We start from the raw sequence: 72,089 nt of genomic DNA, 5'->3' as shown, positions 1-72,089 counted from the left end.
TCCCCCCACAGAAACAATATCCTATCCCCACAGCTGCACGCTGGGCTGTAGCGGAGATAGTCAAAGAGCTGGAAGAGCAGGGAGTAGTGAAAAGACTGGCTTCCCCCTTTAACTCCCCCATATGGCCTGTGAGGAAAGCTGATGGTGTTTCATGGAGACTGACTGTCGACTATCGGAGGGTTAATGCGATGACCCCACAATGGGCGCCAGTAGTCACGGACATGACCCAGGTGTTGCAAGACATACCGAGGGAAGCTAAAAGATTTTCTGAATTGGATTTGTCTAACTGTTTCTTTGCTATCCTGCTCGAGGAAGGATCACAGGACCGATTCACATTCCCTGAGGACGGGGTACAGTATTGCTTTACCTGTGTACCCCAGGGATTTCATAGTGCCCCCGCTATTGCGCATAAGGTGGTGACCCAAATGTTAGATCATCTCCCTCCAGGGGATAAGGGGTAGGTGGTCTCATATGTGGATGATATCCTGATAATGGGAATGGACAATGCGGATGCCCGAGGGAGGACTGAACAAGTAATGGAATTGATTCAACAGCATGGTATGATGGCATCCCTTGAAAAGGCACAATTAATATAACCACAGGTGGAATACCTGGGGGTTACCCTATCGGAAATGGGAAGGTCTATTAGTGAACAACTATTGTCAACTTTGCAGAATTTACCAGCTCCCCAAGATTTGAGAAGCCTACAGGCCATATTAGGGGTAAAAGCCCTAATTTTGTAAGAGCCCAAATATGAGACTATGCGCGTATCACCAAGCCCCTTTATAGCCTATTGAGGAAGGAGGCCCGGTTCCAATGGATCCCAGAGAAGGAAGCAGCTTTCAGCGAGCTGAGGCAATCCTTGTTGCGAGCAGTGACGTTGCAACCTGTACGGGTTGGAGGGTCCATATATGTGAGGGTCGCCACCAGTCCTGAAGCGTTAGCTGTGGTGTTGTTACAAGTGGATCCGTTGCAGAGAATGATCCTGATAGCTTTCTATTAATGCTTTTTAACACCAGTGGAGCAAAAGTTTGGTCCATGTGAAAGGGAATGTCTGGCAGTAATATGGATGCTGGAAATAAGGGCAGTGGTCGTAGGAGATAGTCTAGTTATTATTCAGAGCACCCACACCCCCTTAAAATATATATTGTCAGGAAAACCCACCCAAGCAGGAGTAAGTAACCCAAGGGTGGCTCAGTGGACCCTGGCCTTAGTAAATCGAGGGGTCCAATACCAAAATACCAGAGGTGCTGGGCAACTACCAGGGATCTTGCTTCAGACAAAAGGGACAAAACGTGAGTGCCCTGTGCCAGAGACTAATTCAGTGCTGGTGGGTTGGGTAACCTCAATAGAACAAGCATGGAGCCTAACAGCACTGGCCAACATTTATTTTTCAGATGGGGCAGCTTGGGTACAAGAGGGAAAAAAAATACATACAGAGCCAGTAATAAATCTGGAAGATAAGTCAGTGGTGTGAGTTTGTCCCCAAGGGACAGCACAGCTGGCTGAATTAAAGGCATTGGTGGAATGTTTAACACTTTGGGAGTCGAGTCTGGGACCCTTGGTGGTCTTTTCAGACTCTCAGTATGTGTTAGGAGGGTTGACTAAATGGATGCCACAATGGTCCAGTAGTGACTGGAGAAGTGCTGATGGGAAGGAGTTGGTCCACCGTGAGGACTGGGAGGGCGTGCATCAGTGGGTCACCACTAATCCTAATAAATTGTTAGTAGAATATATTAAAGGTCATCAAAGTGCAGACTCATCAGTGAAAGCCCCTTTTAACAACAAAGTGGATGGTTTAGGAAGGACCCCTGTGGTGGCTGCAGTCACCACGCACTGGGCCCTGCGTTGGCAGTTGAAGCAAGATGATTTAGTTGGGGATTGGTCCTGCTTTGAGCAGGGGGTTGGACTAGATGACCTCCTGAGGTCCCTTCCAACCCTGATATTCTATGATTCTATGATTCTATGACATCCGGAGGACCACCCAGTAGTAGTACCGGCACAGTGGGATCGACAGGAAATTATATGTTGGGCCCATGCACTTGCCCATGAAGGCATGGAAGGGACTCTGCAATGAGCTAGAGACATAGCCCACTGGCCAGGACAGTGACAGGACATGAGCAACTGGGTACAGAATTGCCTTACATGTGCTGCTTTTAACCCTTGCCGACCAGGGGAATCTGAGGATCAGCTGCCTTTAGGTCATCAGTGAGAGCTGGGAGGTCCATGGGCTCACCTCCATGTAGATTTTATTGAAGGACTGTCACCTGGGGAAGAAGGATCTACCTCAGTTTTGGTGATAGTAGATGCGTTTTGGGGATGGGTAGAAGCGTTCCCCATGAAAACCCGCAATGCTGAGAAAACAGCCAAGGTTTTGTTTAAGGAGATCATTTGTAGATACTGATCTCCCGAGGTAATTGATTCAGACAGGGGCCCTCAGTTTGTGTCAGCAGTCTGGAAGGCATTGTTGGATGCTTTGGGAATACAGCGGAAGCTGCATATTCCTAGGCACCCTCATAGTTCTGGGCAGGTGGAGCCTATGAATCATACCATCAAAGCAGCTTTGTCTAAAGTTTTGTCAGAGTGGGGGAGCCTGGACTAAACATCTGCCTTTAGTGTTAGCCGTAATAAGGAGTAGATCCTGGTACAGTAGTTCAGTGATGCCTTTCCAATTAATGTTTGGACGACCAATGCATCTTATGTGATCACACTTGTTCCCTCGCCCTCCGACCCCACTAGTCTGGAGCAGATCCAATAGTATAAACTTCTATGGGAGGAACTTCCTCAAGCTGTTCAACTCATGCAACAAATAATGGGACAGACCCAGGAAAAAATGGACAAGAGGAGGCAGAAACCACCTACCTGGCAAGTGGGTGATCAGGTAATGTATATGAAATGGAACACTAAGCCCCTTCAAGCAAGGTGGGAGGGGCCATTTACTATTTGTAATAAGGGAAGTGATACAGTGTTCCAAATTGACCAAGGTCCCCATGAGAAGTGGGTCCATCAGGGACAACTTAAGCATGTAGGGGGAACCACCCCGACCCCATGTTCCTCTCTATGATAGCCTACAGTTTACAATGTTTAAGTCTCCTTCGCAGCTTCTGTTTTTCAGAGCACCAGAAAGAGCTGGTACCAGCTGAAGAACAATTGAAATGTACCATGGTGCCTCATCACAACAAAGTCTTACATTGTTTTATGTTTTGTGCCTCATGTCTCATGTTTGTCTTGTAGTGCTTGTCTCATTGCTAGCATTATTGTGTATGGGGTTTGGGAAAAGGGGGGATTCTGCATTGGGCAGAAAACAGCAACAAATCATACTCACAGCCTTTTTGAACTCTAACCGGACCTCTCCCTCTCCCTACCCCCCGCCTCCTGCCAAACTGTCTGTCACACACCTATCCCCGTGGTGGCCACCTCCGTCCAAAAGCCTGTGATACATCCTCTTTACAGAATGTTTACCTCCCCACCGAATGCTCTGATTTTCATCTAAACGTAGTACATGAGATTGGTCATTTGACACTTATTGTTACATCCTCCAGTCAATATTTTGATATGTATTTTTGTTACTGTGGACATGCTACATGTAATGAAAATCCTGAATTACTCCAGCAGTTGAAGCACTGACATGGATGAGCGGAGGTACGCCATTCCCCTTTGGATGGTCACCACAATTTGGGTGACCAAGGGACGGGAAATATTGTGTAAAGCCTCCGTTCAATCCAGTAGAATGTGATTGTAAGATTTGTAAGTTTTCAGTCATTGCTAGTATGATCGTTAAGTTCTGTAACCGTTTGCAAGCTTTGTAATTTTTAGTCATTGTTAGCATAGCCTTTTAAATTTTGTAACTTTTGCAAGCTTTGTAACCTTTTCAGTTACCACTTGTATAACCTCCAAGCTTTGCAATATTCCATCAAGTGATCAGGGAAAGTGTGAACAAGGGAGTGTGTGAGGGAGATAAAGGAGTGTGAACAAGGGAGTGTATGTGGGACTGGGCGGAGAGGAACTGTCAGGAGAAAAGAGCCAGGAGACAGGACACAGGTGTGTCTGATGTAATCTGCCCTGAGAAGGCAATCATGGGGTGTTGTAAAGAAAAGAAGAACCTGGTATGTGTGAAAGGAATGAGGTCTGGGAATGCTTCTCAGTGATGGACACAGAAGGAAAACTCAGTGTACATGACAGGAGCCGCCCAGTTCCAATAAAAGGAAGAAAACATGCTCACAAGCCCTTCTTCTTCTTCTTGACCTGCTCGCTGGCCTGGATCCTTGACCACAGATGGACACACCAGATCTACTATGCTTTGGCTTCTTGGCTTCCTATGCTGTCTCCGGTAACTCTCTGCCTGTGTGAGTGTGTGGGTGCATGAGGGTATGAATGCATTGAATGTGTGTGTGCATGAATAAGCTCCAACCCTATTCTGTTTGATCCAATAACGGTATTTAATAAAACCAGTATACGTGTAACTGTGGGTTGGTTTCTAGTGAAATTGAGGTAACAGGTCACTGCGGTCTGATTTCCCTTGTCCAATGTATTGGCATATTTCAACGGCAGAGGGAGTGAACAAAGGCACCAGCATCAGGGAAGACAAGGCAAGAAAGTAATTTATTTACCTTTCTGATAAATGCAAAAATATGTCCAACTGAGACTGAAAATTTAGGTCAAGGGCTTGCAGGCCAGCTAAGAAGGGTGGATGCTCAATTCCCATCAAAATTAATGGGGTTTGGATATCCAGAAAATGGAAGCCATACCATGGATTCATCTTGTAGGTTCCTCAACATTATGATCTAGTTCAATTACAACTTATTAGTAGAGCTGGCTGGGAAATTATCTTCCCCCTTCCCCATAAAATACATACAAATTAGAAGTCCAAAATCTGGATATTTTTCACTTTTCAGTTGCCAAAAAGAGAAACATGATTTTAGTTTTTCACATTTTCTACACAATCCTGAATATTTTCTATAAAAACAGGGATTCTACTGGGAAAATTCACAATCCACGATAAAGCCATTTTCCACGGAAAAACAATGTTTTGATGAAAAATGTTCTTACTAGCGATAGTTACTGCGATCAACTCAAGAATCACTGGGAGAAATTCTCTGCCTTGCATTATGCAGGAGCCCTGACTCAGTGATTTTAAATCATAGATTTTCTTCCTAGATTCTAAGGCCAGAAGGCTAGATTGGATCATCGCATCTGACCTGCATAACACAGGCCATAATGGCCCCTATTGGTCTTAAAATCAGACCTTTCTATCTCATTGGATCTTATTATAACCTGTGTAGCTGAGAGTACAACCTGTCTCAGAGGGTAGCCAGATTTCAATTAAAGTATAGAAATACATGTTTTAAAGACAGGTTCGTGAGGGGCTGAAATCCTATATCTGGGTTTGAATGAGGCAAAGGCAGCGTAAAGTTTTCTACATTGCCCTCCCAATTTGCTCATTCCTAATAGAGATGGGTGAAAATTTTCAGCAAAAACTTTTATCTTCGGGAGGGGGTGAAAAATGCAGCTACACAACACAGAAACATTTTGTAAATTCTTGTCTGTTTCACTGAACTGTTCATCTTAAAAAGAAAAGAAGAAGGAAAGAAAAGAAAAGAAAAACTTGGATAAAGTCAAAATGTTTCATTCTGACATTTCCAAAATGAGAGATTTTGGGTTTTGGGTTGAGATGACTTTTTGTTTTGGAATTTCCTTCATTAAACCAAAAACCTATTATTTGCACAACTGTAGTTCTAACTGTCAGAACCGGTTCTGCAAATCATATCATGGTGCTTTGTTCTTGGCCAATTCACTACTTAATAGTTTTGACCCACAAGGTATTCAGAACATTTTACTAAGACCAACCAAATCATCTTACACCTGCTAACAACCACACAACTGATACTAATAATGTTCATTTGCTGGTCACTGAGGATAGATTTCATCCAGCAACAATCAATTTAAAGGATTAAAAGCTTTACAATCCCTTAAGCCATGGGACCAGATGAACGAGCACATGGACCCAGAAGAACTGCATCTTCTCTGCCCTTGTTCTGTGACTTTGGAATGAACTTGGTGGGACTGAACGCTGGGGAAATTGTTGCACCTTCTAGTGGCTGGACATTTACTCCCTGTTTGGGTGGAAATGAGCAAGCGTTCAAAGATCAAGATCAAGATTCTCCAGCTACTAGCCACAGTTTAATGAAGCAGCAATCAAAACAGATGGAGAAAATCTTTAGCAACATTTAGTTCTTCAGACTGCTGTAATTTTAATTGAGAATAAGGGAATGGCCATCAGAGAGGAGCACAAAGGACAGAGAAGATGCAGTACACTGAAGAGCTTACTTGCTTTCATTCTGTTTATGCATTGTTCCCATCAGCAGAGATCTGTCACCATCTAACATCCCAAATGCACGATTTTCACATCTGCGAAGTGTGAATCCGCATCATTCCTTTGGGGAGGTGCAGTACTTGGCTGTCTTTGTCTACCGGGGCAGCTCTTTGCCTGTCCTCCTTAAGACCCATAAAGTTTTCCCTCCCTGAGTATGCTTGACAGCAGGATTCTTTGTGCCACACCCGGGTGCATATCCCTCCTGCTACCCAACAGCACACCGCCCCAGGCAGCCACTCTGGCTTTCTTACAGAGATTCCCTTCTGCTTTCTGGCTAACTTGGGAGACAAAGTGTTTGTTGATTGCGCTGATGAATCTTGGCATTTGTTACGAAGGTGTTCTGTGTAATACCTAGTATTTTTCAGAGGCATTTAGACAGCTGCCTGTGTCTTGGCGGAGTCCCAAATGATATTACAAAGAGCCCATTCCCCAAGATATTGCCACTGTACACCAAAGTAAGAATTATTCATTAACAATTCATTACTCATAGCAAATTAATAAGCGCAAGGCAGTGTCAGGTTGATTGGCTCCGTGTGTCACTGGTGCACTTCCAAATCTATTATTTCCACCCACCCTAGCATCACAGCCAAAGTGGAATGAACTTAGTGTTTGGGACATTCTCTATGGTATCTGGGGTGTTAATTACATTTATGAGTACTGTGCAGGAATCAGCCTTTTTGTGTCATGGGAAATTCTGCATTTTGCAAATGTTTCCATTCCAAAATGCCACAGAAAAAAAAGAAGTTGAATTTTTTCACGAAACAGAATTTGAAAAAAATTGTCATTTTGGGTCAGATGAAATGCTTTGTTTGGATGAAATTGAAATGTTTCGTCTGATTTCAACCATATCATCTCATGTCACATCAGACACAAAACCTGAAATGAAAAGTCATTCCGACAAGGAGAATTGAAACATTCTGTATTGACCATATCAGAATGTTCCATTCCGATTAACAGACAAAACATTTCAGTTCAGATGAAACAGTATTTCCGAGCAAGTCTAATGTCCGTGTATTTATTTATTTCAATTTTGAAGGGGCGGGGGGAGGAGAAATACCCATAAATAAGATATAAGGCCCGAATTATTAATTAGATGCCTAAAACCCATTGAAATCAATGGTATTGAGAAACCTTGATATTTTGGAAAATCCCACTAGGTGCCTAAATACCTTAAAAAATATGGGCTTTGGTGATCTGACACTGAACTCACAATCCATATCAGAGGAACTGTCCAGCAGTAGAAACACATCCATGCAGTAAAATAAATGAACCCAGTCCACAAACACAAAATATCCCACCACGAGCCCCCTCTCCTCAGCCTTTCCCAAACTTCCTATCACATAGATCCTCTTTGCAGCATGCTCTAAGGGCAACAGGGCTCGTTTGAAGACTTCTCATGGATTTCAACACCAGATGGGACTGCTGTGACCACTCAGTCTGAAAACATAGGCCAGAGAGTTGCATCCCCAATAACTCAAGGCTGAGCTATTATTATTTATCGTAGCCTGTAGGAGCCCTAGTCATGGAACAGGACCCCACTGTGCTAGAAAATATCTTTTAGAAAGATGTCAAATCTTGATGTAAAGGCTCCAAGAGAAGGAGGATTTACTGCACCCCTAAGTGAATTGTTCTAATGTTTAATTACCCTCCCTGTCTAAAATGTGTGCCTTATTTCTACCCTGAATGAATCTAGCTTCAATTTACAGCCATTGGATCTTTGTCTGCTAAAGAGAAACTGCCATTCCATGCAACCCATGAGCAAGTCACCTCTTACCCTTCTTGAGGATAAGCTGAACAGGTTAAGTTTCCTTAGTGGCTCACTGCAAGGCAGGTTTTCCAGACTTCAGATATTTTTGGTGTCAGTCTCCAAGTTTTCAATGACCTTTTTGAAGTGTGGCGATCACCACAGTATCCCTTTAACGGTCTGACCAGTGACCTATTTGCATTGAACCCCAGAGCTTCATCATCATCAAAGGAAGAAAAAGAAAAGGAGACGGAAGATGAAATGGTAGCAGAAGGGAAAGAAGAAATATCATGTGTCCCTTGGATTGATACTGTATATCTCACTATGAGTGATTCCTGGCTGAAAGTAGGAAAGAAGCCAAATGCAAGTTTCTGGTCTTAGGCCAATTCCAGCACAAAGGATTGTCCCTGCTAGTAAAAGGTAACACCAAAAATTCTGCCCCGCTTTTCACCGCAGTCCATGCCGAAGAAGTTTCACATTAAATGGGGTGAACGCCATCCCTTTCTACTCCTAGCTCCTCCCTTGTCATGTTTGTTTAGAAGCCAAGCCAGCTCAAATCCAGGGCCTAACTCTGAGGAAGGCACCATTCTCCTGGCTGGCTAAGAACTTTTTTGTGGATAGAACCAGAGTGTTTCAGCTCTCTTCCCCTGCCCTGGAGGGCTCATCATAAAATCATAGAAGATTAGGGTCGGAAGAGACTTCAGGAGGTCATTTAGTCCAACCACCTGCTCAAAGCAAGACCAACCCCAATTAAATCATCCCATCCAGGGCTTTGTGAAACCGGGTCTTAAAAACCTCAAAGGATGGAGATTCCACCACCTCCCTAGGTAACCCATTCCAGTGCTTCACCGCCCTCCAAATGAAATAGTTTTTCATAATATCCAACCCAGACCTCCCCCACTGTGACTTGAGACCATTGCTCCTCGTCATTCAATTACGATGAACTGCAAAGAATGGGGCAGACAATACCCAAAGCTGGTGGATATTTCAATTCTTAGATTTACCAAGCCAGAATAAAACAGCTTCTATAATACCTCACTGATTACCCAGAAACCAACAACAAAGTTCCCTTACAGTACCCCAGCCTCAGGCATCCGCCCAGATAGCCAAGTCAGATATGATGATGATTACTGAAAATTTTATTCATCATATAAAAAAGTTCTACAAATCCCAAAGGATGGGACACATTACCTCCCGGGTAAATGAATATTCAACAAATTTGCAATACTCAAACTTATAAAATATATAGCCGCAACAGTTGTGTTAGAAAGGTCACTGACCGCAAAAGAACGGACAATGAATAACAAGAGGGGCCTAGTGGGGGAGACAATTGTTTTTGCTTTTGACCAGTGTTAATTTTGCAATGTATTCCAAATAAGGTAGTTAATAGGGAAGTATGTGTAATTTGTCTCTGGTTTTAAGCTTTAAAAAGCTGTGTGTGCTTTGCATTGCAGGGTGGCTACTTTAATTCCGAAGGATGCGACACATGACCTCCCAGGTTAATGAATATTCCAGATCTTACCCAAATACACGCTTACAGCCAATTCTTATTAACTAAACTAAAATTTATGAAAAAAGAAAAGAGAGAGAGAGTGTTGGTTAAAAGATTAGTATACATACAGACATGAATATAATTCTTGAGGTTCAGATTTATAGCAGCGATGGTGAACTTTGTAGTTGAACAGAGTTCTTTCAGAATTGGCTCATAGGTTATAGTCCAAATTGTATTCAGGGTGGTCCAGTCAAAGCTGAGATCTTAATCTTGTGGCTTAAGCTTCCCCTGCATTGAAGCATCAAGCAGATCTGAGATAACAGGATCAGGACCCAAGGTCTTTTATACAGTTTTCTAGCAGCCACTCAACCATACAGTCCTGGGTGAACAATAGGCTTTTGCTGTCACCTTCTGTTTCCTAAACCTCACCGGTAAGTAACTACATGGATTAACGTAAAATAATGTATCCATTAAGCAGTTTATCACAAACTGTAAAGAGACATATAGACAATGACATTATTTCACCTAAGATTCATCTAAATGTTAATATTCCCTTTTGAGCTCTCAATCAATAGCTATAGTGACAGACAGGAACTGTCTGTTTACATGGCTAACATTTAAGAAGCTAATATTAACAAATACAATTACTATCACTTCCAATTCTCTAACACTACAGGCTTGCATTTCAAAGTTCTAGCCTATCTAGCAAGGAATGGACTTTAATTACCATTTACTGTTCTCACCTCTCTCTAATGGTTGACTCTGAGCCAATCAGCCTGCAAGCTGCTGAACCCTTTCTGGCCATGTGTCATACTTTGTGTGAGATTTGTTGCAATTATATAACAGTGGTAGCAATAATGATTTTCATGATTATATTTTAATTAGATAATGTCACAGAAGTGCTTTGGAGGACAGGGTGAGAATTCAAAACAACCTTGACAAATAGAAGAATTGGTCTGAAATCAGGACCACGAAATGCAGTAAAGACAAATGCAAAGTGCTTCACTTAGGAAGGAAAAATCAAATGCACAGCTGCAAAATGGGGGATAACTAGGGAGGTGGTGGCACTGCTGAAAAGGATCTGGGGTTATTGTGGATTACAAATTGAATGAATAAGATTTGTTAGTCTCTAAGGTGCCACAAGTACTCCTTTTCTTTTTTCAGTAATGTGATGCAGCCATGACAAAGGCTAAATCTTCTGGGGTGGATTACCAGGTGTGGAGGAAAAATCTGGCAGGCCTAAACTTATAGGCCTAAAACTTTGGTCAAGCTAACTGTTTATATAGAGCATAAGAAGAGGGTGAGGAAAATTCCATTGTAGGGCAGTTATAACAGCATGGCTTAAGAAATGTAACCATAGCAGCTAGAAATTAGGAAAGACAGTTAACCTCAAAAAAACAAACCTGTCAATAACAGGAAAGGCTTGTTTTGCTGTATTCCAGATAAGGCAGAGCGACTGTTAAAAGCTTACATTATATGCCAAATAAGGGAAAACAGAGTTGGTGCAAGTGTGCTTGACCAATTGTGGTTTGGGGACAGAATGAATTTGCAATAGTCAAGTTTATGAAATATATAGCCGCAACGGTTGTGTTAGAAAGGTCACTGACGGCAAAAGAACGGACAGTGAACAACAAGAGGGGCCTAGTGGTGGAGACACTCGTTTTTTGCTTTTGACCATGGTTAACTTTGCAATGTATTCCAAATAAGGTAATTAATATGGAAGTATGTGTAATTTGTCTGTGGTGTGTGCTTTGCATCGGGGGGCAGCTACTTTGAGCTGTTACCCCCCTGCGCTTGTAATCAATAAAGGGGCCTCAGGCCTGTTCTGATCCAAACACAACGCATGGTTAATTTTCCACCACACCAGGAGTGTTCGATATAAGACATGGGAAGTCATTGTCCTGCTCTACTCAACACTGGTGAGGCCTCAGCTGGAGAAATATGTCCAATTCTGGGCACCGCACTTTAGGGAACATGTGGACAAAGGGGAGAGAGTCCAGAGGACAGCAACAAAAATGATCAAAGATTTAGAAAACCTGACCTGTGAGGAAAGGACTAAACATGTCCTGTTTCTTCAACTGGGCAGGTTTAGTCTGGAGAAAAGCCTGAAGGGGGCCTGATGACAGTCTTCACATATGTTAAGGGATCTTATAAAGAAGAGGGGGATCAACTGTTCTCCATGTCCATGGATGGTAGGAAAAGCAATGGGCTTAGTCTGCAGCAAGGGAGATTCAGGAGAGATATTAGGGAAAACTTTCTAACTCTCAGTCTGTTTAAGCTCTAGAGCAGGCTCCCAAGGGAGGTGGTGGAATCCCCACCATTGGAGGTTGTAAAGACCAGGTTGAACAAACACCTGTCAGGGCTGGTCTAGGTTTGCTTGGTCCTGCCACAGCACAGGGGGCTGCACTAGATTCCTCGTGAGGGCCTTTCCAGCCCCACAATTTCTAGGATTCTAATGCTAGGTGTCAGAAAATGAGTTACGGGTCCTTGCCCCTTTATGAGGGGCTGACTCCGACCTGGCACTGTTGTGATGCACTGGCTGGCTCATGGAGGTGGGGAATGGGACATGGATCTTTTCCCTTCTACGGGATGCCAGCTAGGGTGACCAGATAGCAAGTGTGAAAAATTGGGTCAGGGAGTGTGTGCCTGTGGGGGGATAATAGGCATCCACATAAGACGAAGACCCAAATATCGGGATTTTCCCTATAAAATCGGGACATCTGATCACCCTAGTGTCACTTCCCATCTGGCCTGAGGGCAGGGCACTGGCTGGTTCATGGGCAGACATGCCAAACCCACAAAAAAACCCTGTAGAAATTGGGCTTGTTTTCGGCTTAATTGGCTTGTGAGTTTTTTGTTGGCTAGTTTGGCTTGTAGCTTGTTGCTTGTTTGGCTTGTACCTTGTTGATTTTTTTTTTATTCACTCCCGGCAAGCAGGAGAATGGAGGAGAGAGTCAGGGGTGCGCAGCGGGCCCCCACAGTTCCAGACTGCACACCGGGGGGATCTAGTCACATAGAGTGTTGGGGTTCTTAGGGACTGGCTTGTTTTAGCCTTGTTTTGAAATGGGATTAGCTTGATTATTGGCTTATTGTGAAAGTCAGGATGCTTATTTACAGCGTGAAAGTTGGCAACTGTGCTCATGGGGTGGGGAATTGGTTCAAGGACTTTTTCTGTCTAGGTGTCACCAGTTACAATTTGGCCACAAGTTGAGTGGCTAAGCGCGGCTTCGGGGGTCTGTGTGTCAGGAGCATCTGGTGAATTTTCAAGTGGGGCATAGCAGAAACCCCTGGGGCTGCCCCACACCATAAATTCCCCTTAATTCCAGACCTTTGGGAGCACTTCATCCTTCCCTCTAATTCCCACCCTGATTCGCCCTGGCTCCCGAGGTCTCCCTCTTCCCTTCTCCCCAGACCCTGGGGCTCACTCCCTGCCCTGTCTCCTGATTAGTCATCAGCCCCAGCCCCTTACGCCTTTCACAGAATCATAGAATCATAGAATATCAGGGTTGGAAGGGACCTCAGGAGATCATCTAGTCCAACCCCCTGCTCAAAGCAGGACCGATCCCCAATTAAATCATCCCAGCCAGGGCTTTCTGAAGCCTGACCTTAAAAACTTCTAAGGAAGGAGATTCCACCACCTCCCTAGGTAACGCCTTCCAGTGTATCACCGCCCTCCTAGTGAAAAAGTTTTTTCCTAATATCCAACCTAAATCTCCCCCACTGCAACTTGAGACCATTACTCCTTGTTCTGTCATCTGCTACCACTGAGAACAGTCTAGAGCCATCCTCTTTGGAACCCTCTTTCAGGTAGTTGAAAGCAGCTATCAAATCCCCCCTCATTCTTCTCTTCCGCAGACTAAACAATCTTAGTTCCCTCAGCCTCTCCTCATAAGTCATGTGTTCCAGTCCCCTCATCATTTTTGTTGCCCTCCGCTGGTCTCTTTCCAATTTTTCCACATCCTTCTTGTAGTGTGGGGCCCAAAACTGGACACAGTACTCCAGATGAGGCCTCACCAGTGTCAAATAGAGGGGAACGATCACATCCCTCCATCTGCTGGCAATGCTCCTACTTATACATCCCAAAATGCAATTGGCCTTCTTGGCAACAAGGGCACACTGTTGACTCATATCCAGCTTCTCGTCCACTGTAACCCCTAGGTCTTTTTCCGCAGAAATGCTGCTGAGCCATTTGGTCCCTAGTCTGTAGCGGTGCATTGGTTTCTTCCGTCCTAAGTGCAGGACTCTGCACTTGTCCTTGTTGAACCTCATCAGTTTTCTTTTGGCCCAATCCTCCAATTTGTCTAGGTCCCTCTGTATCCTATCCCTACCCTCCAGCGTATCTACCTCTCCTCCCAGTTTAGTGTCATCTGCAAACTTGCTGAGGGTGCAATCCACACCATCCTCCAGATCATTTATGAAGATATTGAACAAAACCGGCCCCAGGACCGACCACTTGATACCGGCTGCCAACTAGACATGGAGCCATTGATCACTACCCGTTGAGCCCGACAATCTAGCCAGATTTCTATCCACCTTATAGTCCATTCATCCATCCCATACTTCTTTAACTTCCTGGCAAGAATACTGTGGGAGACCGTGTCAAAAGCTTTGCTAAAGTCAAGGAACAACACGTCCACTGCTTTCCCTTCATCCACAGAACCAGTTATCTTGTCATAGAAGGCAATTAGATTAGTCTGGCGTGACTTGCCCTTGGTGATCCATGCTGACTGTTCCTGATCACTTTCCTCTCGTCTAAGTGCTTCAGAATTGATTCCTTGAGGACCTGCTCCATGATTTTTCCAGGGACTGAGGTGAGGCTGACTGGCCTGTAGTTCCCAGGATCCTCCTTCTTCCCTTTTTTAAAGATGGGCACTACATTAGCCTTTCTCCAGTTGTCCAGGACTTCCTCTGATCGTCATGAGTTTTCAAAGATAATGGCCAATGGCTCTGCAATCACATCCGCCAACTCCTTTAGCACTCTCGGATGCAACGCATCCGGCCCCATGGACTTGTGCACGTCCAGCTTTTCTAAATAGTCCCGAACCACTTCTTCCTTCACAGAGGGCTGGCCATCTCCTCCCCATGCTGTGCTGCCCAGTGCAGTAGTCTGGGAGCTGATCTTGTTCATGAAGACAGAGGCAAAAAAAGCATTGAGTACATTAGCTTTTCCCACATCCTCTGTCACTAGGTTGCCTCCCTCATTCAGTAGGGGGCCCACACTTTCTTTGACTTTCTTCTTGTTGCTAACATACCTGAAGAAACCCTTCTTGTTACTCTTAACATCTCTTGCTAGCTGCAACTCCAGGTGTGATTTGGCCTCACTGATTTCACTCCTGCATGCCCGAGCAATATTTTTATACTCATCCCTGGTCATTTGTCCCATCTTCCACTTCTTGTAAGCTTCTTTTTTGTATTTAAGATCAGCAAGGATTTCACTGTTAAGCCAAGCTGGTCACCTGCCATATTTACTATTCTTTCTACACATCTTTCCACCTCCCTAGACCTCATCCTGCCCTCTCCCAGGCCATTAACCAGCTCAGAAGGATGGCTTTTCCCCTGCTCATCTGGCCTATCTCCCTCCTTTGCGCTGGGGCCTCCACAGGTTATTTGTCAATGTTTCCTTCAGCTTCCCCTCCCCTGCAGACTGTGATCAAGGGCTGAAATGGAGCCCAACTGGGTAGGGAGCCAGGGGCATACAGGAGGAGACAGTCAGTATACAAAGCCAGTCACAAGAATTCCTCAGAACTGGGAGTAAAAGGAAATAACCTGCCAGGTGGGCTGGGGAGTGGAAAATAGACAAGGTTTGTTGGTCAAGGTGTGGGCTTCAAACAGCTCTGCCGGTGCCACTCACTCCTGGCTAGCCCAGTCCTGAGCTCTTCCCATCCCCAGCTCTGACAGTGCCCTGACCCTCCTGAACCTCTGCCCCCTGCTAGCCCAGACCTTGTTTCCCCCCTCCCCCACATCTCGCTGGCAGCCATCAGTGTCTTTCTTCATTCCTAAGGGTGATGTGGGGAAATGATTGTCTCAGGCTGAGCTGTGGTACGGGTTGCTGTGATGGATTCTTGTCCTATTTCCTGCAATAAAATATGTTATTGCAAATGCAGAACAGCTGGGTGTGTGTTTGCGGGGGATTTGATGCAGAGAAATTAGACATTGCTTTCTGTGTCTCTCTCAAAGCCCCAGCAGTGCTGAAGACAGAATGAGTAGTTCAATGGTTCTCTGTCAAACAGGATAATATAACTATGTATCTAGTGGGGTACCGCAGGGGTCAGTCCTGGGTCTGGTACTAGTCAATACCTTCATGAATGACTTGGATAATGGAGTGGAGAGGATGATGGAGTGGAGAGGATGCTTATAAAACCTGCAGATGACACTAGATTGTGACCGGTGTCCTAGGGGGAGCCTTCTGAGGTCACTCTATTAGGGTGAACTGCAAAGAATGGGGCAGAGAATCCCCAAAGCTGGTAGATATCCAATACTTAGATTTACCAAGTCAGCAAAAAACAGCTTCTATAATACCTCACTGGTTACCCAGAAGCCAACAACAAAGTTCCCTTAACGTATCCCAGCTTCAGGCATCCGCCCAGATAGCCAAGTCAGATATGATGAGGATTACTGAAAATTTTATTCATCATATAAAAAAGTTCTACCAATCCCAAAGGATGCAACACATGACCTCCCAGGTTATGGAATATTCCAGATCTTACCCAAATACACGCTTACAGCCAATTCTTATTAACTAAACTAAAATTTATGAAAAAAGAAAAGAGAGAGAGAGTGTTGGTTAAAAGATTAGTATACATACAGACATGAATATAATTCTTGAGGTTCAGATTTATAGCAGAGATGGTGAACTTTGAAGTTGAACAGAGTTCTTTCAGAATTGGCTCATAGGTTATAGTCCAAATTGTATTCAGGGTGGTCCAGTCAAAGCTGAGATCTTAATCTTGTGGCTTAAGCTTCCCCTGCATTGAAGCATCAAGCAGATCTGAGATAACAGGATCAGGACCCAAGGTCTTTTATACAGTTTTCTATCAGCCACTTAACCATTCAGTCCTGGGTGAACAATAGGCTTTTGCTGTCACCTTCTATTTCCTAAACCTCACCGGTAAGTAACTACATGGATTAACATAAAATAATGTATCCATTAAGCAGTTTATCACAAACTGTAAAGAGACATATAGACAATGACATTATTTCACCTAAGATTCATCTAAATGTTAATATTCCCTTTTGAGCTCTCAATCAATAGCTATAGTGACAGACAGGAACTGTCTGTTTACATGGCTAACATTTAAGAAGCTAATATTAACACATACAATTAATATCACTTTCAATTCTATTGATAATTCTATTGATAAGCTATTGCCAGCAGGAGAGTGGGGTGGGGGGAGAGAAAACCTTTTGTAGTGGTAAACGCCCATTTTTTCATGCTTTGTGTGTATAAAAAGATCTTCTATACTTTCCACAGTATGCATCCGATGAAGTGGGCTGTAGCTCACGAAAGCTTATGCTCAAATAAAGTGGTTAGTCTCTAAGGTGCCACAAGTACTCCTTTTCTTTTTGCGAATACAGACTAACACGGCTGTTACTCTGAAACCTTCCAATTCTCTAACACTACAGGCTTGCATTTCAAAGTTCTAGCCTATCTAGCAAGGAATGGACTTTAATTACCATTTACTGTTCTCACCTCTCTCTAATGATTGACTCTGAGCCAATCAGCCTGCAAGCTGCTGAACCCTTTCTGGCCATGTGTCATACTTTGTATGAGATTTGCTGCAATTATATAACAGTGGTAGCAATAATGATTTTCATGATTATATTTTAATTAGATAATGTCACAGAAGTGCTTTGGAGGACAGGGTGAGAATTCAAAACAACCTTGACAAATAGAAGAATTGGTCTGAAATCAGGACCACGAAATGCAGTAAAGACAAATGCAAAGTGCTTCACTTAGGAAGGAAAAATCAAATGCACAGCTGCAAAATGGGGGATAACTAGGGAGGTGGTGGCACTGCTGAAAAGGATCTGGGGTTATTGTGGATTACAAATTGAATGAATAAGATTTGTTAGTCTCTAAGGTGCCACAAGTACTCCTTTTCTTTTTTCAGTAATGTGATGCAGCCATGACAAAGGCTAAATCTTCTGGGGTGGATTACCAGGTGTGGAGGAAAAATCTGGCAGGCCTAAACTTATAGGCCTAAAACTTTGGTCAAGCTAACTGTTTATATAGAGCATAAGAAGAGGGTGAGGAAAATTCCATTGTAGGGCAGTTATAACAGCATGGCTTAAGAAATGTAACCATAGCAGCTAGAAATTAGGAAAGACAGTTAACCTCAAAAAAACAAACCTGTCAATAACAGGAAAGGCTTGTTTTGCTGTATTCCAGATAAGGCAGAGCGACTGTTAAAAGCTTACATTATATGCCAAATAAGGGAAAACAGAGTTGGTGCAAGTGTGCTTGACCAATTGTGGTTTGGGGACAGAATGAATTTGCAATAGTCAAGTTTATGAAATATATAGCCGCAACGGTTGTGTTAGAAAGGTCACTGACGGCAAAAGAACGGACAGTGAACAACAAGAGGGGCCTAGTGGTGGAGACACTCGTTTTTTGCTTTTGACCATGGTTAACTTTGCAATGTATTCCAAATAAGGTAATTAATATGGAAGTATGTGTAATTTGTCTGTGGTGTGTGCTTTGCATCGGGGGGCAGCTACTTTGAGCTGTTACCCCCCTGCGCTTGTAATCAATAAAGGGGCCTCAGGCCTGTTCTGATCCAAACACAACGCATGGTTAATTTTCCACCACACCAGGAGTGTTCGATATAAGACATGGGAAGTCATTGTCCTGCTCTACTCAACACTGGTGAGGCCTCAGCTGGAGAAATATGTCCAATTCTGGGCACCGCACTTTAGGGAACATGTGGACAAAGGGGAGAGAGTCCAGAGGACAGCAACAAAAATGATCAAAGATTTAGAAAACCTGACCTGTGAGGAAAGGACTAAACATGTCCTGTTTCTTCAACTGGGCAGGTTTAGTCTGGAGAAAAGCCTGAAGGGGGCCTGATGACAGTCTTCACATATGTTAAGGGATCTTATAAAGAAGAGGGGGATCAACTGTTCTCCATGTCCATGGATGGTAGGAAAAGCAATGGGCTTAGTCTGCAGCAAGGGAGATTCAGGAGAGATATTAGGGAAAACTTTCTAACTCTCAGTCTGTTTAAGCTCTAGAGCAGGCTCCCAAGGGAGGTGGTGGAATCCCCACCATTGGAGGTTGTAAAGACCAGGTTGAACAAACACCTGTCAGGGCTGGTCTAGGTTTGCTTGGTCCTGCCACAGCACAGGGGGCTGCACTAGATTCCTCGTGAGGGCCTTTCCAGCCCCACAATTTCTAGGATTCTAATGCTAGGTGTCAGAAAATGAGTTACGGGTCCTTGCCCCTTTATGAGGGGCTGACTCCGACCTGGCACTGTTGTGATGCACTGGCTGGCTCATGGAGGTGGGGAATGGGACATGGATCTTTTCCCTTCTACGGGGTGCCAGCTAGGGTGACCAGATAGTAAGTGTGAAAAATTGGGACAGTGAGTGTGTGCCTGTGGGGGGATAATAGGCATCCATATAAGACGAAGACCCAAATATCGGGATTTTCCCTATAAAATCGGGACATCTGATCACCCTAGTGTTAGTTCCCATCTGGCCTGAGGCCAGGGCACTGGCTGGTTCATGGGCAGACATGCCAAACCCACAAAAAAAAACCTGTAGAAATTGGGCTTGTTTTCGGCTTAATTGGCTTGTGAGTTTTTTGTTGGCTAGTTTGGCTTGTAGCTTGTTGCTTGTTTGGCTTGTACCTTGTTGATTTTTTTTTTATTCACTCCCGGCAAGCAGGAGAATGGAGGAGAGAGTCAGGGGTGCGCAGCGGGCCCCCACAGTTCCAGACTGCACACCGGGGGGATCTAGTCACATAGAGTGTTGGGGTTCTTAGGGACTGGCTTGTTTTAGCCTTGTTTTGAAATGGGATTAGCTTGATTATTGGCTTATTGTGAAAGTCAGGATGCTTATTTACCACGTGAAAGTTGGCAACTGTGCTCATGGGGTGGGGAATTGGTTCAAGGACTTTTTCTGTCTAGGTGTCACCAGTTACAATTTGGCCACAAGTTGAGTGGCTAAGTGCGGCTTCGGAGGTCTGTGTGTCAGGAGCATCTGGTGAATTTTCGAGTGGGGCGTAGCAGAAACCCCTGGGGCTGCCCCACACCATAAATTCCCCTTAATTCCAGACCTTTGGGAGCACTTCATGCTTCCCTCTAATTCCCACCCTGATTCTCCCTGTCTCCCGAGGTCTCCCTCTTCCCTTCTCCCCAGATCCTGGGGCTTACTCCCTGCCCTGTCCCCTGATTAGCCATCAGCCCCAGCCCCTTATGCCTTTCCACCTCCCTAGACCTTATCCTGCCCTCCCGCAGGCCATTAACCAGGTTAGCAGGATGGCTTTTCCCCTGCTCATCTGGCCTGTCTCCCTCCTTTGCGCTGGGGCCTCCACAGGTTATTTGTCAATATTTCCTCCAGCTTCTCCTCCCCTGCAGACTGTGATCAAGGGCTGAAATGGAGCCCAACTTGGCAGGGAGCCAGGGGCATACAGGAGGAGACAGTCAGTAACCAAAGCCAGTCACAAGAATTCCTCAGAACTGGGAGTAAAAGGAAATAACCTGCCAGGTGGGCTGGGGAGTGGAAAATTGACAGGGTGTGCTGGCCAAGGTGTGGGCTTCAAACAGCTCTGCCGGTGCCACTCACTCCTGGCTAGCCCAGTCCTGAGCTCTTCCCATTCCCAGCTCTGACAGTGTCCTGACCCTCCTGAACCTCTGCCCCCTGCTAGCCCAGACCTTGTTTCCCCCATCCCCCACATCTCTGCTTGCAGCCATCAAGTCTAACACCCAGACTCTTGTTATCTGGGTCACCCCAGTCCCGGCATGTTGGACAGTGAGAGGGTCGTGTTAACAGCTGTGACTCACTGAGCCACCATATTCCATCTACATTAACATGCCCCTGTGCATGGCAGCAGGTTTGGGGATAAACAAGTGTCAGAACCATGGTGGACTCTGCATTTTAGACACACCCTGTGTGATGCTGCATTAGCCACCCCATATCTCTGTGCCTAGGTTGAACCCTCTTCAGAAAGGGGTTAAAATCACACCTCCTTGGTCACTGTAGGCCTGTTGCACAGCCAGGGGAAAGACCCCAGTGCATTTCATTGGTTTGCCAAGACAGTCAGTGAGGGCTAGAGGAAAGAGACCTGGGCTGGGATCAGGCCTTCCCTTGTCCCACCCATTGCCACACCCCCAAGGAAATGCCTTTTCTAGGGAATTTCTCGGTGTGAGGGGGTCACTCTGCAGGGCTGGCAGAAACAGATTTTGAGCTGACCACAGTCTGGGGCTGTGCTGCTGTGTTTGCCCAGGGGTGGCTTCCAGCTCTGAGCTCCTCCTAAGGGGACGAGATTAAGAGCCTTTTTTGGAGATGGAAATGGTTAGGAGGCTGCAGAGCACCCCCAGGAGACCTGTCCCTGCACAGTAACAAAGGCTGGTTTGGGGGGAATGGATCACTCCAGTGGGACCCAGACAAGCTGCTCAGCCCAGACCCTCACCCCTGGCTCTGGCCTGTCAGACAGGGGTGCTGGGTGCAGAGCTCAGGGCATTGTTTGTAAACCAGGGCTCATGGCTTTGATTCCCACTGGGCTACAGGGTTCAGCTCTCAAGGGGTTCGCCTCTCCTCCCTGATGGGCTGGGGACACACAATGGCCATAGGCTGGAGGGTGAAACCTTCTCATCTGTATCAGGCTGTTCGCACTGAGCCCTGATTGACTTGCAGAGCATATCAGCATGGACAGCTCCCTGCGACTCACACAGGGAAAGGTGCATCCCAGCACAGAGTCAGATAGTGAATGGAAACAGGTCTGAGCGTCACACAGTAGGGTGCCCAAGTGGAGCTGGGTGTGGGGATGGATAACAGGGGTTTGAGGGTCAGGACAGAGGGCTACCTACAGAGTTGAGGTGGGGAGGGAATGAAAGGCTGGACTAGGAAGGAAATGGGGGTCAGGATTGAGGGGCACCAGCAGAGCTGGGAGAGCCCAGGGCTGGGATAGCAGGGGTGTGGGTTTGGATTGAGTGGCACAGGCAGAGCTGTTTGAAGCCCACACCTGTTGTTTCACCACTTCCCGGACCATCTGGCAGGTTATTTCCTTTTACTCCCCATTCCTATGAACTTCTATTGACTGGTTTGTTTGCTGATTGGCACCTCCCATATCTCCCTGGCTCCCTAAACAGCCAGGCTCCAACTAACAGACACCAGAGTGAGAGGATCCTCAGCCACATTGATTTCAACAGAGATGTTGATCCATCTTTCAGGTAAGGATTAAAGGAAGTGACAACCCAACTGGGATCAGGTGCTGAGGTGTCTCCAATATTCAGCTTCAGGATCAGCTGATGTTCTCCAGAATTCAAGTCACTAAAGCTCAAGAAGCTGGGAGCATTTTGTGCTTATCTTTATTGACTTTCAGATTCTTGATTTTAGATTGTGATCCAGACACCCAGGGGTGGTTTTGTACTCTCTGTCAACAACAGTTGTTAGGCCTGATGTACTCACTACACTTACCACATTACAGTAGTACCGATGAGTTGCAAACTGACCAGTCAACCACACACCTCATTTGGAGTCGGACACACGTAATCAGGCAGCAGCAGAGATAAAAAAAAGAAGAAGCTAATACAGTACAGTAGTGTGTTAAATGTAAACTACTAAAAAAGGGAAAACAGCATTTTTCTTCTGCATAGTAAAGTTTCAAAGCCGTATTAAGTCAATGTTCAGTTGTAAATTTTTGAAAAAAACACCGTAACATTTTGTTTAGAGTTATAAACATTTCAGAGTTAAGAACAACCTCCATTCCTGAGGTGTTCATAATTCTGTGGTTCTACTGTATTTTCATAATCTGTGTCTAACAAGCGTCACGTACAGTCCAGTATACAAAGTGGTAACACGCAGGGTCCACTGCTCATTGCATGGTGGATGGACAGGGTGTGTACTGAGCAATATAAATAGGGCCCTATGAAATTCACGCTCGATTTTGGTCAATTTCACAATCACAGGATTTTTAAAATAGTAAATGTAATGGTTTCAGATACTTAAATCTGAAATTTCACAGTGTTGTAACCGTGGGGTTCCCAACACAAAAGAGGGTCATGGTTGGGGATTGCAAGGCTGTTGTAAGCTGTTGTAGGGGGGTTGAAATATTGCCATCCTTACTTCTGCACTGTTGCTGGTGGTGACGTGGCCTTCAGAGCTGGGCGACTGGAGAGCAATGGCTGTTGGCCGGGCGCCCAGCTCTAAAGGCAGTACCCCTGCCAGCAACAGTGGGAAGTGAGTGTGGCATGGTATGGTGGGCTCCTCATTTTGGGGTGGGCAGGGCTGGCCTTATGGGTGGGCAGCCACCCAGGGCACTGTGGTTGGGGGGGGTCAACCCCCTAGTCAACCCCCAGTACACACACATATGCAGAACCAACCCATGGCCCCTTTAACCCCTCAGTGCCGGGGGGCTGGGCCCAGAGCCGGGGAGAGGCAGAGCTAGGGGCGCCCAGGCCAAGGGCTCTTACTATATGCCAGGCTCCAGCTGCTCCTCCTGGCCAGGCTGGTGAGATCCACCTCCAGAAATCTCCCACGGCTGCAGGAAGGTCTGCGGCTGCTGACAAGGAGCCCCGCTCTGAAGTCAGCACCACTGCTGGCAACAGTGCAGATAAGGGTGTCACGATATGGTATTGCTATCTTTACTTCTGCACTGCTGATGGCTGCGGCACTGCCTTCAGAGCTGGGTGGCTGGCCACCAGCTGCAGCTCTCCGCCTTTGGATTGGGACCACCACTTTGACAAACGCTGGTCTCCCCCGTGAAATCTGTATAGTATAGGTTAAAAGTACACAAAATGCCAGATTTCACAAGGGAGACCAGACTTCCTGGTCTGTGACGCATTTTTCATGGCCACGAATTTGGTAGGGCCCTAGATATAAACATATGCTGGAAACCTGTTGTCATAAATATAAAGGGACGGGAACAACCTTTATGTATGTAGTAACATAAAATCCCTCCTGGCCAGAGGTACAGAATCACTTTACCTGAAAGGGGTTAAGAAGCTAAAATAACCTGGTGACACCTGACCAAAAGGACCAATAAGGAAAGAAGATACTTTCAAATCTTGGGTGGGGGAGGAGGGTTGGTTTTGTTTGTGCTCTCTTTGTTTGTTCCCTCTCTGGATAGAGGGAGAGACCAAGCAGGTAAACCATCTCTTTAAAAGATACGTGAATTGATTATCTTTTGTTTTAGCTTGTGAATTTTCCCTATGCTAAGAGGTAATTTTATTCCTATTTTGTAACTGGAAGACAGAGTTAGAGAGGAATCCTCTGTGTTTTAAATCTTTTTATTTACCCTGTAAAATTACCTTCCATCCTGATTTTACAGGTGTGATTCTTTTACTTTAAAAAAAAATTCTTCTTTTAAAAATCTGATTAATTTTCAGTGTCCTAAAAACCCAGGGGTTTGGTCTGTGCTCACTTTGTAACCAATTGGTTAGTATATTATTCTCAAGCCTCCCCAGGAAAGGGGGTGAAGGGACTTGGGGGAACATTTTGGGGAAACAGGGATTCCAAGTGGCCCCTTTTCCTGGATCTTTGTCTAAATCACTTGGTGGTGGCAGCAAGGACAAGGAAAGGATTTGTGCCTTGGGGAAGCTTTAACCTAAGCTGGTAGAAATAAGCGTAGGGGGGTCTTTCATGCGGGTCCCCACATCTGTATCGCAGAGTTCAGAATGGGGAGAGAACCCTGACACCTGTCCTGAAAATGTGTTCGGAACATGAGATTGAAGTCACTGAGGCCTAGACAAAGAATTATTGACCCGGCAGTTTAAATGTGTCTCCAATATAAATTGAGCCAGGAGAGATAATGAAAGTATATTTACATAAAAAGGAAAATAAAGCCATTAAACTAGTAAGTGTGTGCAGTATCCACTAACTAACACAGTGGCGGGAGGAGATGACAGAAATTAAGCTGTTATCAGTGCCTGGATGGACACGGCAAGCTGAGCTTCAGAGGGGCTTCCTGACTTTGAAAACAAAGACATAACGTTGAGGCTATAAACAGAAAGAAAAAAAGTCATTTTGGCATCCTTCACCTGAACAGGTAAAGAAAGCCAGCTGTTTGAGCTCCGTGTGTTGGCTCCTGGCTAAAGGATGGGCCAGCCATGCTGGAAGAAAGACTGCAGTTAGAACAACTTCTTTGAACCTCAAACTCTAATCTGTTGAGTTTTAGTCTTAGGAGAGTATTTTGACTTTTGTTTGTTTGTAACCATTTCTGTCCTTATTCCTTATACCTGATTTCACAGTTCCTGGACTGTCTCAAGGGCGTGAGTACCAACCTCAGGGCAGATTGTCCAAAGCAGGGTCCAAACCCCAGTGGGTTGTGAGTTGTATACTTAGATTTCACCAACCAACTCTCAAGTATAAACTCCTCAGGCACTATGACAGCGTGACCATGGCATCACAGACAGTCCCCTTGGGCACTCTGGTCTATCTTGCCACCCAGGCAAGCCTGCCTTTGTGATAGATGGGACCTTATACCACAAATCACAAAAATATTATTGTTACTTCCAGTCCCAAAGGACCAGTCACTTTTCCCAGGCCAATTGCAGTTTAGATCTTGCACCAAAGACTTGTAGCTCGTCCTGTAGTAAAATATCTAAAGATTTATTAACTGAGAAAAAGAAAGAAGAGTGTTATTGACAAGGTTAAAGCAGGTAACACACACATACCACATGAATGCTAGTCTTAGGTTTAAAAAGTTGACAGAGCAGCTATTATATGCCACCTGTATATCTCCTCTAGGACTAACCCACGCAAAACAGCTGGGGATTTTTTGCTTGTGCTGACACATTTTGTGCTCTCCCAAATCTCAAGCAGCATAGAGACCACAAATTCCCCTTGTCAGGGGATTTTTATCTCTTTATCCCCAGAGTCTGAGCTGATGGGACGTCCTTCAGGGGTGTTGGGGGAGCAATCAGCAAACTCCTTTGCCCTCTGAGGTTTCACAATGGCTTGTTTGATGTCTATGGGCCTTCTTTCACTGGGCAGGGGATAACCCCTCCTTGAGCAAACTAATATTTCACATCTGATAATGCTTCTCAGATTTATAGCTCCAGAGCAAACACTTTTATAGTTACAGAGCAAATATATGCATATTACCTTAACACATGGGCTTCAGATGTAATGAGTGAGATTACTGCATGGGTCTCTGCATATATTGCTTAGTCTGGGCTCTGAGTCACTCTCTTATCTCCCAGGTTTGATATCTGCCAGCCTGGTTTCCAGCTGTGCACTGTCAGTGTTCAGTTGTGGCCTAGAGGCCTTGGCATGAGCTGGCACCTGGTCTGCAAGGGTAATACTTGGTATCACTTAAACCTGTGTCCTTTTATCAATAAACTTGTTATACTTTTGCCATATATATGAGCTCAGTGCTTCGATTGTAGAGGACGGTTTGTCAGCCTAGTTAAGTTACTAAGGCAGATCCTGTTTAGTAAGCACATCCTAAAAAAGTTAATGGAAAAGCATTTAAACTATTAAATACAAGAGTAGGTTCAGAAAAAAGCATTTAAAAAGAGTTAAATAAAAGAGAAACATATAAAGAGAGGTTAAAAGAGAGAACAGGGCAAGAAAAGGGAAAAGAAAGCCCCTTTGCAAAGGGCAAAGATAGACAGCACGTGGTCAGCTCTGAATCAGAGAGAGAGGGAGAGAAAGCTTTTACCCTTCCAGTCTTTCTGCCGAATGAAGCAACTTCCCAGGTTGACTGCCCCACAGACTTGTTAACACCACCTTTGGATTGGACCAATCAGATGTTGTTCTATAGCAGCATCATAGAATTAATTTTCCTGAACCAATCCTAGAGTCCCAAGATTTTAGACACGAGCCAACTCCCTTCCTTCCCCTCCCTCCCCCTTAACTGCCTTATTCTTATCTAAAAAAGCAGACCCCAAGCATTTTTCCTGCCATGTAGCCCTTTTACATAGGGGCTTTAATAAAAGTTAAAACCACAAGCTTTTAGTAACAAACAATTTTAAAAAGCTTTTCCCTGTGTTTTACACCAACATGGGCTATTTTTTAGTAAGCACAACTTGAAGCTGCAGCAAAGCCCCTGTCAGCAAAAACAGTGTCTGTGAGTCAGAGATAAGAAGAAAAGGAGGACTTGTGGCACCTTAGAGACTAACCAATTTATTTGAGCATAAGCTTTCGTGAGCTACAGCTCACTTCATCGGATGCATACTATGGAAAAGCCTTCTGTATTTTCCACAGTATGCATCCGATGAAGTGAGCTGTAGCTCACGAAAGCTTATGCTCAAATAAATTGGTTAGTCTCTAAGGTGCCACAAGTACTCCTTTTCTTTTTGCGAATACAGACTAACACGGCTGTTACTCTGAAACCGGGGATAAGAAGGTTGCTTCTTTCCCAAACTTTTTAACAAATGCAAGTAAGTTTTACTTACTGTAGGGATTTTAATAAAAGTTAAAACCATAAGCTTTTAGTAACAAACAATTTTTAAAAGTTTTCTCCTATGTTTTAGACTAACAAGGGTTATTTTTAGTAAGCACAATGTGAAGCCACACCTGTGTTGTGCTCAGTTAAAAGTTAATATATGTATTTTTTTCAAATAGGACGAGGCCTTTTTTCTTGACATACCAGATTCTGCACTAGAAATTTTAAATTTTGGTAAGATGATTAATATGCTACACAATTATGGTTTGTTTTTAAAATAAATGGTTTTAAGAAGTTTATTTTTTTCAATTTAGAACAAGATGGAAGTAAGTTTTACAGTAAGTTTTACAGTAAGTTTTGTAAAGGAATAAAGCTTTGCTTTATATTTACTTTAAAAGACAAGTCTATATGAAGTCACATCCCTTTATTTACAGGTATGTTTCAATAAAATAGAGCATGCAGAAACACGACAGGTTTAAAACCACAGGTCCTTAGTAACAGCCAGTTTATATTCCCCTTATTCTGTAAACCAGTGGATTACAGAGAAGAAGTTTGTTTCTTCCCCCACTTTTTAACAAATAGAGGTGAAAGTTATATTAAGTCTTCTAAAGGAATAAACACTTGAAAAGACAAGCCTATATGAAGACACATCCCTTCATTCAGCACTTTTGCATATGTTTCAATAAAAGTGAGCATGCAGAAACATTCCAGGGTTAAAAACACAGAGAACCTGTTTATAAAAGTAAATTATAGTGATAAAAACATTTTCTTCTACGTTTTAGACTAACATGGGTTATTTTTTAGTAAAAACAATTGGAAGCAGCATGCTTTTCCAGCAAAGCCACTGTTGCAAAACCAGCATCTGTGAGTCTGTGGATCAGAAATAAGAAGGCTGCTTCTTCACCTGCTTTTTAACAAATACAAGTGAAAGTTATATTAAGTTTTGTAAAGGAATAATCACTTGAAAAGGCAAACTTATATGAAGAAACAGCCCTTTATTTTAGCACTTTTGCATGTGTTGTAATAAAAAAAGAGCATGCAGAAACACGGGTGCAGTACAGCTCCAAATTCTCAACAACTGCCAGCAAAACGTTTTTACAGTAGAATCTTTGGGGCAAAGGCAGCTTCTTTTTCACTAACAGCAACAAACATAGTTCCCAATACACGTGTTAATGCACAACCCCTAGAAAAAATGTACACTATTTCCAATAACCGTTATTTCAAACACATATTTAAAAACCAGTTCATACCGCCTTCTGTAATCTCAGGAAAACCTATCTGTTGGTTTTGACTTCCATCTTGTTCTAAATTGAAAAAAATAAACTTCTTAAAACCATTTATTTTAAAAATAAACCATAATTGTGTAGCATATTAATCATCTTACCAAAATTTAAAATTTCTAGTGCAGAATCTGGTATGTCAAGAAAAAAGGCCTCGTCCTATTTGAAAAAAATACATATATTAACTTTTAACTGAGCACAACACAGGTGTGGCTTCACATTGTGCTTACTAAAAATAACCCTTGTTAGTCTAAAACATAGGAGAAAACTTTTAAAAATTGTTTGTTACTAAAAGCTTATGGTTTTAACTTTTATTAAAATCCCTATGTAAAAGTGCTACATGGTGGGAAAAATTCATAGGGTCTGGATAAGAATAAGGTAGTTAAAGGGGAGGGAGGGGAGAGAAGGGAGTTGGCTCTTGTCTAAAATCTTGGGACTCTAGGATTGGTTCAGGAAAATGAATTCTATGACGCTGCTGTAGAACAACATCTGATTGGTCCGTTCCAAAGGTGGTTATAACAAGTCTGAGGGGTTCTAACCCTGGAAAGTTGGTTCATTCCTCAGAAAGACTTGGGATGGTAAGATCTCTCTCTCTGATTCAACCATGTGCTGTCTATCTTTGCCCTTTGCAAAGGGGCTTTCTTTTCCCTTTTCGTGCCCAGTTCTGTCTTTTAACCTCTCTTTATATATTTCTCTCTTATTTAACTCTTTTTAAATGCTTTTATTTCTGAACCTACCCTTGTATTTAATAGTTTAAATGCTTTTCTATTAACAGGCTCTGCCTTAGTAAATTTCCTTTTTTGGCCATGTGTGTTCTTTTTAAATCTAGTTTTCAATATTATTTAATGTTTTAAATGCTTTTTCTTAACCTATCCTGATATTTAATAGTTTAATTTTGTTTTTCTTAACCTGCTTTTATAGTTTTTATCATGTGCTTACTAAACAGGCTTTGCCTTAGTAAATTCCCTTTTAAATCTAGCTTTATAGTTTTTAATGTTATTTAATATTTTAAATATTATTTAATGTTTTAAATTTAATGATTCTTAACCTACCCTGATATTTAATAGTTTAAATGTTTTTTTATTAGCTACCCTTTATAATTTTTACCATGTGCTTACTAAACAGGCTTTGCCTTAGTAAATTCTCTTTTTAAACCTAGTTTTCAATATTATTTAATGTTTTAAATGCTCTTTTAATAACCTACCCTGATATTTAATAGTTTAATTGTGTTTTTCTTAACCACCCTTTACAGTTTTTACCATGTGCTTACTAAACAGGCTCTGCCTTAGTAAATTTCCTTTTTTGGCCATGTGTGTTCTTTTTAAACCTAGTTTTCTCTTTTATTTAACTTTTTTTAAATGTTATTTTCTTAACCTGCCCTTATATTTAATACACCTTTTACATTTATCTCAAAATTTTCTATTCTTTAATAACATGCCAAACTAGGCCTTTAAAATCATCTCTCCTCACTCAACCTCACCAAATAACCTTTCTTTCCTTTTTTCCTCTAAACCATACCCAAACTTTCTTTTTTATCTTTAAATTCTCTCACTCTATTCTTTCAACCTTTTGCTCTATAGGTATCAAGGCACAAACACAACACTCTCCCTATTCAAACATAACATTTTTTCAAAATGGCCAATGGCACCAAACTTCATCACCAACGGAAACGGGGATGGAGGGCTTGACATAAGCCCTAAATGGGGCATGGAAACCTCTCAAAAATACATGGTGATGAATGCTACTAAGCCGTATTCTACTACTATCTATTTACTATTTATAATATGAAGGGTGACCAAATAATTTCATCTCCAGATTTTTTTGTTCAAATTATTCTGAAATTTAGTGCCTTGCATAATGACAGGTTTCAGAATAGCAAAGGAGGACTTGTGGAACCTTAGAGACTAACAAATTTATTTGAGTATAAGCTTTTGTGAGCTACAGCTCACTTCATCAGATGCATGCAGTGGAAAATACAGTGGGGAGATTTTATATACATAGAGAACATGAAACAATGGGTGTTACCATACATACTGTAACGAGAGTGATCAGGTAAGGTGAGCTATTACCAGCAGGAGAGAAATTGGGGACCAAGTGTGGGGACCAAGCTGAGCCCTGCCATCATCACTGCCACTACCATCTTTGATTATTTTGTGGAGGGTAGGGAGAAGGCATTATGTAGTGCAGTGCAGATGATGCATGTGAAATCTATTCTTTCATGTGTTCCTGCTGCAGTCAGTGGGTCTATTCACCACCCAGTGTGGTGGTGGAGAAAAGCGGGGGAAGTGTTGGGAAGTGTCCATGAGTTTCTTCTCATAGTTGTTTGCATTGGACTTACAGCCATGTTGGTCCCAGGATATGAGATTTGGAGTGATTTCTTGCAACACGTGTTAACTCTTTATGTTTAGCAAGTTGCTCCACCTTGTATTTGGCTGTGGCACTTGGAGTACCTTTCCCAGACTTGAAGAGGAGCTGTGTGGAGCTTGAATGCTTGTCTCTGTCACCAGTAGAAGTTGCTCTAATAAAAGAGATCACCTCATCCACCGTGTCTCTCCTTTTCCTCATGGAGATTTCCCCATTGTTCCAGTGTAGGGGAGATGTGTGAAATCTCTCTAAACAGGCTTTGGCTTCCACCCGGAACATGCTTGAATGGATTTTCTGGATCTCTGTGCATTGTCCCATCCCTGGCAGATTTTTCAGAGATGATACATTCTCTTTACATTTTTTTTTACCAGGGTGAAGGTAAAGTCCGAATTTCCTATGAGCTGTCAGAAGGGGAAAAACTAGGGACAAGCAACAGAAAGGTGCAGGTGAAGAAATGCCTGGATAGCCTTGGGATTCCCTGTAATCTGGTAGGAGTCCATTGATGTTTTATTGAATTGTAGAGGAACATTGACAATGGTAATGATTACTCATGAAGAGCTGGTGAAAATGTGTTCATCAAAAAGTTGTTTTTGTGTGTGTGTGTGTTCCTGTTTGGTTTTTTTCAAGGCTTTTAGAATAAGACAAATTGAAGCCAATGGGACTTCAGTAAATGGCTAAAATTAAGTGCACATTTAAGAGCTTTGCTGAATTGGAATGAACTTAAAATATAAATGACAGAACAGATTGGGAAATATATTTTATTTTCTATTTTTTTTGTTTATATTGATTTTTATTTCACAGATTTTTTTACAAAAATTCTTTTAAAACCTCAAATCTGATTTTTTTTTCTGTTTCCTAAAACCAAACATATTGTGGCACTGGTGTCAAACATATGTATTTTGAAGTTTTTGGTTGTTAAACAATGATTTTTCCCCCCAGGTTTTGGGCAAAACCCCCAACATGTATCAATTAAAAATTCCTTTTAATTAAGAATGTATTTTTTGTCCCCCAAACTCCCAAATAAACCAACAAACAAAACCCCGCTGTTGAAATATTTTCAAGCAGTTCTGCTAATTAACAGTAGTTATGATAGATGTAATACATAATATACACACGCATATCATATACTGTAGCAGCTATTGCAGTTATTCTTGTAGCTCAGGAGGTAGAATCAGAACTCGTTGCGGCAATCAGGAAACCTTGTGAGTAAATTTACTAGTGGGAGTTGTCGCCTTTAAGCCAGTGGAGCTACCCATGTAAATAAAGCCACTCACAGCTGTAAACACTTGAAAGATTGGGTCCTACAAGATACTCTTTTAAACTATGTGATGGGGGTTGTCCCAGGTGGGAATGGCAGGTGTGTGACTTTAGGTACCACACAAGTAATTTACATGAGCAAGGGAGATTCCTCAGTAATCCCAGTTTATATGTTGTTGTGTCTTTTCGCTTCCTCAGGAAGATGTGCCCAATATTGCCGTCCTGGGAGCTGGGGGAGGTCTGCGGGCCATGATCGCCCTTCATGGAACCCTGCAGGAGCTACAAAAGCATGGTCTCCTGGACACCATCATGTACCTGTGTGGGGTCTCAGGTGCAACATGGTAGGCACATGCCAAGAGAAGTGTGAGTGAAAGTGTATCCCATTATAGAACTGACAGCCAGAGACAATTCTTGCCATTGTTATTATTAGCCAAAGGACATGCTGGATACTCCATGACCAATAGGAAAACACTGTCTGTCCATTTCCTGAGGAGGTGAGAATGTGCGAGTATGTCTACACTGCAGTGTAAGCCCAGGGTTCAAACTCAGGCTCAAGTTCAAGCCCTCTTCCATCTATACCGAATCATGCTAACCCAGGGCTTAGAGCCAGGGTCCCAGGGCTCCATGAGAGTGTAGGGTCTGAGCCTGAATCAAGGCAGAGCCCAGGGTTCAAGCCCTATTGCTTTGCAGTCTAGAAGCAGTCCCACTGGACTCATGCTCTGGGAGTCCACCAGAGATGTCCCACAGGCCAGCTTCCTTCGTCCTCTGGACAGTCAGGTTTAGTGGACAGTCAAGTTTTTCCCACACTGCTTCACAAACAAAGGGCTAATGCAGCCACATTTTGGGAGGACGCTAGAAAGTCTGGGATATGGGTGGCTGAATTCAGTCCCGCATAATGCAGTGTAGACTCTGGAGCCCCATGTCGGGACCAGAGTTCAACAGATCCAAACCCGGGGTTACAAATGACTGTAGACGCTCAAGCCCCAGGTTAGCAGACCCAGAGCTTGTGTGGACATGCCTTTTAGGTCTGACCCTCCTAAGATTTCTACATGGGCAAAAGTGACAGGTGCCCAGCCCTATAGTTCTAATTTAATATTTATAGCTCTCGCAGTGTTATTGTGAATCGGCAGTTGCGCTGTTGTAGCACTTCAGTATGGACACTGCCTATAGCAGGGGGAGAGGTTCTCCCATTGGGGTAGGGAATCCAGCTCTTGAGAGACCACATCTAAGCTAACAGAAGAATTCTTCCCTCAACCTAGCACTGCCTACATAGGGATTTAAGTTGGCTTAACTATGCCGCTCTGGAGTATGGATTCTCCCCCCACCCCGCCCCACGAGCAACACAATTATGCTGACCTGACAGGCTAGTGTAAACCAGTCATCAGCTCTCACGATATTATGAAGCATAAGTTTCTAGCCCCGGTGGTTGTGGAGAGACACTTGGAAATATGAACCCTACCAGCAAAAATGCCAAGAGGCAAATAAAAAGAACCCACATTTTAAAAATAAATCTCATGATGTTTAAGCCAATCTCAGAATTTTCTGCGACCTGACTTGTGATTTTTGGCACACTTGTTGTTGGCATTAGTGCTGAAAGCAGGATAGCAGAACGGTGCCTAGTACCTTCTGTTGTCCCTTATTCTAGTTGTTCTGAAAGAGGGGCAGGGTGTGTACAATGGTTTGTGCCATGGGAATAGTGAGAAATGGACATAACTAGGGGTAGTTAAACAGGAACAAGTCATTGGATGTAACACAAGAGGGGGAAATCCAGGTGGAAAGGAGACAACAAGATTATAGGATAGGGTGGAGAGTTAGTTTCTTAGTGGAGAAGGAGACTGTCCTTCAGAACATCCAGCTGATCTAACAGGGCCACACACTGACAGCCTTACAGGGAGTAGCAATAGACACAGGAGCCTAAGGGAGTCAGGCACTCAGCTGTTGGTATAATTCAACAGGAGACTGACACCAGCGTGCAACTTCCTAATGATCATAGGTACTTATCTGCACCCCCACCCCCATTAACATAGCATCTAAGCACCGCCGTATTTATTTCCACAGCACCCCATGAGGTAGGGAAGTGCCTGTCTCCCCTTTTCCTATGGGGAACCAGGGCTCAGGGAGAATTAGTGGCTGGGGTATAATCTGTGGATTATAATCTGTGGATAGAGCTGTTCAAATTGTGTGTCATGGACCCTGCATATTGCTAATGGAAATTCTCCTTTTGTGTAATCTGGTAAGGGTTTGGGGGACCTGAATTTTATCTCTGCTGAGGCCATGGCTTTCCACAGCAGCTAGCCAGCCACGCAATCCTTGTGGTTTACAGGTGCATTGCAATGATAGAATGATAATAAATAAATAACTGTGCAGAGATTGAAAGGGCTGGGGAAAATAGCCCATATCCCATTCCCCTTGCAGTGTGTGTTTTGTCTCTGTAATAGGTGTATGTCCTCTCTCTACAAAAATGGGGACTGGGCAGAGAAATTGCAGGCCTTGGAGAAACACATGTGTGATGCACTTACCAAATCCTGCTGGTACCTCGGAAAGGCCACGGAAATGCTACTCGAGGCAGCTAAGGATGAAAAGTATTCCCTGACTGAGTTCTGGGCCTACACTGTGGTCTATGGCATGTTACATGAGGTGGGTGAAAAACTTTCCCTTTTGTAACTTTCTAAGGTCCTTGTCTGGCCCCCATCACTGAAGTATCAGGGCACTTCATGAAGTGTGTTTATCCTCAAAACATTTATCTGAGGTTGGGAAGTGTATAGAGGGGAAACTGAGGCATGGAGCATCCCAGAGCCAGATTTTTAAAGACATCACCTTGTGAGATGAGCACGCAGGCACCTAGCACCCATTGATTTCAATGGGCTTTAGGTGCCTACAAGATTTTGAAAATCCCACCAAGTGCCTAAATACCTTTTAAAAACTGGCCTGGCTTGACTTGCTCAAGGCCATACAAGGTATGTCTATACTGCATTGTAAATCTGGATCTGTGGGACCCAGGCTGGTGTACTTGGCATTTCCAAGCCCAGGGTGGAGTGTCCACCCTGCAGTGTAAACCTGGGCTTAAAGGTTACGTCTACACTGCAAAGAAAAACCTGCAGTGCTGAGTCTCAGAGCCTGGGTCAATTGACTTGGACTCCTGAGGCTCTGGCTTCTGGGCTAAAAATAGCAGTGTAGGTGTTTCCACTTGGGCTGGAACCTGTGCTCTGAAACCCGGCAATGGGGGCAGGTCTCGGACCCTGGGCTCCAGCCCAAAGGAGAATGTCTCCACTAGTGTTTTAAGTCCCACCGACCAAGCCCCCAAAACCCAAGTCAATTGACCCAGACTCTGAGACTCGGTGCCGTGGGTTTCTCTTTGCAGTGCAGACGTACTCACAGCTGCCAGACCCAGGTGTCACAACCATGCTAATGAGGTCATACTGCACTACCCAACCTTCTGACTTGGGTCTGTGGCTTGATTTGCGTCCACACTGCAAAACGACAGCAATTGGAGAAGGTCCCAGATGACTGGAAAAAGGCTAATGTAATGCCCATCTTTAAAAAAGGGAAGAAGGAGGATCCGGGGAACTATAAGCCAGTCAGTCTCACCTCAGTCCCTGGAAAAATCATGGAGCAGGTCCTCAAGAAATCAATTCTGAAGCACTTTGAGGAGAGGAAAGTGATTGGGAACAGTCAGCATGGATTCACCAAGGGCAAGTCATGCCTGACTAACCTAATTACCTTCTATGATGAGATAACTGGCTCTGTGGATGAGGGGAAATCAGTGGATGTGTTATTCCTTGACTTTAGCAAAGCTTTTGACATGGTCTCCCACAGTATTCTTGCCAGCAAGTTAAAAAAATATGGGCTGGATGAATGGACTGGCTAGATTGTTAGGCTCAATGGGTAGTGATCAATGGCTCCATGTCTAGTTGGCAGCCGGTATCAAGTGGAGTGCCCCAAGGGTCGGTCCTGGGGCCGGTTTTGTTCAATATCTTCATTAATGATCTGCAGGATGGCGTGGATTTCACCCTCAGCAAGTTTGCAGATGACACTAAACTGGGAGGAGTGGTAGATACGCTGAAGGGTAGGGATAGAATACAGAGGGACCTAGACAAATTAGAGAATTGGGCCAAAAGAAATCTGATGAGGTTCAACAAGGACAAGTGCAGAGTCCAGCACTTAGGACGGAAGAATCCCATGCCCTGCTACAGACAAGGGACCAAATGTCTAGGCAGCAGTTCTGCAGAAAAAGGACCTAGGGGTTACAGTGGACGAGAAGCTGGATGAGTTAACAGTGTGCCCTTGTTGCCAAGAAGGCTAATGACACTTTGGGCTGTATAAGTGGGAGTATTGCCAGCAGCTCAAAGGACTCTATTCCCCTCTATTCGGCATTGGTGAGGCCTCATCTGGAGTACTGTGTCCAGTTTTTGGTCCCATACTACAAGAAGGATGTGGAAAAATTGGAAAGAGTCCAGTGGAGGGCAACAAAAATGTTTAGGGGGCTGGAGCACATGACTTACGAGGAGAGGTTGAGGGAACTGGGATTATTTAGTCTGCACAAGAGAAGAATGGGGTGGGGGGGATTTGATAGCTGCTTTCAGCTACCTGAAAGGGGGTTCTAAAGCGGATGGATCTAGACTGTTCTCAGTGGTAGCAGATGAGAGAACAAGGAGTAATGGTCTCAAGTTGCAGTGGGAGAGATTTAGGTTGGATAATAAGAAAAACTTTTTCACTAGGAGGGTGGTGAAGCATTGGAATGGGTTACCTAGGAGGTGGTGAAATCTCCTTATCATAGAATCATAGAATCATAGAATATCAGGGTTGGAAGGGACCTCAGGAGGTCATCTAGTCCAACCCCCTGCTCAAAGCAGGACCAATCCCCAACTAAACCATCCCAGCCAGGGCTTTGTCAAGCCTGACCTTAAAAACCTTAGAAGTTTTTAAGGTCAGGCTTGACAAAGCCCTGGCTGGGATGGTTTAGTTGGGGATTGGTCCTGCTTTGAGCAGGGGGTTGGACTAGATGACCTCCTGAGGTCCCTTCCAACCCTGATATTCTATGATTCTGTGACAGGGCTTGGACCCAAGTCACTGTGAGACTCTGGTTCTGACCCACTCCTCTACTAAGGTCCTAAGACCTGGGTCCTGAGGGCATGTTGAGCCAAGTCAGATGGATTTGTGCATGCATGGAAGCAGGTCTTGGGCTCACACCTGAGTCAGCACCCAGGCTTAGTGTTCAGTGTAGGGGAGATGTGTGAAATCTCTCTGAACAGGCTTTCGGTTCCACCCAGAACATATTTGAGTGGATTTTCTGGATCTCTGTGCATTGTGCCATCCCTGCAGGGAGTCTGCAGGGGAAGTCCTAGGCTAATGGCTTGACCACTTAGCCATTGAGGAAGGGTTGTTCTCAGTTATACCTGTATCAGTGCTGACTGGCTCCACTGAATTCATTGAAGTTACTTGACTTAGTTCATCTATGCACTTGGGAAACCGAAGGCAGACTCCACATCATCTAGCTATCGTCTCAGCATGTGGTAACATGCTGGGCCCCTGAGCTCAGTCTTGGACCAAGCTGTCAGGGCAGGGAATATAGACAGTGTTAAAATCATAGGTTACAGTTAGGCATGTGTTTGTCTGAACCTATAAAATCCTGTCTTCACAGCTGAACAAGGGGCACTTGTCAGAGCAGAGGGGTGCGTCTGAGAGTGGAAATAACCCCTACCCCATCTATGCAGCTGTGGATGAGCATAGTTTCTGCAAAGTCACTGAATACTCTCCAGGTAAAACCAAAAACACAAATCTCCAGCTAATCTCAGTGTAAAGAAGCCTGTGATTTATTACATCGACATGCAACTCCTCAAGCCAGAGACATCAAGGTTGTCTTTAGAGCTGGTTGAAAAATGGAAAAAAAAAAAACTGTGAAAAATTTCAAAATTTTAAATCTTTGTCTGGTTGTTAATGAGCCTTTTTTCCATGTTTCATAAATTTTTCTACAGTATTTTTCCCTTGTTTCTCCCAGAGACATTTATCAAAAACATATCTTTAATTTTATTTTCTTTAACAAAATCTTGATTTTCATTAAGAAAAGCACCAGAGAAACAAATCCATAAATTTTTTGCTTAAAGGTTGAGTAAAAACTATGGCAGAAAATGTCACATAACCTGGAAACTTCAGGTAACATCTACTACTGCTGACAATAAGTTTTGGTTTTGAAAAAAGGCTACTTTTCATGCAAAAACTTTTTGTAAGCAAAATTCAAACTCACTTGTGTTTTCTTTTTCCCTTCCTCTTAGATTAGTATATCTTTTTAGGTGGAGATACACTTTATTATCTTATTTACTTATTTTGATTTAGGGTTTTTTGATATTTGATATTTTTATGTATGCTATTTGATATTTATTTATTGATATAAAATTATGCCTGTTCAAGCCTGTGGGAAGCTAACATCATGAATAACACAGCAAAATTCCAGCCGCATGAAAGAACAATGTCACAGGAAACTCACCAGCCATCTCTCCATTCACTTTTAGGCTTGATTAGAGGTGGTCAAAAATGTTCTAACAAAATCAAAACTTCACATGGGAACGTGTCAGTTTTGACCAAAAAAAATTAGAAAAATACCCAAATGAAGCCTTTCAATTTTTAGATTCAACATGACATTTGGATTCAAAATTTATTTTATTTCAGGTTTTATAAATAATAAATTAACCTGAAGCAAAAAGTCAAAATCAAAATGAAACCTTGTTGATTGACCCAAACCATAATTGTCTTAAATTTTCTTTTTGCAGGAAATTTTGATTTTTTTCTGGTTTGTTTTCAATCCAATTAATAGAATCATAGAATATCAGGGTTTGAAGGGACCTCAGGAGGTCATCTAGTCCAACCCCCTGATCAAAGCAGGACCAATCCCCAACTAATTCAGAACATAAACAAATGTCAAAACTGTGGAATTTCCCTCGAAATGGGAAATATGGCTTCTGCACAGCCCTAGACTTGCCCGGTATTTCTCTTATATTTTGGATGGAGCTTGGGACCAGGTGGTGCTTTACACATTTCGGGGAGGGTTCAGAGGGACTTATATGCAGTAGGAAACAATAGGAGGAATTGCAGATGAATTAGTGAATTATGTGGGCTTTCTGGAACATGAAGAGAACTCTGCATGGCTGGGGCATCTTGGAAGATGGCACTAAGAGGACAATGGGAGAAGATAATGGGGAGGTAGGGAGTTCAGTGGTGGAGCAAAAGGGGTGATCAAGTAGAGCTAGGAGAATTTTTTTCAATACATTGATTTTTCACCGAAAACTGCATTTTCAGAATCCCTGTTTGTTGAGGTCACTTTAAATATGATGGATAATTTCAGTTGGGAAAAAAATTTTCTAAAGAGCAAAATCATTTTGTTTCTACTTTTCAAATTTTAAATGTGACCATTAAAAATAAGTGAAAACAGCTGAATCAAGGAGGGAAAAAATGAATTGGCTAAAATGTTTTTTGTGACTTGAAATGAATAAAACAAAACAAAGTTTCACTTTGGGTCAACTCAGAATGATTTTTTAAAACTTTTTTAATTTGGCAACAATATAGATTTTTTTTTTCAGTTTGAACCAAACGGATATTTCTCCAGAGTTTTTGGTTCAGCCCCTGAAATAAAATTACGTTATTTACTCAACTTCAGTGGTAAGAACTCTGAACTGAGACGCAGGTGGTGTGGGATTGGGAGGTGCAGACCAATAGCTTCATACAGAATGTGAATAGGAGTCAAGAGTGGATGTGAAGATGGGACAACATGGATGGGAAGAAACTTTATTAATGTAGATGTTGTTTGAGTTATGGGTACCTCCTGGCGATTCATCTGCAACCACAAAACTATTGCTGGGCATGTTTCCAAACTCTTTGTTTTTATTTTTCAGAAACCTGGTTCGAGTTCACCCCCCATGAAGCCAGTTTCCTTGGCTATGGAGCAAGTGTACCCGTGGAATACTTTGGAAGTGAATACAAGAATGGGGTGGTCAAGAATCAGAAAGAAGAGGAAAATATGAGTTACCTACAAGGTGAATGCTCATGTCCCTGCAGATAGAGAGAACTGATGCTGGTTAGATGGCTAGATACCGCAATTCAACCATGTAATTCTAAAATGGAGTAATATTTACATATATTGTAGAGCAGTGTGGAGTGTGTCCAGCCACACAATCTACCAACTCTCATTCCATCTACATTTTCCCTCTCATCCCTCCTTCCATTCACTCACCTCTTCTAACACACAACAAATGCCCTACATAATAACATCGAGCTTTTATATAGATAGTTGAACTGGGCAGAAAACAGTTTTCCTGTGCTGGGAAAAATTCCGCGTTATAAATAGAAATTCCTTTCCTGAATTAGAACAGAAAGTCAAAATCTCAAAATTTTTCACAAACTAAAAATCCAAAAAACATTTTGGTTCAGGTAAATCAAAACATTTCATTTCAATAAAAACATAAGAACAGCCATACTGGGTCAGACCAATGGTCTGTCTAGCCCAGTGTCTTGGCTTCTGACAGTGGCCAGTGCAAGATGCTTCAGAGGGAGTGAACAGAACAACGAGTGAAATGTGGAAAATGTAATATTATTTAATTGTTATCAAAATTTTCAGTGGAAATGTATGACATTTCATAAAACAAAACAACACCAAAAAAAAAAACCCTGAACAATAAAAAATTTCAGTGGCAAACCAGTGAAAACCAAAACACATTTGTCCAAAACCTTCTGAAAACCAAAAACATTTCAATTTTCAACCATAAATAAATAAAAATAAAAACTCAGTTTTCTAATGAAAAAAATTTTTGATAAAAGCAGGCATTTTCCTTGAAATTTTCTTTTTGTCAAAACCCCAATTTTCTATTGAAAAATAATTAGAAAAAAAAATGTTGATCAGCCCTAAGCAGAGCCTGTCCTAGTAAACAGAGAGTCAAATCATTTTATACTCTTTTCCTTCTTCTTTTCAGGTTTGTGGGGAAGTTGCATTGGCAGCAAAGCAGAAAATGAAAAAGTCATAAAAGGTATGACAATTTCTGTCCTCATAGCACACTGGAGTCAGAGTCCAGGTCCTTAACTTAAACAGAACAGGTGCCTTATAAAAAAGGCACTGCAGTAGTATGTCCTGCCGGATGGGATCCTCTAGAGCAGTGGTTCCCAAACTTGTTCCACCGCTTGTGCAGGGAAAGCCCCGGGCGGGCCGGCTGGTTTGTTTACCTGCCGCATCTGCAGGTTCGGCCAATTGCGACTCCCAGTGGCTGTGGTTCACTGCTCCAGGCCAATGGGAGCTGCTGGAAGCGGCGGCCAGCACGTCCCTCAGCCCGCGTCGCTTCCAGCAGCCACCACTGGCCTGGAGCGGCGAACGGTGGCCAGTGGGAGCTGCGATCGGCCGAACCTGTGGATGCGGCAGGTAAACAAACCGGCCTGGCCCGCCAGGGGCTTTCCCTGCACAAGTGGCGGAACAAGTTTGGGAACTACTGCTCTAGAGTGGTGTCTTCTTCATCAGCTCCAGAACCAGCTTCCTGCACTTGTCTGAAATAACCCAGCTCTAGGGACTTTTACAGCACACTCCAGAGGGCATCTCTGTGTGTATGCTGCTGAGGGCGAGGGTGTTTTGTGTTCCGCAGATTTATTTATTTATTTATTTATTCTATTTTAATTTATGGAAGAGGTTCTAGACTGGCTGATACCTGACTCTTCTTAATTTTTATTAGGGGAGATCAGAAAACCACAATTTTTGGTGGGAAAAATAGTCAATTTTTTCTAGTTGGAAATAGTAAAATAAGTGTGAAAAATTGGGTTTTACTCCACATTTCTCATGTCTTTTTATATCCTCCCACCCCCTACTTTCTCCAGTGAGTTTAAAAAAAATAAGAAGAAGGTGTGGAACAAGAAAGAGGGAGAAAAAGATTATAAAATAGAGTGACAATCCAAACACCAAAAATAGGAAAAAAATATTTCTAAAAAGTGAAATAAAGTGTCAGATTGCGTTGATTTGTTGTTTGTTTCCTTTCAGAGTTTCCGACTGGACTTTTTTTTTTTATTTTTTTAAAAAAGGTCAAAACTGACATAGTCCTATGGAAGATTTCAACTTTGATGAACCACATTTTCAGACAGGAAAAAAAATGTTGATCAAAATGTTTCCATCCGCTATAATTTTATAATTTTATATGTTTAAAAACCCCTTATTTAATGAATCAATTAATCAAATGGGGGTAATGAGGCCTAGAGGATGGTTTGAGCCATATAGACATAGAGGAAGGGATATATAAGCTACTCCCACTCCAAGTGTCACTTTGTCCACCTCTAGTTCAACCATAAATAAAGGTGACATCTGGAAGTGTCCCAGTCACCTCCAGGGGGGACACCGTGCCATGCTAAGTGGATGTTCAATATAGGATGAAGAAAATAGTGACAAGATAGAGATTTTGTGACAAGCTTGGTGGGGAGTGGACAGAAATGGATGTGCTATAATTTCATCACTATATTTTTTCTCCTAAATCATTGTGACCTAAAGGTTGTTTCCTAAAGGACTGAATTATTGTCAATGAACTGTGAAATGGCTGACTCTCCTAATTGTTTTTTTTTTCCAGATATATTCTTTGGCATCTTTAAGGGAAAAAAAGAATCATGTTTAGCATTTGCAATGGATGATGAAAGTAGGTCATTATAGTCCATGTTCACTCCAATGACACAAGTGGAATTAGTTAGCATATGTGCCTGTGTGGTGAGGCGAGAGAGAAGTGAATGGTGCTACACTGTAGTGCTGATGTCTGAAAAGGATCATTCCCATCATGACGGGGGAAAGTCTTCTTTTTGAGAGGGAAACAATGTATTGATTGAGCATCGAAATACTAGAAATCAAAAATATTTCACTACAAATTTTCTGGAAAAAAAATTGTTTTTACCAAAACCAAAACAAATTTACTGAAAAAATAAGTTTTGATATTCTGGTTATTCATTAAACCAATGGAAAAATAACCCCCCAAAAATGTTGCTGTGTAGAAATATTCATTAGGTTTCTTTTTCTTTTCTTTTTTTTTTTTTTTTTGGTTGAAAAGCTGTTTCAGCTAAAAGATAATTGTATTTCTTCTCATTGCTACCAATTTTGTTTCTTATGAAACTTGAAAATACTGACTTGGCCCTGATCACTGTAATCTGAATGTTGCTTCCCAGTTGATTATATGATTGTCCCTGGCTATATGAAATGACGGATAATCCTAATGACATTTTCAGGTGGTTCGGAAGGAACATTGGAAGGGTTTCCAGCACCCTCTGTTGAATCTGAAGCCGGTAAGTATATACATATGGCTGCCTGTTTTGTCCTGAGTTGTTAGCTAATATTTGGGACCTTCCGGGCCATTTTGTTAAGAGGAAAAATACCTGACTGGTATCATCTATATTTGGTCTAACCTCCTTTATTTACAAAATATGTACACTAAATCCTGTCACCCTGAACAGAGTAGAAACAAAAAACTCAGCAGTTTCCTTGTTCAGAAATCCCCAAATCTGCCACTCCAGTGGGCTCTGTGCCAAGTAGCTCTATCTCTGAGCTTCCTCTCAGGGTCACATTCACAACTCCTTCTCTCGGCTTTCTTCCTGTGAGATATCCAGGCTTCAACGAGTATTGTGGCCTCTGCATCTGCAAACAGGGAAACCCCTCAGGATGCATGGCTGAACTCTGACCTGTGGCAGGAAATACTCTCCACTGTATGCATTTGTTTTGCTAAAAGGGTGTAATTCCCAGAAGGTGGGAATGGGCAACAGAGGATGGATCACTCAGTAGTTACCCTGGTCTGTTTGTTCCCTCTGAAGCACCTGGCATTGGCCTTTGATCTGACCCAGTGTGACCGTTCTTATGTTCTTAATTGTAGAGCTGATTGGGAAGTTTTTGACAATGTTGGGGGTTTTTCAGCCACTTTGCTAAAACTGAAACTGTTCATTTGAAAGGGACAATTTTATTAACACCCGAACTAAATAAAGTTGGAAAAATAATTTCAAAATTGTTGAAAAATTCTGTTTTGGCATATTTTAAATCAAAAAATTCTTTTTTTTTCAGCTGAAAATGACTTTTCATTTTGAAATTCAATGTCATTTATAATAAGGGAAACGTTTTAAAAGTTCAAAGTCAAAATGAAACATTTCAAAATAATTTAAATGAAATGTTTCAATTGATCGGAACTGATTTTTACAGTGAGGTATGTTGATTTGCAAAACAATTTGAGATTTTGACCATTTGTCTCAATTCGAGACAGGAAAATGTTGGAAATCTCCAAAATTCTTGTGGAACGGGAAAACCGTTTCCCAAGTAGCCTGATTTATATGTGTCTTCTGGTGAATCTGAAGGATGCATGGCAGACCCACTGAAAAGGCCTGTGGTGGTCTTCAGATCAAAGAAATCACTTATGGCAGCTATTAATATGTTTCAGTATAGCAATATATTCCTGGAAGCATGTAAAGTACCTGTTCTACTTTACAGCAGTCATTTTGGTTCTGATTTGTACCTGGATTGGGCTGATCATGTTGTAATTATTGGTTATCCATTACAATAAAAATTAACACTCACAATTTCTGCTTGACAAATGGTGGCTCAAGAAGAAAATATATAAATGTATATTTTTTTATTTATCAAATTCACAATGGTGCTAATCAACAAAGTAGACCAGGTCATGTGTGTGTGAAAAATAGCTTTTTTGATGAAATGGAATTATTTTAAAAATATAAAATATAAAATTTCTGTTTTCATTGAAATTTTGGGGATTTTCATAAAAATATCCCTGAGAACGCAAACTCCTCACACCCTAATTTTGCAGCTAAAACAGTTTTGACAGAATACTTTCCATCAGCCCTAATGCTGATGTGTCTATATTGCCAGTCGAGGAAGATGATATTAGGGGTAAAACTTTGAACCTCCGAGAGAGGGATTAATAAATATATTGTGGAGGCAATAGAGGAAGAGGATGCAGTAGTTGAGAGGGGAAATGATAAAGTCTGGGCACTGATTTTAGCCATGTGCACACTCAGGAAGAGGTAATTTTTCATAAGATGAAAAGGAAAAAAAAACTGGCAAAATGTTGGACAATCCAGATTAGAGGTAGAGGAGGGATGATTCTATCCTGTGGTATTTCAACTAATATTTTTGTCCTTGGGCTAATGATGAATATCTTTGCTGTAATCTGAGTGTTGTTTCTTAGGGCTTGTCTGTACTATTACAGAGGCTACAGTGGCACAGCTATGGTGCTGTTGTACTGTATTGTGAATACTTCCTACAACGACAGTAGGGGTTTTTCCATCGCCATAGTTAAACCGCCCCCTCGAGAGGCAGTAGCTAGGCTGAAGGAAGAATTATTCCATCAACCTAGTGGTATCTATACTGGGGCTTAGGTCAGTCTAACTACATCTCTCAGGGTGTGGCTTGTTCACAACCCTGAGTAAAGTAACTAAGTCAACCTATGTTTTAGGTCTAGGCCAGCCCTTAGATGTTTGTGTTCTTGTCTGTGGCTGTGTGAAATGACTGGAAATTCCTATGATATTTTCAGGTGCTATGGAAGGTGCTTTATAGGGTGAGTCAGGAGGATCTTCACAACATAACTTTTCCCCTGGTAGTTTATATATTGCTGGATCTCTGACCCTGACCCTACAGCTATAATTGCTATTATGTTCACAGCATTCAAACAGGGAAATTAGATAAAACCATTAAATACTCTTGCTAGAAGGCTACAGTGTAATATTACTTTTAAAAAAGAAAAGGAGTACTTGTGGCACCTTAGCGACTAAAAAATTTATTTGATCACAAGCTTTCGTGAGCTACAGCTCATTTCATCAGATGCATTCAGTGGAAAATACAGTGGAGAGATTTATATACACAGAGAATATGAAACAATGGGTGTTACCATACACACTGTAACGAGAGTGATCACTTAAGGTGAGATATTACCAGCAGGAGAACGGGGGGGGGCGGGGGGGGGCGGGGAACCTTTTGTAGTGATAATCAAGGTGGGCCATTTCCAGCAGTTGACAAGAATGTCTGAGGAACAGTAGGGGGGGAAATAAACATGCGGAAATAGTTTTACTTTGTGTAATGACCCATCCACTCTCAGTCTCTATTCAAGTCTAAGTTAATTGTATCCAGTTTGCAAATTAATTCCAATTCAGCCGTCTCTCATTGGAGTCTGTTTTCAAATTTTTTTGTTGAAGAATTGCAACTTTTAGGTCTGTAATCGAGTGACCAAAGAGATTGCGTTCTCTGACTGGTTTTTGAATGTTACAATTCTTGACGTCTGATTTGTGTCCATTGATTCTTTTACGTAGAGACTGTCCAGTTTGACCAATGTACATGGCAGAGGGGCATTGCTGGCACATGATGGCATATATCACATTGGTAGATGTGCAGGTGAACGAGCCTCTGATAGTGTGGCTGATGTGATTAGGCCCTCTGATGGTGTCCCCTCAATAGATATGTGGACAGAGTTGGCAATGGGCTTTGTTGCAAGGATAGGTTACTGGGTTAGTGGTTCTGTTGTGTGGTGTGTGGTTGCTGGTGAGTATTTGCTTCAGGTTGGGAGGCTGTCTGTAAGCAAGGACTGGCCTGTCTCCCAAGATCTGTGAGAGTGATGGGTCGTCCTTCAGGATAGGTTGTAAATCCGCACAGATGCACCCCTGGAACCCCGACCTGGGGTATTCTATCTGCTACCCAAAATCCATAAACCTGGAAATCCTGGACGCCCCATCATCTCAGGCATTGGCACCCTGACAGCAGGATTGTCTGGCTATGTAGACTCCCTCCACAGGCACTATGCTACCAGCACTCCCAGCTATCTTCGAGACACCACTGAGTTTCTGAGGAAACTACAATCCATCGATGATCTTCCTGATAACACCATCCTGGCCTCTATGGATGTAGAAGCCCTCTACACCAACATTCCACACAAAGATGGACAACAAGCCATCAGCAACAGTATCCCCGATAATGTCACGGCAAACCTGGTGGCTGAACTTTGTGACTTTGTCCTCACCCATAACTATTTCACATTTGGGGAGAATGTATATCTTCAGATCAGCGGCACTGCTATGGGTACCCGCATGGCCCCACAGTATGCCAACATTTTTATGGCTGACTTAGAACAACGTTTCCTCAGCTCTCATCCCCTAATGCCCCTACTCTACTTGCGCTATATTGATGACATCTGGACCCAGGGAAAAGAAGCCCTTGAGGAATTAAAATCCAGAAACTTCACACACAGAAAACAAAAACAGAGAAAAAGCAGGCTGCTCCCTAAGGCAGAGAGGAACAACTCTCCCCACCTTGATCTAGGCTGGCTTTTTGTAGAATGACTGCTGAAAAACCTTGATCACATGCCTCCTTCAGAGCCCCTGTAGCCTACAATCGTCACCAGGAAACCCCTTACAAATAAAGTGACAGCTAACACATTTTCATTATAGCAGCACTGCATTGACAGCTGTGGAATTGCTTCTGATCTGCTCCTCCCTGAGAGGATAATCATATCCAGATTGTTAATGACATAAATGATCCTCATGAGTAATGTTCTCTGTTTTCTAAGTGTGTGCTCAGCACCAAAGCCTCGTGGGAAGCTCATATTTCTTTATTAATGTAGGCAACTCTCTGATGGTCACCGGAAGAACCTTAAGAAAATTCAGGATGGGAAAGTGAGGGTTCAATCAGAAATAAAGTTGGGAAATTCAACAGACTCTAAACATGTTAAAACTGACTTTCAGTGGGGTATAAGTAATAACTTCCTTGCATAGCCTAGCCTAAGCGACATCTCAAATGTCACAGAAAAAGCTTTTAGCAAAGCCAGAAGCAGAATTAGAATCCTGTCCAAGTAGTCAAGAATAAAATTGCAAGGGGGCATTGAAAAAGAGGAAGAGAATTTTAACCTCTAATTTGCAAGGAGGATGCAGTGGAGAGATTCAAAGAGGACACTGGCTAATCAGAATCCAAGCAAAGGTCATTTTAGCAGCTATAATGTGGACAGATTGGAGTGTGGTGTGTGTTGGGGGAAGGTCTCTGTGCATTAGGGAAGCTACAGAGATGCTCACAGAGATGGTGGAGCCTGGGAAAAGGATTTTAGCCAAAGGGTAAGTTTAGATATATTGCAAAAGAAAAAGTGGCAAGGTACCGACACAGATTTATAGAAGAATCGAAGATACTGTATATTAGACATAGTTCCACCACTTTTTTTCTTTCTTATGATACAACCTGCAGGAAATGTTAACTTGGCCTTACTCATTGTGCCCTGAATTTTGTTTCCTAGGTGATTTGTATTATGGTCAGTGACTGATAATCCAAATATATTTTTCAGGTATTACGGACTGTTCAATTATTGGAGAAGTGGTGAGTGGCATAGGTAAGTGTGAATTTGAATCTCCTCTCATACACTGGCTGCATGAGGTGTTATTGGCGTCTTTGTGAGAAGAGACTAATGCCGAGTGCACTTCTGAATTAAATAAATCCCTCGGCTCTTGTACGCTCTGCCTCGTGAATAATAATTTTCACGTAATCAGTTTTTGACAGACTTCTGCTCAGGACAAAGCAGTTCTGGACTAGCCCTATTTATGTGTAGAGTTTTGTGTTGTGCCCTTTACAAAAGTTTCTGGGCTCCTTCACCAATATCGATGAATGTGTTTTCAGAATGTCATTTCAGCTGGGGTAACATGATTATTCCTGCCTTACAGATGTGGGCCTGTCACACCATGACAGATGTATGGTGGGGTTTTCAAAAGGCACGTAAAGGGAATCAGAGCACAAGCCCTGTTGACTTTCAGTGGGACTTATGCTCCTAAGTCACTTAGCATCAGATTTTTAAAGGTATTGAGGTGCCTGGTGGTATTTTCAAAAGCATTTAGGCATCTAAAGCCCATTTTGTGTTGGCCAAAATGTTTAGACTTACTCAAAATGATTATCGGGAGAGGAGGCTCATATTGATTTTGTCCATTTTGGCTGCTTTGGCTGTGTGTGTGTGATGGGTTCCCTGGGATGCAACCTGGAACTGGGGTACTGCTGGGCTCTCTTGCTTACCAGCCTGGGCTCCCTTGCTCATTGTGATGCTGTGACAAGCTGCAAAGCCCTCCAGGTACTGCACTTACGCAGCCATCCACAGGCAGGGACACCCCCAGCTGAGTGACATGAATGCTTCTCGTGAACCAAGAACTGAGAGGCTCCAGCCAATGCCCCCTAGATCCCCAGCCTAGGACCCCACAACTGTACCATCCTGCCCTGATCAGAAGCCTGACCAGTCATTATAACCCAGTCTGCCCCTCCCTCAACGTGGAGAAGACATGCACCAACCCCTATTCCTGAGCTGAGATTTCCCAAGCACTTCAAGCAAACACAAAACATTTCATATCAACATTTTCAAAGTGAAATGTTTTGGTTTAAAACAGACTTTTTATTTAGAAATTGTGTTCAATTTCACTTAAAAGACACCTTTAAAATCTCAAAAAACAAAATGAAATGTTTCATTGTGAGTCAAGCCAAACATTTCATTCTACCTAAAATGATTATTTTTTTACTTTTTCTGTTCACTGAAAAATTTGAAAAAAAAATCTTTTATTTTTTTTAATTACAATTGTTTGTTTAGCCATGGAACTGAACAATCCGTTATTTACACAGCTCAATTCAGCAGCTAACAGAACTAGGGTACATATCTCACATGGTGGAATATAGGAAATGATTTATAACTTACAGCAGGTGTTTTGTGAAGGGGAGAACTTGGCATCTTAATCAGAGAAGCATGGATGGGTCGTTATGTGGCACAGTGTGGGATCCAGGATGCTGGGAATACCACAGCTTCTCTGTGTCTCAGGAAAGAGTTCCCTTTACTTTCCTTAGAATCTGCTTTGCTTTGAAGTTTCTGCTCCATAAAAGACACACCATAATTTTTCCCACAGCTCCTTGGCTATACTAGCAAATACGAGATCAGAGAAACTCTGATTTTCAGAAGTTCCTGAATATGTTGTAATACATAGCTCTGATATTTTAATTCTGATTTGTGCCCTCTAACAGGCTCAGCAGTGGATTTAGCTAGGATGTTCTCTAAAACCACTCATGATCTCTTGCACTGGAAATGGGGAACCAATAGTAACTTTCTTTACAAATGCTGTAAGTAAAATACGGATTAGTGACTCTGTGGTATGGATGTCTCTTTCCTAGGGGCCTGTTTTGACAGTAAATACATCACACAGAAACCTATAGGAAAAAGTTGTCTTCCTATACAGTATTTTTAGGATTGGAAGAATTTAATTTTTATTTTTTTACAAATTTTGATGGACAATATCAATGTTTATTTTTAAGCATTTTTAAAAATGTTTATTAATTTAAATTTTCACAGTTGCATGAAATTGTGGATTTCAAACTTTTTTTTATTTTTATTGATTTAAATCTTCACAGTTACTGAAATCTACAGGGAGACTCAAACGATTGTTTAATGACAGTAGCTACTGAGAGTCAAAAAGTGAAATCTTTCTTTACCATTAAAACACAAATTGTCAACATCACATGTCAAAATATACAAAATAAATATCCTTAAATCAACAAATCATACCTGTTTTTAATATTCATTCGCTAGTCTATTTTATAACTACCCTAATTCAAAAGTCTCAATCACTGGATTTTGACTATACATTCTCAAGAACCATTTTTCTTACTTTGCCTAGAAGTACATTTTGATTACCAGTGGAAATAGGTTTTCTTTGGTTTATATATATATATAGAGAGAGAGAGAGAGAGGGTGAACTCCTTTTTTATTGACCGATAAAAATTGAATACTTCCAATCTAAAGTATTATGTACTAAATATTATGTTAAGATTGCAAAGTCAAGCACTCAAAGATTAGGGCAGGTCAGAGTTAAGGTTGCCCATGCAATTGCTGTAAAGCTGCCTTCTGCATAGGCATTATGATATAGTTTTAATTACACGGTTATATAATATCCCCCCCACCCAAACTCATAAGAAAACTGAAAACAGGGAACAGGGTGATGGGAAGTGTGAGTCAAACTTAACTATGGTACTGCTTCCAGCAGTGCTATATAGTGTACTATATAATGGCCAGGGGATGGAAGGATTAAGAATAAGAAAGATTAAGTATAATGGGCACTGGGGGCAGCAGAGAGTGGGGGTGGGGAAGCGGCGGCTATACTGTGTAATGGGCAGAGAATACAGACTCTTTACCAAAGCACAGCTGCAGTGAATATTATTTATAAATCTTGTTCGCATGCCTTATTGGGATCACTGGGCATGTGCAGATTCTAATCTCTTAGTATTAAAACTCTATTTTTGGATACATTTCTTTAGCTGGTATTGGCAACCCTGAGCTGGTGAACAATAAAGTCTTCTCCTTGGTTGATGCTGGCATAGCCATAAACTGTGCTTACCCCCTGGTTCTCCGCCAAGACAGGAAAGTGAAACTGATCCTCTCCTTTGACTATGGGCCTGGTGATCCGTTTAAGGTAACTTCTATCATTGTTACCATTTTTACTGTTGTTCCAATTAGGATTGAGGGCCCATCGTGCTGGGTGATGTTTGAACAGAGAAAAATCTGTTGGCCCTGACCCCATGAGATAAGAGTCCAAAAAAGGAGTTTAGAATCTTTAAAAAAACAAATATTATTTTCTTTACTTAATTGATGGAGAACAGTTCAGGACAGGAAGGGAACAAAGAATCCCAGACCCTTCTGAACCTGCTGGGGGAATGTTTAGTGGAAAGAATCCAATCATCCAAGTAGGAAGTTGGTCAGCAGACTTGAGTCAAATCTAGTATTTTTGTGAGATGGCCCAATGGATCTCTGCTGAAGGAGATTTTCAAATGCACAATGGACAGTTTGGTGCCTTAATCAATGGGAGTCAGGCAACAGATTTGGTGACTTTGAAAACCTACCGCATAGTGACCACAGGGAAGGAAATCTGTAAACTGAAAGATGAACCTTTAGTGGCCTTGAGCTTTGATGTGATGAGTACAGGGGTGAATATTGAGCCATAGAGGAAAATGTCTCCTACTGAACCAAGCTGGGTGAGGTAACGTCTTTTATCGTGAGATACAAGCTTTCGAGCTTACACAGAGCTCTCTTTTCGGGTCCTACTGAACCACTCAGATCTATCCCTGTGGAACAGCTGTGGGCTGCTGTGAAGCTTCTAGCTCTGTGCCAGGGTGCTGGACTCAATGTGCCATGTTTGATCCAGGCTTATGGCTGTGGTGCCTTAAGTAACCATTAGTAACTTAAATCAACAAATCCTTAAATCAACAAATCATACCTGTTTTTAATATTCATTTGCTAGTCTATTTTATAACTACCCTAATTCAGAAGTCTCAATCACAGCTCCTATTGACTTTTCCAGGGAGGTAAATTCTTGCTCCTTTTAGCTTTTTGGAAATCCCAGCCAGGGAGTCTCTGTGTAGACAGCCACGTATTGCTACGCAAACATTCTTCCTATCCCAAGAGCAGAGGGTCTGGTTTCCACAAGATTTTCTGCTTAGTCAATTTATTAGAGGCCTCAGAGAGAAAGTTAGACTTCTTGTGTTTTGAACTACCTGGTCTTGAGTATTTGACCTTCTGTGGTTCTTTTAAATAAAACAATCACATTTCCCTCGTTCTTAGACACTCAAGCAAGCTGCCAAATACTGTGAAGATAACCGCATCCCATTTCCTAAGGTGGACGAGAACTTGCTCCAAGACACAGATAACCCGTCTGACTGCTATGTCTTCAGAGGAGAGGGTGCTCCTACTGTCATGCATTTCCCACTTTTCAACAAAGTGAATTGCCCGGGTAACTTTCATGTCACGCCAACTTTCTTAAAGGCTCCTGGCCTCACTCTTATTTCACTTACATGGGTGACTTAAATACAGCTGAGTCTGGTTTGCGCTGGGGTAGTGTAGCAAAGGGACATAGGGATTGGGAAAATAAGTCACATTCATCTCGTCTGGTGTCCTGTCTTAGAGTAGCCAGTGATAGAAACTTAAGAGGAAGTTGGGAGAAATCACAGAGGAGGTAGTTATGGAGTTATCTGCCATATGGGATGTTTGTTACTAGCCTCTGGTTTGTTTTGTTTTTTCTGCACTGAACTGTGAACATTTCAATTTTTAAAGGTATTTAGGTGCCTATAGATGCAGCTAGACACCTAGTGGGATTTACAACGTGCCTAAGTGAATTAGGCACCTAACCTACCTAACCTACACAGTTGCTTTCAAAAATCTCACTTGTCGCCTATCTTTCCACACCTAAATACCTCTGAAAATCTGGCCCTATATCCCATCCATTGTTTTAATTTTAACTATTTTAAATGTGAATCTTCGAAATAGCCATAAAGATATCTACCTGTGTTTTCAGTCCTAAAAATAATCGTAGTTGTTATTGACACTACATTAGTAACATTAATATCCTCATCCTAAAAACATATTCACATCTTCTCTCTGTTTGCTTTCAGGCTATGTGCAGGAATGGAGAATTAAATTCACCCCCATTCGCTTTCTCTACAATGAGGGAGACGTCCAAAAACTCCTTCAGTCAGCCAGGATGAATGTGTCGAACAACAAAGACAAGATTCTGCAAGAGATCAAACACATTGTGGCTTGCTCCAGCAAAAAGGCAAGGTCTTAAGAAGCCTTTTTCATCGATGTGCTGTATACATTAAAGCCACCCAGTAGATTCTGAAAACTACAGAATTGTCACCTGGCTGGAAAATGTCATTATTTGGGATCACAGTGGGGAGAGGAGTCTCAGCTTCCGCTATGAAAGCACTAGTCCCTAGCTTGTTAGTTAACCCCATAACGTGACTGCACTTTAGTCGAGGAATTCTGATTCTGCACATTAGTCAAAGAAAAATTATCTCTTGGTATAAATCATTCTTTGCTTGCTGTTGTGAAATATTGCTCAATCAGTCTCTGCTCTGTGTGATGCCAGATGCCTTTGTCTCCTGTTGCACAATTAATGTTCAATCAATAAAGCCTATAACATCACAGCATTTGCACACAGTGCCTCCATCCTAGAAATAGCCTGCAAAAGCACAAGCACCTAACACCTGTGGTAAAAGACCATCTCCCCTAGCTCTTATCACGCTATTGGGCCTTTGATACATAGAGGGGTTAGAAAAATGATAACCTAGTTTTGTGGGGGAGGAATCATTTTAATTTCTAAGTTCTAGGTTTTATGTTTTGTGAAAATGTTATTGAAAATGTTGTTGAAATAGTTAGCACCTTTTTTAACAGAAACCAATATTTTGGATAAATGGAACATTTTGATCATGTTTTTCACTGGTAAATTCTGATTTAAAAACCAGATAAAAATGAAAGAAAAGAAGAGGAGTAATGATGAGTTTTCTGTTCCAATCCATTCTAGTCACTGGAATCGGTCCAGTTTCATACAGATGTAACGGGGAACAGAATCATGTCACCAAATTTTTTCCAACATTTCCATTTTTTCCCCAAATTTTCCAATTTCCCCTGGGTGCAGGGTACCAATACGAACAGGAAGACTCAAATATTCATGATGTTAAGAGCCACATGTTGCAAATGCTCAAGTCTGACCCTCTTCATCCATCTGGCTGAGAAGAAGCAAGCGGAGTGACAAAGTGCTGGCTCCAGAGGGATTTGAACTGACATTGGTCTCTGCTGCTTGGCACGAGCTCCTGCAGTCTGGGGCATTGCATAACCCACGGTAGCCTTGTCAGGCTGTTTGTCCCCCTCTAGTGACTAGATCATGTATAAACTATGAGTCTTCTGCAGACTTTCAGCTGTTGGAGCTGGTTCTTCAGCACCGGCAGTATGGCATGTGCTTACAGATCTGACACTTGTGGGCTCAATCCAACTGGAGGTGGGATTGCGAACACAGAGCTTTCAGAGACACCCTGCGAGCAGAATTAAATCTGTTTGAAAAGCCAATGAATACAGATCCTGGATTGTTCTCAGGACCTTGGCATTTAATGTTATTTTAAACTGATCTCTAGGGTGGCCCCAGATCCTTTCCCTGCTGGATTAGCCCTCCCTGCATTCATCAAGGTAAAGCAGCAGATGAGTGTGAGCAGGAGAATATATCAAACAGTAAATGGAACAGGCATGAGACTTTGCACTGGGTATAAATAACTCAGGATTTAACTCCACTGAAGCTAATGGCCGCAGCTCTCCTTTCACTTTGGCTGTGATCTAGCATTCAATGAATTCTCTCCTGTTGAAGTTATTCCACTGAGGATAAATAAATAAAGAGCCCATGGGCCAGAGAGAGAGAGAGAGGCAGAGCAACCACAAAGAGAATGAGTCTGTCGCCTAGTGGTTAGAGGTGCTGGTGTGAATAAGGACAGCTGGAGTGAGGCCGGCTAGCCTGCTCTGGGACATAACAGGGGTCAAAGTTACATTTCAGCCATTGAGAGCAATCAGCTAATCCTATGTTTGTACAGCACCTAGTGCAATGGGGTTCTGGGCCATGACTGGGGATCTTTGCTGACTGCACAATGCAAATAATACATTATAATTTTAATATCAGCAGTAAAACTAGCAGGAGTTCTTTTGTCCCCATAGAATGTTTTTTGATTGAAATTTCAATTTATCATCCACAAAAAAATTGTTTTCTGCTGAAAACTAAAAAAAAAAAGTTTGAAAATCCAAAAAACTTTAGCTGAAAACTTACTTAACCCACTATCCATTGGTCCAAAACCTAATTTATGGACTTTTTTTTTTTTTTTAGGTTTTCCAATTTAAAAAAAAAATAAAAACCTTTTGAGGAAAGCCAACAATTTGTGTGAAATTGTCCCATAGTTAAAATCCCAAATTTCCTTCAGAAAAGTATTTCTCAGCATTGTTTTTGACCATCCCCAGTGATGAGATATCAGCAGGGAGAGCTCATGTGACTTAGAAAGTTGTCTGCATCAGGGCTGTTGTTTGTGCCATCTACACAAAAGACATAGAAATAACTCTGCAGACTCAGTCATTTAAATCTCTTTCACAAACCCTGTCAGGAGAGATACAGTCTTCTCCTGAAAAGGTACCAATATGAGCAAGCATCTCTACTTTATAAGGAGCATGTTCTTCCACATGAGATTGTGGCTTGTGCTCATACTAAGAAAAACCATATGGCATTAGACCAATGGTCCATCTAGCCCAGTATCATGTCTTCTGCCAGTGGCCAATGCCAGGTGCCCCAGAGGGAATGCACAGAACAGGGCAATTACCGAGTGATCCATCCCCTGCCATCCAGTCCCAGCTCCTGGGACGTTAGGCTCTTTAGTGAGAGAATCCATGTTGTGGAGAAAACACAGAGATAAATCTGAGCTCTGGGACCTGAATCCTGGTCATCCAGCCCTCGAAATAAGAGGTCATTACTTCAAGCTGCAAACACCCTGGTGTTTCAGGTCAGTGCTACTTCCCCTACGGCTTCTGCTTAGCACTGAAGTTGCTCCTTCCATCCAGAGTTACCAACAATTACTGGTTATTTTTTTTCTTTTAGATTTTTAATATGTCCCAGCCCCCACCTTATTTTGCATTAAGTAACATATTCTAATCTATATACAATTCTCGATGGATTCTTATGACGTGCTCATTGCTGCAGCATCTGTTAGAAGTCAAGGCTTGAGTGTGCATGACTGTCCAATTTGTGTAATCATTTACCTCTGTGTCAAGTGGTTGTAAAATGCTGCCTGCAGTTTGTGGGCATGGAGAAGTCTTGGGAGCTTTGCACAAGTGCAAATAACTAACCGCCCCCTTCATGCCTTGCTCCTGGCTCTCACAGTGACCTGGATCCATATATCTCCTCCTGCCTCTGGATAGATGGATGGGTATGGTAGGATGGATAGAGGGGTGTGTGGGGTTGGATAACTTGAATTTCCATGGCATTGATTCTCCTCTCACTTCATCTGATGAAAATTAGTAATTTAAGTGAAGATAATTGAGTCACAGTGGATGGCGGCGTAAAGCCAGACAGAGAGGGAAGTCAGGCATATTAAATTGCCAGAAAGGAGTATTATTTCACTCTGCTGCTGCCCTAGAGCTCTTAACTGAAAGAAGAATCCTCTCGCACTGAGATTACCTCTCCGGGGGAGGGAACTTCAGTCATTAGGAAAAGGCAGGTGTTAGTAATGAGAGATTTGATCATTAGAAACATAGATAGCTGGGTTTGTGATCACCAGGAGAACCGTATGGTGACTTGCCTGCCTGGCGCGAAGGTTGCGGATCTCTTGAGGCATCTAGATAGACTTATGTGTAGTGCTGGGGAGGAGCCAGTGGCCATGGTACATGTAGGTGCCAATGACCTAGGAAAGGGTAGGAGAGACGTCCTGGACACCAAATTTAGGCTACTAGGAAAGAGACTGAAATCCAGGACCTCTAGGGTGGTATTCTCAGAAATGCTGGCAGTTCATGCGCAGGGGCAGGGAGGCAGGCAGAGCTTCAGAGTCCCAATGCGTGGATGAGACAATGGTGTAGGGAGGAGGGATTTAGATTTATTAGGAACTGGGGAAACTTTTGGGATGGGGGAGCCTATACAGGAAGGATGGGCTCCACCTAAACCAGAGTGGATCCAGGCTGCTGGCCCTTAACATTGAAAAGGTTGCAGAGCAGTTTTTAAACCAAGAGATGGGGATTGGGGGGTGGGAAGCCGATTGCTGCAGAGGTGCACGTGGATCAGACAGAGACTCCTCTTAGAGGAGAATCTATTGATAGAGATTCTCTAGGTTTTAGTCAGGAGGAGAGGATAGAAGAGGATAAAGTATGGGCCAGATCAGACAAGAAACATTCACATAAAGAATCTGACACATCAGAAAAGGGCAGACAAATACACAGTGACAAGTTTTTAAAGTGCTTGTACACAAATGCTAGAAGTCTAAATAGTAAGATGGATGAACTAGAGTGCCTCACGTTAAAGGAGGATATTGATATAATAGGCACCCCAGAAACCTGGTGGAGCGAGGACAATCAATGGGACACAATCATTCCAGGGTACAAAATATATCGGAAGGACAGAACAGGTTGTGCGGGGGGGGCACTCTATTTGAAAGAAAATGTAGAATCAAATGAAATAAAAATCTTAAATGAATCCACATATTCCATAGACTCTCTATGGATAGTAATTCCAGGCTCTAATAAGAATATAACACTAGTGACTATTATCAACCACCTGACCAGGACAGTGATAGTGATGATGAAATGCTAAGGGAGATTAGAGAGGCTATCAAAATAATCAATAGTAGTGGGGGATTTCAATTATCCCCATATTGACTGGGTACATGTCATCTCAGGACAACATGCAGAGACAAAATTTCTCGGTACTTTAAATTACTGCTTCTTGGAGCAGCTGGTACAGGAAGGGGAGAGGCAACTCTCGATCTAGTCCTGAGTGGAGCGCAGGATCTGGTCCAAGTGGTATCTATAACAGGACCGCTTGGAAATAGTGACCATAATATAGTAACATTTAACATTCCTGTGGTGGGAAGAACACCTCAACAGCCCAACAATGTGGCATTTAATTTCAGAAAGGGGAACTATGCAAAAATGAGGAGGTTAGTTAAACAGAAATTAAAAGGTACAGTGACTAGAGTGACCCTGTAAGGTGCATGGACACCTTTCAAAGACACCATAATAGAGGCTCAACTTAAATGTATACCTTCCTTGGCCACTAGACTCCATTTCACCTTCCTCACAACTTGAATAAACTTTACCTTGACGGGTAACCTTCAGAAGACTCCATTTCAAAGGTTCAGTGGACTATAAAAGAAAGGGGCAGAATACCCCCTAGTTATCTGTTTCACAAAGACAAAGGAACCAGCATTTTGGGGCTTCTGGAAGAGATCTTGGTGGGGGTGTGGGGGTGTCAAACATCATCCATGTTCCCCCGACCCCGCACTCAGCAGGGGCTGCAGGGTCTCCCCTCTAGCTTGTAGCAGGGAGCAGGGGGACTGGCTGAGGGAGAAGCCTCCCCAGGATGCCTGCTGTCTGCATAGGAACAGTTTAAATTTAGCTGTTCACTCCGCCCTCTGAACCACAGAATTAGGGGCTATTTCTGGCTTCCTTGTTAATTTCACTCAGAGTTGTTGGGGTGGGGGTATCAAAGCCCGGGCAGTTCTTTTCTACCCCTGGATGAGGCAATCTTCAATAATATAATACACAAAAAATACAATCAAAATCAGGAACCATTTCCAAGTTCAAATCTTTCCCATTCCCTCCCCAGCAGAAAAATAGAAATATTTAACAGAAATATTTAACAGAAATATTTAACAGAAAAATACTGTTTCTTTTGTTTATCATCTTTACAGTGCAAATATTTGTAATAAAAATAATAATATAAAGTGAGCACTGTACACATTGTATTCTGTGTTGTAATTGAAATCAATATATTTGAAAATGTAGAAAAACAGCCAAGTATATTTAATACATTTCAATTGGTATTCTATTGTTTATCAGTGCGATTAAAACTGCAATTAATCGTGATTAATTTTTTTAATCACAATTTCTTTTAGTTAATCGCGTGAGTTAACTGTGATTAATCAACAGCCCTACTATCTATCTATCTATATTTTTCCTCTGTTTTCCCTTTCTAATCTTTCTCTATTTCTTCTCACTTCTCTCTTTTTTCTAGCTATTTTAATGTAATATATTTATTTATATCTACATTTTTATGACAGTTTTCCTGGCTTGTTGAAGTTCTCTCAATAATTCTTTACCTTCTTTCAACTTTCAGAACCAGTCTATTTCCACCATGATAAACTACACGTATGGATGTTTGCTCATGATAAGGAAGTGTGACACCTGTTGCAAGCAAGGGTGATTCTTATGTATTGTCTTCTCTGTCTCATGTCCAGAGTTGCAATGGATCATTCAACCACATGTGTCCACTGACATGTATACCAATGTGGTGATTGGAGCTAATTGAGGAATCAACATTCTCCCCAAATTGTTTCTTCTTTCCTCCATATACCAAAGGAGCCAAGGAAAACTACACCATGGTGTCTGAGTTCACCCTGGTAGGATTTGAAGGCCATCCCGAACTGCAAGTCTTCCTCTCTGTCCTCTTCTTGGTTCTGTACACTGTCACCCTGCTGGGGAATGCCGGCATGATCATCATCATCATCAGCTCTGACTCCAGGCTCCACACCTCCAAGTACTTCTTCCTGAAGAACTTGTCCTTCCTGGACCTCTGCTACTCCTCCGTCATTGCCCCCAAAGCCCTGCTGTGCTTCTCAACGGGGTGCAGAGCCATCTCCTACAGTGGATGTGCTGCCCAAATGTTCTTCTCTCTCTTTGGGACCACCGAGACATTCATCCTGGCCGTGATGGCTTACGACCGCTTTGCCACCATCTGCAACCTGCTGTGCTATCCAATCACAATGTCTAAGAGGACTTGTGTTTGCCTGGTGGTGGGCTTCTATCTCTCAGGTTGCCTGAACTGCAGGATCCAGAGAGGCTTTACATTTAGCTTGTCCTTCTGCAGGCTAGGGAAAATAGATCACTTCTTCTGTGACGTCCCCGCAGTGATGCAAGCCTCCTGCTCTGACACCTTTGCCAGTGAAATGGCAATGCTGGCCATGTGCGGGTTCATCATAGTGAGCACTGGCCTGGTCGTCCTTATCTTCTATGGTTTCATCATCACCACTGTCATGAGGATACCCTCCTCTGAGGGAAGACACAGAGCCTTCTCTACTTGTGCCACCCACCTGGTGACTGTGAGCTTGTTCTATGGAACAATCTTCTTTATGTATGCCCAGCCCAGGGCCATATCCTCCCCAGGCCAAAGCAAAGTGGTCTCTGTGTTCTACACCATTGTCATCCCCATGCTGAACTCTTTGATCTACAGCCTGAGGAACAAGGGGGTGAAAGAGGCTCTGAGAAAACAACGAACAAAGAAAGGCTTTTTCCACTGAGCTACCTGAAGGATCAAGGCTATTGAAGAGTGGACAGGTATTTGGGATGGATGACAATGGGTGCCAAAGACAGCAGAATTCCAACAAGGCTCTTCCATGGAACAATAGTCTCAGCTGGTGAATATTATGGGGAAAGGCAGGGACTTTCAATGGCCTAAGGTAATTAGGCACTCGTCTGAACATCTAACTCCCTTTGGCTCCTTTGAAGAGAGAGGAGCTCTCTCAAACATGGGGATGGATGGTTTTGTGGTGAAGAGGCTGGACTATAACTTGGGAAATCTGGAATCTATTTCTGGGGTATTCTATCTGCTCCCAAGAGCCATAAACCTGGAAATCCTGGACGCCCCATTATCTCAGGCATTGGCACCCTGACAGCAGGATTGTCTGGCTTTGTAGACTCCCTCCTCAGGCCCTACGCTACCAGCACTCCCAGCTATCTTCGAGACACCACTGAATTCCTGAGGAAAGTACAATCCATCTGTGATCTTCCTGAAAATACCATCCTGGCCACTATGGATGTAGAAGCCCTCTACACCAACATTCCACACAAAGATGGACTACAAGCCGTCAGGAACAGTATCCCCGATAATGTCACGGCAAACCTGGTGGCTGAACTTTGTGACTTTGTCCTCACCCATAACTATTTCACATTCGGAGACAATGTATACCTTCAGATCAGCAGCACTGCTATGGGTACCCTCATGGCCCCACAGTATGCCAACATTTTTATGGCTGACTTAGAACAACGCTTCCTCAGCTCTCGTCCCCTAATGCCCTTACTCTACTTGCGCTACATTGATGACATCTTCATCATCTGGACTCATGGAAAAGAAGCCTTTGAGGAATTCCACCATGATTTCAACAATTTCCATCCCACCATCAACCTCAGCCTGGACCAGTCCACACAAAAGATCCGCTTCCTGGACACTGCGGTGCTAATAAGCAATGGGCACATAAACACCACCCTATACCAGAAACCTACTGACCGCTATTCCTACCTACATGCCTCCAGCTTTCACCCAGACCACACCACACGATCCATTGTCTACAGCCAAGCTCTACGATACAACCGCATTTGCTTCAACCCCTCAGACAGAGACAAACACCTACAAGATCTCTATCAAGCATTCTTACAACTACATTACCCACCTGCTGAAGTGAAGAAACAGTTGACAGAGTCAGAAGAGTACCCAGAAGTCACCTACTACAGGACAGGCCCAACAAAGAAAATAACCGAACGCCACTAGCCATCACCTTCAGCCCCCAACTAAAACCTCTCCAATGCATCATCAAGGAGCTACAGCCTATCCTGAAGGATGACTCAACACTCTCACAGATCTTGGGAGACAGGCCAGTCCTTGCTTACAGACAGCCCCCCAACCTGAAGCAAATACTCACAAGCAACCACACACCACACAACAGAACCACTAACCCAGGAACCTATCCTTGCAACAAAGCCCGTTGCCAACTGTGCCCACATATCTATTCAGGGGACACCATCATAGGGCCTAATCACATCAGCCACACTATCAGAGGCTTGTTCACCTGCACATCTACCAATGTGATATATGCCATCATGTGCCAGCAATGCCCCTCTGCCATGTACATTGGCCAAACTGGACAGTCTCTACGTAAAAGAATCAATGGACACAAATCAGACGTCAAGAATTATAACATTCAAAAACCAGTTGGAGAACACTTCAATCTCTCTGGTCACTCGATTACAGACCTAAAAGTTGCAATTCTTCAACAAAAAAACTTCTATAACAGACTCCAATGAGATACTGCTGAATTGGAATTAATTTGCAAACTGGATACAATTAACTTAGACTTGAATAGAGACTGGGAGTGGATGGGTCATTACACAAAGTAAAACTATTTCCCTATGTTTATTCCCCCCCTCCACCTCCCACTGTTCCTCAGACTTCCTTGTCAACTGCTGGAAATGGCCCACCTTGATTATCACTACAAAAGGTCCCCCCCACCCACTCTCCTGCTGGTAATAGCTCACCTTAAGTGATCACTCTTGTTACAGTGTGTATGGTAACACCCATTGTTTCATGTTCTCTATGTATATAAATCTCCCCACTTTATTTTCCACTGCATGCATCCGATGAAGTGAGCTGTAGCTCACGAAAGCTTATGCTCAAATAAATTGGTTAGTCTCTAAGGTGCCACACGTACTCCTTTTCTTTTCGCGAATACAGACTAACACGGCTGCTACTCTGAAACACATTGTTTTAGTTTCATAGAGTTTAAGGACAGAAGGAATCATCCAATCAGATCATCTGACCAGCTCAGTATCACAGGCCATATATTTCGCCCAAATTGTCCTAGGCTGAAAAGATAAATAATACTCAGTGGATAGGAAATGTGTATTTGTTGTACCCATGGCCATAATTCAGAATGTTTTGGATGCCAGCCCTGAATTCAATTTTCAAGGCCTTGCTCTCTGTTTGTCTTTTTCACACTTTGTTTTGATGAACTGCAAACACACATGGGACAGATAAATTAGCAATATATTGCCTTGGAGCCTCTGCTTCTGAGCTGTGCAGGGCTATAGAGAGCAAGTCCTCTCAAGCCCTTGGAGAACAGACCAGGATAAATATTTCTACAGCACCAACACCAGCTGATGAAACGTGAAGTCCCAAGCCCACTGCACACAGCTCATCTGCAGGGAGGAAGAGGTGAGAATATTTCTGTCACTTGAGTCTCAGTGTCTGGGGTGAAAGGGTCTTAGAAAGCTGTGCCTTTGGTATCTACATACAATAGTGGTAGGGGTATCGGAAATCAATAGAGATATTCATTGCAATGACACCTTTCCTTTATTGACTTGAAACATCTTGAACTAGGAGGAGCAAAGACACACACATCCGCAAAGTAAGTGTCCTGCACTCATTTAATCTGGGATGTGTTGATTTAGTGGTATAGTTATTTAATTTTAGTGAGGAAAATTAACAGGAGAAATCCCAGTGAAAGTGTAAACTATTTCCTGGGTTCAGTGCTAAAGAAACAACAATAACCCACCTTCTTAAACTGAATGTGATATGACAGATAGGAAAATTCATTTTTCCTAATTTTAATCCCATTCAAATAAGGAGGACAGTCTGTTCCTGTCAACAGAGCATGGGTGTCAAGGAGACCAGATCCCTTGGATTTTGTTTCTGTGTACCTATCAACAAATCATTCAGACCCTTCAATCCAGTGTTTCTCATGGAGTTATTGATACCTACTAGATCTTTCTTCTCACTGGAACAGATTCAACTTGACCATGGTTAAGCTGCTGGTGCCCTGAGATCACTGCCTGTCATACTGTCCAAAATGGTCTCATTGTTTGTTTGTACTACCCTGTCTGTATCTGGCTGTTGTCTCTTGTCTTATACTTAGATTGCAAGCTCTTTCGGACAAATGCTGTCTTTCCATTCTGTGTTTGCACAACGGGGTCCTGGGCCATGACTAGGGCTCCTAGGCACTGCTAGAATAATAATAAAAAACAAAAAAAGTTCTGACATATTTACTCACAAAAAATACTGGTTTACTCTGTGAATAACCCTATTGAAACTACTTGCAGAATACGTTACTACTCAATATGATGAAGGGTTTTAAAATATAGTCCCAATATGATTCTGAAGTCTGCCATTGGGAAAAATAATGTACATGCTAACTGTGGGTAAATTCAACTGAGAAACAAGGTAGATGAGATAATATTTTATTGGAGTAACTTCTGCTGGTGGAAGAAACAGAGACAAACTTTCCACCAACTGAGGTTAGTCCAGTAAAAGATGATCATCTCCCCCACCTTGTCTCCTTCATAACCTGGGAGCAAGACAACTATCTCAACTGAAACATTACATTCAGTTTATTGAGATTTCATAAATACAATGTGGGAAACAGCGAACAATAAATGAAAAAGATAAAGCCATGTGGGTTTAGAGTGATGAGAACTCACAGACGCTTTGCAAGAATGGGGAATGATAAATCTCAAATGGAATAAATAAACACAGTCTCGGTTCTGTACGTGGAGCAAGTACATTTGTCTTCCAAATTTAAGCTTTTCCTTCTGATCATTAATCCAGACTACAGGTCTCCATTTTACAAACAACTTGATTTTACTGTTCAATTGTATCTCCTTTGAATTCATCATGAAACTAGAACATATTTGAAATGTTGTGAACATTCTTTTATTACTTTTTTTAAACTCATGGACTCATTTGTTACTTTCTACAAAGATTAAAGAAGTTAGGGATAACAAACAGGTTGCCCTCAAAGTTTGTGTCTTTGCTGCAATGGTAAAAAATAAGATAAAAATCATAGCAAAGGTTTTCATCCCCACCAGGGTCATGTCCCTTTCTCTCTGCTGTGTCCATGTGATTACCTAAGACACTAATTAGGGCCAGATTTCAAAAGGCATTTGGGCACCAAGTGGGATTTCCTAAAGCATCTGAGCCCTAACTCACAATTGAAATCAATGAGTTTTGGTGCTGAGATGTTTTTGAAAATCCCACTAGGAACCTTAATGCCTTTCGAAGTCCGGCCCTACCCCTAGAATGTGCCATGACAATCACATGTCCACAGGAGATTTAAAGTATGAGACATTGAGCCACACTAAATAATAACTGCTCAAAAAAATCACCCATTTCTCATATACCAAGTAGTGTCTCAGCTGTAGCTCATCACAGTTCATCTGCCCCTGTTCCAGCTCTAGTGATCGGGCACAGTAAGGGGAGTGGAAAGCAGGGCATCTCCAAGCTGTGATTCTGCTCTGCCTTCCACTGCCTTTGCCCCATAATTAACTCCCACCTCCTCCTTTCCCTGGCAGATTTTCACATCTCCCCTCACAAGCTCAACTCTGCATGTGTTCCATGAACACACATTGCTAAGGCTTAGCTTGAAGAGAAGGACTGGCTTTGCAACATTAGATGAATATGCACAGAATTGTGTTTGGCTGTAACTCTGTGAAATGGAGGGCATAGGGGTGTGTTGTGGTACAACACAGTGTCCCATTCACAGGGCATAATTTGCGGTGGGGGGGAGGGGGCTTGCAGGGAGGTACAGGTTAGACTTTCCCCTTAATTCATTATTAGGTCTAATTATCTGCAATAATTAATGTAACTCTCAGAAAGCATAAACAAATTTTTACAGCAGTATTATTCTGAATGTGAAGCATTAAGACCACCAAAAATGACTACTTTAAATTTACACAGATGTTCTAGCAATTCTTAAATTAAATTATCACCAATATTGAACAATTAAATTTAATGGAACTGTTTAGTTGCCACTTACTCCAAACAACAAAATAAATCAATGCAGTCTTCCAAAATCAAATATTTTATTTATTATTCTATCTACAGCAATGCCCAGATAACCAAAGTATCTCTGTGTTTCCATATAGAATGTAGGCACTATGTGATGTACATATTGAATTATATTGTATATTTACTAGCAGTTGTTTCTACTGAAGTTTTGCATATGCCAAGTGATGCTCTACATCTATTAAAGAGGCTCATAAAGCTGAATATCAGGAACGTTTTCTGATATTACAGGTACATTTCTCTGTCATTATCCCACTTCAGCAGCATTAGTCGTGTCTCCTTTCTTTAAGTTAAATACTTCAGCTATACCTTTGGTGTTCACGTTGGGCACATATGTTACTCTTTAACCAAACAACATAATTTCCTCTTAAAATCTCTCTTTAAAAATCAACAAGTCCAGCCTTTGAAATACATGTTCATTGCTCTTCTCTGAACTCAGTCCAGGGGCAGAAGATGAAGAGAACAGAGCTGTACAGGGGACACAGAGGGCAGGGTGTGAAGGAGCTAGGGAAGCACAGGTGCAGTGAAGCTCGAAATTGAGACAACCGGATTGTGTTCATGTTACCTAGTGCACAAATTTAAGACAACTCATCTCTAGGTGTAGAAATATGATAGTCACTTTGGCCTTGTAAAGTTCCATTGTCTTTTCTGAGGCATATAAAAGTAAAAGAACATAAGAATGACCATACTGGGCTAGATGGACCAAAAATGGACCATCTAGCCCAGTATCTTGTCTTCCAACAGTGGCCAATGCCAGGTGCTTCAGAGGGATTGAACAGAACAGGTAATCATCAAGTGATCCATCTCCTGTCGCCCATTCCCAGCTTCTGGCAAACAGAGGCTAGGGACATCATCCCTGCTCATCCTGGCTAATAGACATTCATGGACCTATCCTCCATGAACTTATCTCATAATTTTTGAACGTTACTATATTCTTGGTCTTCACAACATTCTCTGGCAAAGATTTCCCCAGATTGACTGTGCATTGTGAGAAGAAATACAGCCTTTTGTTTGTTTTAAATCTGATGCCTATTAATTTCATTTGGTGATCCCTAGTTCTTGAGTTATGGGAAGGAGTAAATAACACTTCCTTATTCACTCTCTCCAGACCAGTTTCCCTCTTCTTTGTAACCATTTACCTCACCATTCCCCTTGTTCTTCCCTCCACAGAATGTATCTGAGACAGGAAACATCCAACCAAACCATCCTTACCGAGTTCCTTCTCCTGGGTTTCTCCAACGTCCGAGAGTTGCAGATTTTACACTTTGTGGTGTTTCTAGTGATTTATCTGACAGCTCTGATCGGGAATCTTTTCATCCTCACAGCTGTAGCTGTGGACCGCCACCTGCACACCCCCATGTACTTCTTCTTGGGCAACTTATCCTTCCTAGACCTCTGCTACATTTCCGTCACTGTCCCCAAGTCCATGGCCAATTCCCTAACCAACGACAGACGGATCTCTTTCTCTGGATGTGTTGCCCAAGTCTTCTTGGTCGTTGCCTTAATTATTACTGAGATGACCCTGCTGGTGGTCATGGCATACGACCGGTACATTGCAATCTGCCATCCTCTTCATTACAGGGTCATCATGAACAAAGGCACCTGTGCCCAGATGGCAGCTGGTTCTTGGATTGGCAGTGCGATCTATGCAGCCTTTCACACTGGTAACACCTTTAGGTTGCCCTTTTGCCAGTCCAATGAAATCGGTCAGTTCTTCTGTGATATCCCACAGTTACTGAAAATCTCTTGCTCTGATACTCGCTCTAATGAAATTTTGCTTCTTGCCTGTGTTATATTCTTGTGTTTCGTTTGCTTTGGTTTAGTTATCATGTCTTACACTTGCATCTTCTCCACTATACTGATGATCCCCTCAGTGCAGGGCAAGCATAAAACCTTCTCAACCTGTCTGCCCCACATGACTGTAGTTGGTTTGTTTCTTAGCACCGGAATGTTTACGTACATGAAACCAAACTCAGGGTCTTCTACATGCTATGACCTGCTTGCCTCTGTTCTCTATACCGTGCTTCCTCCGGCCATGAACCCTCTCATCTACAGCCTGAGAAACAAGAAAATTAAGGAGGCTCTAAGTAAAATAGGAGACATGAAGAAAAGATTATTTTTAATAGCTCTTGGGAACTAAGGCCATCTTATTTTGAGGAGCCACAGGTTCAGAAGAAAGAGATATAATGAACAGTGTAAGAATAACCAACAGTGAGCTGGCATTTGCCTATAGACTTTGGGAGAGGCTAAATGGGAGAGTTACAAGTAGAGTTACATTCCCAGATAACAATTCAGAGAGAGGGCTCCTTCCCCACTCTGAACTCTAGGGTACAGATGTGGGTACCCACATGAAAGACCCCCTAAGCTTATTCTTACCAGCTTAGGTTAAAAAACTTCCCAAAGGTACAGACTTTGCCTTGGCCTTGAACCATATGCTGCCACCACCAAGCATTTAAAACAAAGAACAGGGAAAGAGCCCACTTGGAGATGTCTTCCCCCCAAAATATCCCCTGAAGCCCTACACCCCCTTTCCTAGGGAAGGCTTGATAAGAATCCTCACCAACTGGTACAGGTGAACACAAACCCAAACCCTTGGATCTTAAGAACAATGAAAAATCAATCAGGTTCTTAAAAGAAGAATTTTAATGAAAGAAAAGTTAAAAGAATCACCTCTGTAAAATCAGGATGGAAAATACTTTACAGGGTAATCAGATTCAAAACACAGAGGATCCCCCTCTGGGCAAAACTTTAAAGTTACAGAAAACAGGGATAAACCTCCCTCGTAACACAGGGAAAATTCACATAAAACAAAAGATAAACTAATCCGCCTTGCCTGGCTCACCTATACTGGTTGCAATATTGGAGACTTGGATTAGGATGGGCTGGAGAAGATGGATTTCTGTCTGGCCTCCCTCAGTCCCAACAGAGAACAAACACGTAAACAAAGAGCACAAACAAAAGAAACAAAATTTCTATCCTGAGTATGATAGAAACCCCTACAATTAGAGGTGAAGACATGTAGCAGTGCAAGTCAGCTGAGCTGATCAAATATTTCCTGACACAAAGTTCATAAAATGTGATTTCATCTCAACTGAAACTTTCCAAGGGGAAATTCCAGTCTCACTGTTTGTTCACAGTGTCGTTGTAGTCACATTGGGCCAAGAATAGAGACACAGGGTAGGTGAGGTGATATCACTTATTGAAGCAACTTCTGTTAGTGGAAGGTACAAACTTTTAAGCTTCACAGAGCTCTTCTTCAGGGCTGGGACAGGAAAGTAGAGTGTCTGAGGTAACTACAAGTTGGGACCAATTGTTAAGCATATGTGGTAATCAGTATTACCAACCCCAAATGTTCAAAAATTGTGAGTCAGGCTCCCCAAATATCCTATCAGCTTTAAAATAATGAGATTACATACAAATAATAGATTTGGTGTTTTTATTTGCCGTCTCCTTTTTGAGCCTTTAGGATGCACTGGGGTCACAGTTTGAAGCTCTCCCCCACAGCCACATGTACTTTTTCCTTTAAGCATGACGTCTGAAATCATCCCAGACCCACTTGATTCCAGGAGCTGGGGCTTTAAGGAAAACACTAAGGCCTGGTCTACACTACGGGGTTAGGTCGAATATAGCCGTGTTAGGTCAATTTAAAAATGATTGCTTCCAAACAACCAACCCCGTTCTGTCAACCTAAAGGGCTCTTAAAATCGATTTCTGTACTCCTCCCCAATGAGGGGAGTAGCTCTAAAGTGGACCTTGCTGGGTCGTATTTGGGATAGTGCGGATACAAATTGACGGTATTGCCCTCCAGGAGCTATCCCAGAGTGCTCCATTGTGACTGCTCTGGACAGCACTTTGAACTCCAATGCACTAGCCAGGTACACAGGAAAAGCCCAGGGAACTTTTGAATTTCATTTCCTGTTTGGTCAGCGTGGCAAACTCAGCAGCACTCAGCAGCATAGGTGACCATGCAGTCCCCCCAGAATCGTAGAGCGTAGAATGTTTCTGTGCTCCTGCTATCATCTCCGTCCCTGAGGTTATCTCAGATTAGAAGGCAAAAAAAATGCACTCACGATGACATGTTTTCCGAGCTCATGCAGTCCTCCCACACTGACAGGGCACAGATTAATGCATGGAGGCATTCAGTGGCAGAGGCCAGGAAAGAATTAAGTAAGCATGAAGAGCGGAGGCAGGATGTGATGCTGAGGCTAATGGGGGAGCAAACAGACATGATGAAGCATCTGTTGGAGCTGCATGAAAGCCAACAACAGCACAGATCCCCACTGCATCCACTGTATAACCGCCTATCCTCCCCCTCATGTTCCATAGCTTCCTCACCCAGATGCCCAAGAACGCAGGGTGGGAGGCTCCGGGCACCCAGCCACTCCACTCCAGAGGATGGCCTAAGCAACAGAAGGCTGTCATTCAAACAGTTTGATTTTTAGTGTGGCTACAATGAACAATGTGGAGTTGTCCTTCCCTTTTCCCCCACCCCACCCAGCCTACCTTGTCCTTACGATGGCTATCAGTCCTACTGCTCCATCTGCTGCGAAGGCAAGGACCTGCTGCTGTGTAGCCATGCAGTTCCGCATCTGCCAGCAGCACCCAGGAGACGTACGGTGACGGTGAGCCGAGCAGGCTCCATGCTTGCCATGGTATGGCGTCTGCACGGGTAACCCAGGAAAAAAGGCATGAAATGACCGTCTGCCATTGCTTTCATGGAGGGAGGGGGGGCCTGATTACATGTTCCCAAAACCACCCACAACAAAGTTTTTGCCCCATCAGGCATTGGGAGCTTAACCCAGAATTCCAATGGGCAGTGGGAACTGTGGGATAGCTACCCACAGTGCACCGCTCTGTAAGTCGATGCTAGCCATGGTAGTGGGGACACACTCCGCTGACTTAATGCGCTTAGTGTGGACATACGTAATGGACTGTATCAAATAAAATTCTAAAAATTGACTCCTATAAAAATCAACCTAATTTCGTAGTGTAGACATACCCTAATTATCATGGATAATACATGTTGGAGGAGGCCACTTGAAATAAAAAAGAAAATTGGGGGTTAGATTGTTATGCATAAGGTGGGCAATTAAGGGTTGTGTTACAAATTGTTGTAATGAGCCATAAAACCAGTGTCCCTGTTGAATTCTGGACCCAAGCTCTCCCACTACACGCCACTGACTGTCTGAAGGGGGACAGGGGGAAGAGAAAATAAAAGAGACAAGATGGGTGAGCTAATACCTTTTATTGTATACCTTGTCTCTCTAATGGCCTGTGACCAAACACACCTAAAACACTATAAATAAGGAAAAAGAATTGTCTGACTGGCCAGCCCCCAGTGGATGAAACCACAGACTGGATCATTACATTCATGATTAAACAATTGCCCTTTTTTGTTTGTTTGCTTCTCTGAAGCAATCAGAAATATCTCCCCTCTCCCAATCTGTCTGCCACCAAGAGGATAGCTCTACATTCCCTGAAATGCAAAGACCAAAAGAGTGAGGATGTTGATATTGTTCTGAAGTGACATGTTGGACTGAAATTTAGTTTTTTTTCAGAATGTTGATTTGAACCAATATGTTTAGTTTTGAACTGACATTTCAAATTTAAGGTGAAGTGTCAAAATATTTAATTTTAAGGTCAGAAAGGAGAATTATGGTTATATATTCTGACCTCTTGCATGAAACAGGACAGATATTTCACCCAGCGATGCCTGCATCTACCCAGTATTGTGGTTGAACTGCACAATTATTAATCTGCATCTGAAAATGGGATTTTATGTGCTGTGTTAGTTAAACAAAGGGGATCAAACAGCTCCAGCACCCTTACTCACAGAATACATACAGCCACAAGACCAGTGACTGTAAGCC

The 72,089-nt window shown here is 42.6% G+C and overlaps 3 protein-coding genes across 3 annotated transcripts; all 3 read left to right on the top strand.

The window, feature by feature from the left end:
- Nucleotides 1–29,012: 29,012 nt before the first annotated feature.
- On the top strand, nt 29,013–54,102 carry LOC141997468 (cytosolic phospholipase A2 gamma-like). Its single transcript, XM_074969849.1, has 14 exons — nt 29,013–29,018; nt 31,176–31,292; nt 32,260–32,402; nt 34,500–34,698; nt 37,703–37,820; nt 39,948–40,088; nt 41,022–41,075; nt 42,645–42,710; nt 43,288–43,344; nt 48,375–48,419; nt 50,078–50,173; nt 51,365–51,519; nt 52,665–52,833; nt 53,492–54,102. Exons 1-14 carry the CDS (start codon nt 29,016–29,018, stop codon nt 53,662–53,664), a joined length of 1,536 nt encoding a protein of 511 aa, XP_074825950.1. The 5' UTR covers nt 29,013–29,015; the 3' UTR covers nt 53,665–54,102.
- A 3,178-nt stretch (nt 54,103–57,280) lies between these two features.
- Nucleotides 57,281–60,907, top strand: LOC141997716 (olfactory receptor OR9H1-like). The gene is made up of 2 exons (XM_074970146.1): nt 57,281–57,314; nt 59,970–60,907. The coding sequence occupies exons 1-2, from the start codon at nt 57,281–57,283 to the stop codon at nt 60,905–60,907; spliced, it is 972 nt and encodes a 323-aa protein (XP_074826247.1).
- A 6,483-nt stretch (nt 60,908–67,390) lies between these two features.
- On the top strand, nt 67,391–68,359 carry LOC141997715 (olfactory receptor 14A16-like). Its single transcript, XM_074970145.1, has one exon. It carries the CDS (start codon nt 67,391–67,393, stop codon nt 68,357–68,359), a length of 969 nt encoding a protein of 322 aa, XP_074826246.1.
- The last annotated feature ends 3,730 nt before the right edge of the window (nt 68,360–72,089 follow it).

The sequence above is a fragment of the Natator depressus genome, chromosome 13, assembly GCF_965152275.1.
Source record: "Natator depressus isolate rNatDep1 chromosome 13, rNatDep2.hap1, whole genome shotgun sequence".
Classification (NCBI taxonomy): domain Eukaryota; kingdom Metazoa; phylum Chordata; order Testudines; family Cheloniidae; genus Natator; species Natator depressus.
Note: the sequence above shows the minus strand (reverse complement) of the source record. Positions and strands in the feature narration are given on the sequence as shown.

Coding starts and splice junctions, on each gene's coding strand:
- LOC141997468 (XM_074969849.1), top strand. Junction 42,711..43,287: donor ATTTGCAATGGATGATGAAA/GTAGGTCATTAT, acceptor TGACATTTTCAG/GTGGTTCGGAAGGAACATTG. Junction 51,520..52,664: donor GGCCTGGTGATCCGTTTAAG/GTAACTTCTATC, acceptor CCTCGTTCTTAG/ACACTCAAGCAAGCTGCCAA.
- LOC141997715 (XM_074970145.1), top strand. CDS start 67,391: ATGTATCTGAGACAGGAAACATCCAACCAAACCATCCTTACCGAGTTC.
- LOC141997716 (XM_074970146.1), top strand. CDS start 57,281: ATGGTACATGTAGGTGCCAATGACCTAGGAAAGG. Junction 57,315..59,969: donor TGCCAATGACCTAGGAAAGG/GTAGGAGAGACG, acceptor CATATACCAAAG/GAGCCAAGGAAAACTACACC.